Raw genomic sequence first — 72,089 nt, forward strand, 5'->3', positions numbered from 1 at the left:
ATAAACACAGAAATGTTCAGAAACTACCATATACAGACAAGACTTATCCTTGCACAAGTGCATAAAATGTATTTGTGAAAACCTTTTTGTGATCACTAATTTCATTTACTTTTACAGCATTGTGCTCCCAAATGGCTGAAAAGGCAGTTTAGAAAATTAAATATCAGGAAAGTTGCTACTGTGATTATATCCATACATTTATGTGGGGAAGCCTTAGAGTCTCTGTTTTTTTGCTGGCTGCTGTATATCCAAGGATCAAAGGTAGTTGCAGTGCTTGTCTGAATGCAGTGCTTGTCTAAATTATTTTCACTAGACACTGGCTTTTGCAAAGGATTGAGGGGACAGATCCAAAACCAAATTAAGGTTCTTATCACAATGTCGAATCTCTATGTGCCTGTCCCTTCAGAGACCCATCAGAATCCCAAGGTTATTGACCCTTTTTACATGTTCACGGGAACTAAACCTACAAGTCAGTGACTGTGAGTCAAGGACTTTTTACATGTTTATAGAACAGTCTCCAGGAAATTTCAGGCTCTGGTGGTTTTTCTGTCTACTGACAGGATGTGCTGTTCATTCTCCACTATGCAGAAAAACTGAAGTGTATCTTGTAATTAGGAGATCCTCACCAAAGTACCTACTAAGCTGGCAGCTTGTTTGGTTGACTTGCCACACTCTCCAGTCTTCAACAAACTTTCAAAGATGATAATCATGTCACAAATAATTGTGTGCAGGCATCCTTAGCCTCCAGCTTTCATTTAGCTGTCTTGGTGACAGTGAATTACCTGAAGTTCCTCTCCCTCTGAGAATGTCAGGCAGGCAGCTCAGGAGTCACCCCAAGAAAGGCAGAGTGAATGATTTCCATGAAACACTTGCCTTTGTGTGCTGCCTGTGCAGAATGCCTGACTCTGGAGCTCAGGTGGGATGCAGATCTTGGGAAAGCACAGATCAATCTGACTGAGGGACATCAAGCGGGAACATTTTCTTTCAGTGCTCGGTTAACCCCAGGTACCAGAGAAAGCAGCACATACATAACTTTCCATGGGAAGGTGCCACACTGGTGGGCAAGGTGTGCAGGGAGCCGTCCTACATTCTCCCACTGCTGCTGTCCATGGAGGTCAGAGCAGCAGTGTGGGCTGGGCTCTTGCCAGGTGTACCCTGACGAGCTGGGACCCCCCCCCCCCATATCAGGAAGACATGGAGCTTTGCTGCCAACTACTGTGTTTTCAAACAATTTTATTGTGGTCCTACATCTTCTTTAAAAAAAAAAAGTAAAAAAAAATTTGAATGTTTTTCCTATTCCTGTCAGTTCCAAACATTTATGGGAATTTGCATGTGGGAAGCTGAGGGAGTACAGGCTGTGCCCCCCTTCCTGCTTGTCCAGGGTGTGGTTCCTTATTACAGAAACTCCCGGCTGCCCAGGAGACTGGGGGGCTGCTCTCTGCTGCACCCCAGAGCAGCAATTGTGTCCACCTTGTGGCTTATTACAAGGAATAACCCCAAGCACCAGTACAGATTGAGGGTGACCCGCTGGAAAGCGGCTCTGCTGAGGAAGACCTGGGGTTCCTGATGGACAACAAGTTGTCCATGGGCCAGCAGTGTGCCCTGGTGGCCAGGAAGGCCAATGGTATCCTGGAAAAGCAGGATCAGGAAAAGCATTGCCAGTAGGCTGTGGGAGATGATTCTGCCCTTGTGCTCAGGCCTGGTGAGGCCAAATCTGAAGTGCTGTGTCCAGTTCTGGGCTCCCCAGTAGAGGACAGACATGGAGCTCCCCTAGCAGATCCAGATGCTGTGGAGTAAGGGACTGGGGCATTTCTCTTACAAGGAAAGGCTAAGGGAGCTGGGCCTGTTCAACATCAAGAAAAGACACAACTGAGAGGGGATCTCTCATCAATAATTATCTGAAGGGAGGGTGACAAGAGCATGGAACCAGGCTCTGTTCAGTGGTGCTGAGCAATAGCACAAGAGGCAATGGGCAGAAACTGCTGCACAGGAAGTTCCACTAGAATCTGAGGAAGAACTTCTTGACTGTGCAGGTGACCCTGTACACGAACAGATTGTTCAGAGGTTGTGTTCCTCAAAGGAGTTATTCGAGAACGATCTGGAAGGAAGCCTGTTGAATGTGTTCTAGGATGACCCTGCCAGCGCAGGGAGGCTGGGCCAGGTGACCCAATGTTGTCCTTTCCAACCTCTCCCGTCTGTGATCATATTAGGTAAGGCCATCAGCGTTTCCAAGAAACAAAACAATGCGCATTTCAAACACCAGTCAGGAATACACAATGGTATTTCTTTTGCCCCTAGAGCACTATTCCGCCCAGCCAGGGCACCCTCACGCCTGTGGGCTCGGAAGGGTCCCCGACCCCTCAGACCGCCCTCTGCCCCCGCAGCGCGGTCCCCGCCCGGCCCCGCCTCCCGGCAGCCCCCGCGCGCCGCCCGGCCTCGCGAGACTCTGGGCTCTCGCGACAGCGGGGCGCCGCCATCTTACCCGCTCGCTCGGGCGCTCGCTGTGTCGGGCGCTGCGGCTCAGGGCGGCGGGGGGGCCGCCCGTCCCGTCCCGCTCCTCACCGCACCGCCCGTCCCGCTCCGCTCCGTCGCCACACTCGGCCGCGCCGCCCTCCGGCGGGGGGGACCCGCGCTGCGCCCGGGACGCGCTCCCCGGCAGAGGAGCGGCGAGAGCGGGGCCCGCGGAAAGCAGCCGCTGCTCGGCTGGTTCCGCCCCCTCCGTGTCGCTGGGCCTCCGGCCCCTGCCGGGCGGCTTCTGCTCAACCGGGAGGCGGCGGAGAGTGCGGGGAGGCGCGGCGGGAGCCGGGGTGCCGGCCGGCCGGCGGGCGGCGCGGACCCCGCCGCCGGGGCTGCTGCTGCTGTTGCTGCTGGTGGGGAGGCGGGGGGCCCGGGCCGCTCTGGATGGTGGTTAAAATGATCATAGAAAACTTCGAGGCGCTGAAATCCTGGCTCAGCAAAACCTTGGAGCCCATGTGAGTAACCGCGACCCTTCCTCGCCCTCTCGCCCCCTCGAAATAAACCTTCCCCTTGTAGAAGATGGGGATCCGCAGGGGCGGGAAACGTGGTGCCGGCGAGTCCCGGGAGGGCATCCCGGGAGATGCCCTCTCAGCACCCTTCTTCCCCGGCCGCCGTGTGTGAGGGGCTGCGTCGTTCTTGCGCTCTCCCGCTCTCCCGTCGCCGTCCTCGGCCGGGAGGTAGGACCATCTCCCTCCAGAGGATGCAGCTTCCCCCCCTAGCGACCGCGTTCCTCCTCCCTTTGTAGCCCAGGGAGAGCGGGAGCCGCTGTGTGTGCGTGTGCAGCTCGCCGTGCCCCGCGCTCAGCCCCCGGAGAGGCCGCGGTAATGAGCACGGCCCGCCGCCCTGTGCGGGGACCTTCTCCGAGAGAGCTCAGGTGCCGCTGGGACGTCCAGCGGGATCCTGGGATCTTCCCTGCAGACTCGTCGCACATCATTCTTGGTTATTTGGAGTGTTTGACGCTCTCTGGTTTCCCTTCCCCCAAATAAAAATTGCATCAGTAGAGGCCTTGGGAGTAGGAGCCCCAGAGAATAATTTGCCTGTTTGTGAATACGTGCGTGCCCTCTAAGGATAACATTCGTGTGAGTAAGTGGGGCTCTTCTGTAAATACATCTTCCTTTTCTGAGTGGTATTTTAGTGGAACTGAAGCGTGAACTTAGTTTTAAAGGTGTATCTTCTGGAAGTATGGTGTCTACAGATAAAAGCATGCACTTTTTTTTGTCATTCTGGACCACTATTTTAACATGTCTGAATTAAATTTGCTGGAGTTTGATTTGAGTTAAATGAACTAGAACTCCTGAATTCAGTCTGGTCTTAACTTTTGTGCTGAGGTGTTTGCCCACTGTAGCTTTTACTCTTGACAAGCTCAGATGGGGAAGCAAAATTTTCTTTATTGCTTCCATAACCATTAGTTATTTGTATGTACAGATACAGTTTGTAGGGCTTATGCTGTAATAACTTGAAAAAGTTGTAAGATGCTGGGACATTTTTAGGAGAACTTCACTTGGGTTGTTCTTTTGTTTGTTTGTGGCTTTTTTTTGAGGTGGTGGGGAAGAGGTAGTGGTTCTCCTTTATTCCATAGGGTCTAATCCAGACCACACTAAAATAGATGAACTGAGTTTACTTTCAGTGGTCTTTGAATTAGGCTTGCAACAAAATTACACTGAGTGTCTTTGTTATAAAAGGTTTGACGTTTAAGATTTTTATTTTGGAGGGGGAAAAAAGGGCATAGTCTTGTAAAGCTGTAGTTTGGGAAAGGTGAATTACTTTTTATCTTGGGTTGGTATAATGCAATATGTTGTGTTCTGGGATAATAGACTTCTCTAGTCCTCTGCTGCATAATGCTCACTGGGTACTTTCTTGTATGAATATTTTGTTAAGGGCAATCAGGAGTTTGATGCCAGTATTTTAGAATGTGCTGGTTAAGAGGCTTAGAACAGATGCAGGTTGGTCCATGTTTCTTTGTTTGAATATTAAACCATGAGCTCTGTTAGCAATAGTCACTAGTTACAAGGGTAAAATTGAGATTTTCAGCTTTCATGATCTGTGCAATTTTCTGCCTTTTTCCACTTAGAAGACCAGCATGTATCTGTTAGGTTAAATGTGGTGTGTGAGGAGATCAAATGTGTTTGTCGTTTTGGAAAATTGTGGAGAGTTAGGGAGATGCTGGTCTGGAGGATGATGAGTTCTCTGCATTTTTAGCTTTGGGAGAAAACAAACCAGCAGTGACTGTCATTCAGTTTTCTGCAGTGTCCTGTGTAACTGCATTGTTGAATAGATATTAGAATTGGCGGAGATGTATTGCCCTTTCCGGGCATATAGTCGGATACTCCTGGAGGTGCTTTTGGTGTCAGCTATCTGAAGTGTGTGACTACGGCCGTAGCTTCTGGCTGTATGAAAATTCTAGTGTGCAGCTACTTCTAAAGAAGTAACTGTTGCACTACTAGTACAGTGAGGTGCTAACTGCTGATCCTCTGAAGGTGTTGCTGTAGCCCAGAAATGATTTTTGACTTGTCTTTTCCTGTTAATGAAACAAAAGTGCCAAATGTTGTGTAGTGGCTCTTTCAGAAACCTTTAGCTGCAAGATACATGGCTTAACCTCCTGACTGCACTAAGAAAGACACCACTGTATTAGGTCATTATGGAGGTGGTGTCTTGGTGGTTTCAAGGGGAGAAGTGCATTTAAGAAGAAGCATGAATAAATTTTATACAAACATGTCTAGATCTATATTTATGTGCTAGTTACCTAGAGCTGAATAGTTAGAACATGCTGCACTTTCCAAGTTGCCTTTTCCAAGGAGCTAGCCTTTTTTAATCAGGATGTATAACTTGTTCCAAAGGCCATAATGCATGTACTTCTAAAACATAATGTTTCAGAATTAAAATATCGCAATAGCCACAAAAATTGTCTCATTTCATCTTTAAACAGTTCTAAAAATGCTGACTTCCTAATATAAAGAAACAAGTGCGTTATGTAATTATATAGACTGGACAAGATTTGGTTGTTGGACTGCTTTCACATGGAGTCTATGGGAAACAGTGTTCATAGACAAGAATGTTTGAAGGGGAGAGATGGTGGAGGATTTAAGATTTGGAATTTTGTTAGTGGTAGGTTGTTGGGTTTGTTTGTTTGTTTTGGACTACTCTAATGCCTTTGGCAAAGCCTTGGTGATCATCCATACAAAAAGGCCTTATGTGAGTTTTGTCTTGTTGCAGTGAGGCAGAAATTGCAAATGCTGCCATGCTGGAGCCTTTGCAAGTCCATCTCGGTTTAGGGGTAATAGGTCTGTAGGAGCTTTCTACAGCTCTTCAGGAAGAGGCTGCTTTTGTCATTTTGGAAGTAACTCTTCGTGCAGAATTGCTAAATATACGCTCAGAATCATTGCAGACACGGCCATGTAAATGTAGTACCAGTACAAATAAACTGGCAAGAGGCTTTTTGTGCTGTGGCTACTGTGTGTTTGGCTAGAATTATCTTGTATATTCAACTCCTGTCAGCTCTGTAAAGAAGGCATTTGTTACCAGTCATCCTCGTTGCTTGCAAACAGCAATGAGCTAAGTTTCTGGTGTTACACACTTTCTTGTTCGTGGCATGGTTTCTATCAAGTGTTGGAAAATGTTAAACTTGGAATATAACCGTCTGCCTGTCATTTTTGATTTCTATACTAACAAGGCACTCACTGAGCCTGTCAATTGTGATGAGTTTCTTTCCTGCAAGTCTGTTCCAGATACTCTGTAAACTGTACATAGTCCTTGCTGGAATATTAGGATCTGGCTTGGCAAAGTTCCAAGTAGGGATTTCTTTAATTTTTTTTTCTTGAATTTGTTTGAATCTCTACTTGTGAAAAAAAATAGCTTTTTGTACGAATGCTACACTCACAATTTCACTTTTAAGACATTGTAATATTCTCCCCCTTGCCCTAATTCTCTACACTGGAAAGTTTCCTTGGTTTTAATTACTTTGTGTAAAATAAATTAAATTGAAATATTTGTGGCCTGCTGAATTTTACTTTCAGTTTGATTAAGGCTCTCATATCTAATTTTTTTCCACTTCACTGTATTTACATTTTTGTGAAGGTTTGTTCCTGTGCTAAATCAAACTTGAAAAAAAGATGCAATGCCTACAACAACATTATGCACTATTTAGGCGTACCTCATTTAAATGGAAAGGTATTTTTCATTGGTGAATTCTGTAAGTGAATGGGGTGTTGTAATGACTTTCATCAGATGGAATAAAATGAAAATTGTTTAAAGAATATTTTGAGTATATTTATCATTGGAATATTTTTTGGCCAGTGATCTGTGTCCTCTGGTGTTATGCTCTCGCTATTCTTTGTTTGTCAGGCTTTTCAGCCCTTTTTTTTGGCTTCACAGGTTACTGAGAAAAGGTAGCAAATAAAAAAGGTTTAACAGTGTTGTAAGGAATATACTAATAAGCCAGGACATTGAAAGCAAGTCCTACCAATAACACTTATTGGGCCACCATGAGATTTCTCTGATTTTCCATGAAACTTCCTAAGAAGTTCAGAGGCAATAAGCATTTCTCTTTATTTCACTTAATTTTGTTAACACCTCGTGTAAAGCTCTTTGTAACTAAGACAAATCACAAATGCACATCAGTGGTATGTAGTTTTTAACACTAGTTATTTTTCTACATCTGCTATGAAACTTGATAATTTTCATCTGACTCACAGAGAGCTACTGTGTTTGAGAAATCAAGGTTCCTAGCTTAGGGTGCTGATACTGCTAAGCTTCTGAGTAAAAATATTATATTAGTATTAAAAAATTGGCACTATTAGGTATAGTTGAAAGCAGAAAATAAAAAGGAGAAAATTACTCCTGTTACAGGAAACCTTTTTTGTTCTTGCAGTGAATATCAGCAGTGAAGTGAAACCCCTTTGACTGCATTGCATGTGTCTCAATGTGAGACACTGTGATGAGTTTTGCTTTCTGCATTGAATGGGTGTTGGAGAGCCAGCAAGCTGACAGCTGTTCTGCCTCATGAGAGCTGTCTTGAATCTAGGGGTGGTATTCTAGGCTGCCAATTACTGGTTGCAGCTGTATGAACATGTCAGATCTGGGTATCAGAATAATTTAGAACTGATTTAATGGCATCATTAGCTTGAATAGCAGCTTTGGAGGCTGCAGCATTCCTCGATGTGTTTCTATTGCTTTAAGTACTGTTAGAGAGGTAATTAAAGTGAGGATCATAAGAGCAGTCCTCCTTAGCCACACTAGTGTCTCAGGATAAAAGTTGGATCTTGCTGAATGAGTTTGTAATTCATTTTACTTACTGAAGTAAGTTTGCACCATATTACTTTACATCACAGCTTTTTATAGATTTTTTTTTAGTAACAACAGAGTGGTGCAACTGCCTGAATTAAGCTGGCTGCACTGCCCAGCAGGCCATGTACATATTTCTGCACCCACTCGGCCCTGCAAGTAGAAAGCATTTCTCTCTGCCTTCAAACACAGCCATGTCCACCTTGGTTAATGTCAAGAACTGAGCAGTATTTTAGCAGTATTTTAGCAGTCTTCAGGCAACAAAACTAGACTCTGAAATTTAGGTTATTAACACAGGATCAGAGCATGGCAAATAGCATGCACCTACATGTCATTTCCTCTACAGCAGCACCATTTGTTGCCTGGAGGACTACAGACATGCTTCTGAGGTTTCACTGTGTTGTGGTAGTTTAAATTTGTCAGGGAACTAGTGTCAGGATTTGCAGCATCTTTTTGGTTTGTACATTAATTTTAAAACTGAAGAAAAAATCCCCTTGTTTAGTTCCTTTACAACTTAAAAAAAGTAGTGTGTGCGTACAGCGTAAGCTATGTGTTAATAAGGGCTTTTGAACGTACAGCTACACGACTAATGTGTTCTTGCTAACACCTTTTATATCTCTTCCACATATGCTGCATTTCTCACTTAATGCTAAAGTCTGTAGTTGCCTGGTGATTAAAAAGTCAGAGTGGGTTCTCAGAACATATTTTATATTTAAAAAAATGTGAGTATTGGAAACAGGTTAAAAAGTGTTTAATGAATTGCAGAGTATTCAAATAAGAAGTAAATACTGTACTGAGAGGTGACTCAGCCAAATTACTTTTCCTTTTTCAAATATTATTTGCAACAAAAAAAATAGGACCTAAATTTACCCTGACAGTTTCATCTTTTCTGGTTTATCTTCATTTGAAATAGTAATTTCAAATAATGACCGCAAAACAACATGAGGTCAGAAACATGAGTTTTTTGAACTTTCCTGTGAGCTTTATTGAACTGTTCCTTCTGTGATTGAGCAAAATATTTGATTGGGAATTGCTTTCCTTTTTGAAGCTTCTATCTGTTGCATAGCAATTGGAGGTATCTGTATAATTCTCTGAAGAACATATAGAGATCTAGCAAGAGGATTCTTCATCTATGCCTGCATATCCAATACTGTTTATTAAAGCAGGATTACATGAGCAGTCTCCCTTGTTTAAGAGAGAGGAGTAGGCACTGTGTATTTTCTGATTTAGCACAGACTGCAAAAAAGTATTACTAGAGGTAAAAACATTTAACGTTGCTAGGAACAATGATGCATGTATATTTCTGAGTATATGATACATATTCAGAAATTGGGTGTAACAAGACATGCTATGGTGTTTAATGGTAGCACACACTGGGATGTACTTGCTGCAGTGGAAATGAATTCGGATTACTTGTGCCAGCTGGTGCTTGTTTGTTTGTTAAAGAAAACACAAGTGAAAACAGGAGGAGAAATTTGTCATTACAGATGTGTATTAGTGCTTGCAGCGCATGGCTGTGGTATGTTGAGGGGATGAAGCTAGGGAAATCAGAGTTGAGAAATGTTTTCCTGCATGCTTCAATGAATGTGACCATTTTTCTAGTAGCCATGTGTTATAAGAATGAAGTTATGTATAAAGTTCTGTCACACTTGTAATGCATAAATTGTGTTTATGGTGAGGACTGATGTACCACACTATATTCAAGTTTATTAAATTCAAACCTGTATTTAATGACTGAAAATGTCTATCATTCAATGAGCAGTAGAATCAAATTACAAACTTTTTGTTCATTTTTAGAGCAACTTAAGAGTATTTGAAATGTGTTGGTGGTATTCTCATTTTTCTGAGATACCAGTTAAGGATCTTTGTTATCTTTCAATCTGCAAGAACATAGCATGATACATACATTGTATGCCAAATCCTTGTGCTACACTGTATATTTGCTGCCATCAGCATGGATGCCTTTACTGTTTTCTTTATTCTCACATTACTTGTTAACAAAACAAAGTCGATTATAAGAGCATAAAATGCAAGACAAAGAGGTTTAGAAAAACTGACAAAGCTAGCTGAAAATCAGTGAAAAATCCATGTATGCACAACAGAGCAGGCATATTGCGTATTATTCACACACAAAGGCTGCTATTCTCTAAGAAAATACTGTTAAACTAGAGAACATAAGATCTTGTTTATCAGAAAAACTCAAGGCCCCATAATCCAAACCAGCGGATTTTGACTAAACCAGTGGATGGAGAATTTATACAGAACATTTCAGAATTAAGTTTGAGTGAAAAAATGGAAAGGAATTCCTTTTTAAAAAAGTTCTCCCCAAACAAAATTATTAAAGATTATGTCTAGAAGTCTTGATAGCTGTAAAGAAATTTTCAGACAGACTTCCTTTATCCACAGTTTTGTAAACTTAAATTTTTTTTTACTTTGTAAGACCAATTAGTCCTCTCTTCCACCACTTGAGGTTGCTAGCAATTTAATTTTAGCATAATCTTAAAAAAAGGCATTGCAAGAGAGTTTGAAAGCCGTATAAGATCATATTATAGACTTGACAGATTTATTTAAGATACTATCTAGAGAAACAGTCTTTGCCCTAGTGTGGGGAAAACAGATTAATTGTGGGGTTTTTTTTAAGCTTTGAAGAACAGATACAGAAGAGACTTGTGTTTCAAGGCAGTAGCTAAAAAAGGATGTCAGCCCTTTTCTGTGTAGAGATCATTTGCAGTTTCATTTTAAGAAATTAAAAGAAAGCACAGAAAATCCTAGTGCTGGTTTGTAAAAGCATCTTCATCTCACTCTGCCACAAAACTCACTGTATTCATTATTGCTTAATTAATGTCAATTTGAAATAATTTGCCTGTTAGTATTTAAAAAAAAATAGTATTTGTTAAGTAGCCAAAATTGAAAGCATGTAAATTCTTATTGTAGTAGAAATTCCCCTGTACACACTGAATGATAATAATAGTAGAATTCAGTGCAATCATTTTGTTTTGTTTATATGTGGCTGTACAGGGTGACAAATGTTGAAACATGTGCATGAGTGCATAGCAGAATGTGATCCTGTGTTTTGCAAATTAAAAGTACATTTTAATTGAGAATATTTTCATAAGCATATCTTGGAGTTGGGTGGATGACTTCAAGTCCTGGGGTGGACAGGATTGCTAAGATTTCCAAAGTCATCATTGCAGGGAGGATAGAAGCGTTAACTGTTCATTATTTTTAAACATCATCTGTTTGTTTGGGTTTTGGGGTTTTGTTTGTTGGTTTTGTGTGGTTTTGTGGGTTTTTTGGTTTGTTTTTTGGGGGATAATTTATGGTTTGTTTATTTTGTTATGGTCTAGGTGGCTTTCCAGAGAAGATTTTCTGGTTTTTATCCTGCTCATGAAAGGGGAATTGCTTTAAACTGAATATGAGGTTGCTGTATAGTCAGTGCTGTAGGAGCTGGAGAATTAAAACACATTGTAGTAGTTCATAGCAGTAGATTTTTACCTTCTAGACTGACTTGGGTTCCCCCCCCCCCCCCACTAAATTTTGTGTGCGCATGTCATTTAAGTAAGTTGTAGTGGATTTTGAACGACAGCTGACTGTTCATATTATTGAGTGAGAACCAAATTTATGGAAATTGAAATTAAAAAAGGGAAACTGAGGATAATCATGTGAAAATTGTCTGCTCCCCATCCCACCTATAATGATGAAAACAGCACATTAATTTTCCATTGCACAATTGAGCTTGAAACTGGGAAAGTATTGAAAATCTGAAGTGCCATTGAAGTTGTGTGAAGAAACAGTAATAAAAGTTAATAACTTTTCAAATTCAAGGATTGAGGTTATGAAATGCTGGTCTTAGTGCCTGCTGAAGGCTTAGAGAGAGCCATCGTTACAGACTGTGATGAATGCTGTTTGACACTGGGCTTTCAGATAATTTGCTTGGCTGATGTGCTCGGGTGCTTGCAGTGTTAGAGTCTTACTAGGAGGAGGTTGTGTCAGGTTGTGCATTGACTTGGTGCTTGGACTGTATTTTCTTCTGGATAAAGAATTGTTAGATCTGAATGGGTCAAACTAGATTTGAAAAATTTCTGAAGAATTTTTAGTCGGCTTACTGTCTGGTTTTAGATTAGCAGTATATATTTTGTTCATTTTGTGTCCATGGGTTCTTTTGCAATGATTATAAACTCCCATTTCCTGTATCTATAAATAATGCAGACTAACATGGAATACAGTGGTACATCCACTAGCAGCCCAAGTTGCTTTTTCAGCATGAAATTCTAGTATTGCCTCCTTTCTAAAGGATGCTGGGTTGCATCTGAAGCTCTGACCTTTAACTTCAGGGCTCTCTGTGCTGGGCCCAGGCTGTCCATAAGTAATGCTGACAGATTGGCTTCCTTTGCTTAGCAGATGTGTTTGCATGGGGGATGTTGCTTGCTGTGCAGGAGATAAGTTTCTCTGGTGAGAGAAATTAGGTTGTGTGATATGTTTGCTTAGGGATTTGGGTTCTTTTGCCCAGTGTCCAAAATAATGTCATTTCAATGATCAACATTTAGATTAATAATTAAGCTCCAGTATTTATATCTTACTCATTGTGGAGGGGATTTCAAACTTCTTATTCCTTTAGATGACTGTTGGACCTCTATGCTAGAGCAGTATTTGTGTAATGTTCATATTCAGTGCAACTCCCTGACCATTAATTTTTCTTATTGGTTATTTTTGCTAGAAAGCATGTACAGTCAGGATGCATCAGTGCAGTTTTTTTTTCTTGTTGTTATTCTTTAAAACATTAGTACAAACTTTGATGACCACCCAAATAAGTTGTCTGTATCATATGACTGGTATGCATCCATTCAATCTTGCATTGTTTTGTGGGGCCTGAAGTCTTTGGTATATGCTAAATAAGGAGATTAAGTTGTTTAAGACCAATGTCTCACTATTTCATTAGTTACTCTTTTTGAAATATGAATGGTTTTGTGCAGTAGTCTCACTTGCTTTGGCAGGCTTTACAAGACCACCACAAAGTTCATTGTAGATTGCTATTTGTGAAACATTGTAAAAAAATCTGTCACTTACATTAAATAATGGTCTACTGAATGTGGATACATGGCTTTCTTCATTCTGAGTTCTTTGTAGATATGCATAAGACCATCAACTTCTACATCGAGGTGCTCTGTATTTAATTGTAGGTTGAATTCTGAATTCAGATGCCAAATGGATAATGATCCCCTAAATTTCTCTCCATTTTCAGTGTACCTCTTATAGAAGTCTCTGTTACAATATATGAATTTAGGCGTTTGAAATTGAAAAAATCAGTTTCAGTTTTCATGGTGTTCATATGTAAGTAGTAATAAGAATGTTCGAAAGTGTATTTAATAGAATACTCAGGGGTCTGACCTTTTTTTTTTTTTTGTAGCATAGATCACTTCTACTGTATCACTATATTAATTTATAATTGGATAGACTGACTTTTTCCAGATAACAGTTACTCAGTGTTGCATTCAGAATTATTGACTCCATCTTTGGGAAGTTACGGAAGTATTCATTGTCTTTGTTTTTAATGCAAAACAGTTGGGCAGTTGAAGCTGTTTCTTATGAAACTGTTCTAGTTAGCTCTGATGTTCTCTGTGCAGTATTGTTAGGAAATATTCTAGGCAATTGTTCTCTTGAAAGGAAAAGTGATACTTAGAACTGCTATCTATCTGGTCTCTGTTTTGAAAAATACACCTGAGTATTTTTCAATTGCTTTGGTAGGAAATTATTTTGCCCTATGTACGTATTGGTCATACCAGTTTCAGACATTAATTTCTGTAATTAATTTGCTTTTTTTTCCCTAACTAATCTATTTGCAGATGTGATGCAGATCCATCTGCCCTAGCTAAATATGTTCTGGCTTTGGTAAAGAAGGACAAAAGTGAAAAGGAACTGAAGGCACTGTGTGTTGATCAGCTGGATGTATTTCTTCAGAAAGGTATGGGCTTTGTCATAACAATTAAGATTGAGTGAAAATTCTGTCTTGTTCAATTTATGCAAGCAATCGTTTACCACAGAGTTTGGCTTTGATCTCTTTATTAGCTTTGTTACTTGGTAGAATGTAATTCATTTTTCATAAAGTAATTTTAAAAAGCCCGGGTGTATAGGTTACCACGCATATATTAGGTATATGTTTTGTTAGTACTCACAGAGGCCCAGAATCATAGAATAGTTTGGATTGAAAGGGACCATAAAGATCCTGTAGTTCCAGCCCCCTGTCCTGGGCAGGGACATCTCACACTAGACCAGGTTTATCAGGGCATGATCTGACCTTGTCTTGCATGCTTCCAGGGTTGGGGCATCCACAACTTTTGGGCAAGTACTGAACCTCTGTATATATATATATGCCAGAAATATTTTTCCTGATGCTTTATTAAGAGACATTAAATAATTGAAGAATTGAAAACTTTTGTGAAACATTCTTCATTATTGACAGGTTTTTTTATTCTGTAAATGTCCTTTTAAAATATAAATTAGGGACACAATATTTAAAGAAAATACTCTTTGGTTTTTTTTTGCTGAATGTAGGTGTTGGTGGCTTGTCTGGGTTTTTTGAGTTTATTTATTTATTAATTTTTAAAGCAAATGTTAACCATGGTTTTGTATAATGGATATTTGTACACTGCTTACTTTTAGAAACTCAGATATTTGTGGAAAAACTGTTTGATGCTGTGAATACAAAAAGCTACCTACCTCCACCAGAACAGCCATCATCAGGAAGCCTGAAAGTAGAATTTTTTCAGCACCAAGAAAAGGAGACAAAAAAGGAGGAGGTGGGCATTGATTTTAATTTATTTACATGTGCATCTTTTTCCTCATTCATGTAATTTGCTTATGTGTTCAACTTCATAGTGTTTATTAGTAATAGTTACTAGCAATTTATTATAGTTCATATCAGTAATAATTTATGTTTATTAATAATATTATTAATAATTACATGACAGTATTAAAATAAGTCAGAAGATTTGTTCTTGGCTCATTGAGCACTGCTGCACAATTTTTCTAACACAAGTGGATGTTTCAAATGTAAACCAACGTGGTTTTGCTGAGGCAAAGGTAAATGAGATTATTTAGTAGTGTAGGAGCAGCAGTATAACCTGCATTAGTTCTCTGGTCAAAATTGCTGTTGTAGTTGTGCTGCACATTAATTCTCCGTAAATTCAGGCTGCCATTCTAAATTGCAATTCCCATTCCTTCAGCTGCTTGATGCAGATAATATCCTTTTGTCACATGTGTTTATGTTGTTCATTGAGCCAGAAGAGTAAGTTTTTGCTTTTCAATAGCAGCCCAAGTTTGCCTCTGTGAAAGTGTTTTAAGTGTGAACTGAACTAGATAAGCTGCTGATGAAAGAAAGACTTTCTTTATTGGTGTTGGTTGTTGAATATCCATGCTTTCTCAAATCTTCCCAAAGCCTTAATATGGTTTTTTGTCTACCTACAGTAAAAGCAGCTGTATTTTCAGTGCAGCACTATAAAGATTATTTTATTTCATCTCAAACAGGGATTTGGATATTCCTACAAAATAGAAATAAGCATGTTACAAAGATTGTCTTATTATGTTAGAGACTAAAAATATTTAATTTCAATGTTACTGCTGATTTCTCAGTGTTCAGAGTTTTTGGTTTTTATTTGGTTATGCAGAAGTCTGCATTTTAGTGTACTCATATTTTGATCTTATATATGTGCTTTGAATGCAGATCGTTAAAGAGGAAGAGCGAGAGAAAAAGTTCTCTAGAAGATTAAATCACAGCCCTCCTCAGTCAAGTTCTCGCTACAGAGACACCAGGTAAAAAATTTTGTTTAACCCCTTGTATTATATCAGTAATCAGATTTTTACTGAATTAAATACTTTGTTTCTTTATTGTCATCTAATAAGCCTGAAAAGAAGGCTTCTATTGCTTTTACGCATATGTAGTTAAGCGACGAGTGTATGTCCGTGTAACCTGTATCTCGAGTTGTGCACAGCTATTATCCTTGGAGTTTTAGGAGTAATTTTGGTGTTAGATTTGTGGTTTATATTGCAGTATTTATTCTGCTTGATATTGAGTTTGAATTTTGATTTAGAAGCGTTCCCTTCAATAAGTCTTGGTGTTTCCAACTTGGGGAATATGCAGTACTGGACAGAAACAGAAATCAATATATGTTTTAAAATCTTAAGTATGGTAAAAATAAAACAAATAAGCAAAATTAATTTTAAAATCCTTCTGAGAAGAAAGGAGTAGCCATAAGTTCCATACAATTTGTAGCTCTTCCCTAGTTTTCCACTGAGATTTCTTAAAGTTTTTAAGTAGTTAAGATTTCAAATTATGGCTTCGTAAGTCTTGTAATTAACCTCTAATATTTCATGTTTAGAAGCCGTGATGAAAGGAAAAAAGATGAACGTTCTCGGAAGAGGGATTATGACCGAAATCCTCCCAGAAGAGATTCCTACAGGGATCGATACAACAGACGGAGAGGGAGGAGTCGGAGCTACAGCAGGAGTCGAAGTAGGAGTTGGAGCAAAGAGAGATTGCGGGACCGTGATCGAGACCGGAGCAGAAGCCGGAGCAGAACGCGAAGCAGAGGTACCAACAGTTGGTCTCTAAAATACGGTGAATGTTTTCTACAAAATTTAGAAACTAAACTTGAAAACTGCGTTCAAAATGTACTAGAGTTTCCTCTATTGTTCTTGTTCCTTTATTCAGATTTAGCTTTGTTTCCTGTGGAAATGAGGCTTTTGTGATTGTGTTCTCAGTGCTTGTTTTCCTCCCTTACCCTCTGTTCTTCTTTAATATCTTTGTATTGAGGTGGCTGTGCTGGACAGTTTTAAGCATTGTTGCACGAGAGGCAGAAAAATGCAAGTTATTTCAATTTCATTAAGTTTTAGGAAACTCAGAATCTGGTTTAGGGAGATAGAGAAATTATTATTGATTTATAAAGGTGGAACTGGCAGAGAAGTTGCCTGTTTGGCAGTAAATGACTTGTCAAACAGAACAGTACAGCTCAGTTCTTTTGGTCTTGTCCCCTCTTTAGTGTCATAGGTGAAGGGCTGAAATTGTTACAATAAATACTTGCATTCGTGCACATATCCGTAAGACTTAAGACTTCAGTACAGTAGTTTGTAGAATTAAACTTCTTTGAAAAGGGGACTACTTTTTCAGCTGAAAAGAGTGTTTTTTCCCTTAATAGTTTTGAATGGAAAATTGGAAAAGACCCAAGTAATTGAAAAGTGAAAATGATTTTATATCTTTGTCATGTCTTTGACAATGTACAGGTAAAAAACAGTGTGGTAGAACTCTCCTTGGTGTTATTTTTTTTTTTTCTGTAAAACAGGCCTTCATAACTCAGCCTTAAAACTAGAAATGCAGATTTCTGGAAAATATGAGAGCAGATATTTTCCAGACAACTTATTAACAAGCAAATTAAATGACATGCAGCAGTTTAACTAAAAGATGACAACATGATTAAATCTTAATTTAAAGATTATTTACACAAACTGAAATGACAGTACCTTATGAACAATATTTTATAGTGAAAGCTTTGTTTCTTAGAACATGAAGAAAAGCCTGTTTTACCCACACTGATGAGCCATCTTTAAGACATTTCATAATGTTCCTTTAATGTGGAGTTATTTAAGTCTGTTAGCTTATGTCATGACATAATTAGTCTGTCTTAAATGGGGTACTTACTTTTTATTTGGTGGTAATACTAGAAAATGAAGAGAATAGTTTGTATGTATTCAGAATGAAAGGTCATTTTACTTGCTCTATCTGCCCAGGAGTGTTCCACACCTGTCAAGCATTATCATTTCACCTATTAAGGCAAAGCTTTGCATGCAATAAATACATGCATTTGAGTGCAACAGAAAATGAAGATCAACAAAATGAAGACACAACAATAACATTGTCTTGAAACATTAAAGATTTGTAACTTTTATAGTATTTTCAAGCTGTGGTTACCTTTTTCTTGCCATTGCTTCCCTTTATTCAAAAAAATTTTGCATCTGAAGTTCTTATATCCATCACTAAAGAAGATGTGCTCTGCCTGAAGTTAAATTGGATATCTGCTCTACTGTGGCTATATCTGTTATTAAAATTGCCCAGGGACTGACTATGTACTTCAGAGATTATTATTTTTCTGATTAAACCTTTGGAATATAGAATCATGGAATAGCTGAGGTTAGTGGAGACCTTTGAAGGTGGTGTAGTCTAACACCCTTTATCAAAACAAATAAACTGGAGCAGATTGCTTAGGACCAACTGGGTTATAAATAACTCCAAGGGTGGAGACTCAACAGACACTTTGGGCAACCTGTAAAACATTTCAATTATTGTGTATATGTATTGAGTTGATGTGGAGTAAAGATACTTAGAGAGAAGTGGCTGCTCCTGGTAAAAAGGTGGCTAAGGAATTACTGAGTATAATTTTTATTTTTATTTTTTTGTTACAGAAAGGGATTTAGGAAAGCCAAAATATGACATGGATAGAACAGATCCATTAGAGAACAATTATACTCCAGTTTCTTCTGTGACAAATATTTCATCTGGCCACTACCCTGTCCCTACACTGAGCAGTACTATTACTGTTATTGCTCCTGCTCATCATGGAAATAACACTACTGAAAGTTGGTCGGAGTTCCATGAAGAGCAGCTGGACCACAACTCCTATGGAAGACCTCCGCTGCCAAAGAAACGCTGTAGAGATTATGATGGTAAGTACATTTTAATTTTTTAATTGCTTCCTACAGCTATGATTTTCCCCTTTATGAAAAGATTGAGGTAATTCACCCTTCTTTTTCTGATCTTCTCTAGTTTGGTGGGGTTTTTCTATTGCACACTTCCTGATTGCAAATTTTACCATGTTACCACTTCTTACTGACTTCAGACAGCTTGCTCTTATAGTGTTTGTCTGTTTTTTTACTAGCTAAGACTATTTTGTATAAATTAGAAAGAGTATATTAAAAAAATCCATTTTTACCCAGGCTTTCTGTCTTAGGTCATGTTCCAACCAAATTCTGTGTGTGGTGGTTTTGACAATGGTTGGCAGCTTACTGGTCTCATCCTATTTCATCCTAACTAACAGACAATTTTTAACTAGAAAGGTCTAGGGCTGAAACTTCCCAAGCTCATTTCTTTCTGTGTAGGTGTTTCTTAAAACTGGCTAGGTTTTCACTTATCTCTGTCTTAAGCTTTCATTTTAAATGTCTTGTGCCAAAATACACACAAGAGGCTGCTGCAGCTGGCAGTGCCTTAACTAAACTCAACCCGTCAACCTGTGAACTCAGGACAGTTGAAATCTTCCTGTAAAGTTGTTTCTGATGGATTTTGTTGTTGTTTTATTGCACACCACAATGAGAAGTTTAAGTTCTAGGCCAGTTTACATTCAGAACTCTGATTAGATTTTTTTTTAAAGTAAAAACAAAGGGAAACTGTGCTTTCAAGTGTTGGCAGAGTTGTACTGACAAAGAATAGCTTTGCCAGTGTACATCACAGATATGGAACAAGTGGAATTGTGAATGTGTCATTTCGTTTTGAAGTTTTCTATCTTCAGTGGCTACATGTTTCCATCATACAGTTCTTCCTATTTGCACTTGCAAATTTTCAACTTTACCCTCTGCTGAAATTCTGGTTTTGTTCAACATTTCAATTTAATGTGCTCTATAACTCTTCTTGAAGATGAGGTAATACATACTGCTTCCCCATGTCATGTTTTGAGGAAGTGAGTACTCCTCTTTCTTCCTATTTACCAGAAGGTGTTTCAGCCTTTTCCCTGTATTGCATTGACTGGTATTTTGGTGTTGTTTCTGTGAACACTGTTGCTAAACAGATAATAATAGAAGAGTCTGGGCTAGAAAGGCCCTTTAAAGTCATCTAGTCTGGCATCCCTACAGTAGGCAAGGTCATCTTCAACGAGATCTTGTTGCTCAGAGCCCACTCCAGTATGACCTTGAATGTTTCCAGGGATGGGGCATCCACCGCTTTTCTGGGCAACCTCTTCCACTGTTTAACCACCCTCATTATAATAATTTCTTTTTCTTATATTTGCTTTGAATCTACCATTTTTTAGTTTAAAACTGTGACCCCTGGTCCTATCACTTCATGTCCCACCAGAAAGTTTGAAGTATAAAGGCTGCAGTGAGTACTTAAATTCGCTGCTCTGAGCCTTCTTTTCTCCAGTCTGAACAGCTCCAACTCTCAGCCCTTCCTCATAAGAGAGGTGCTTCAGGCTTTTGGTAGTTTTTGTGGCCCTCCTCTGACCTCCTTCTATGTTTGACTTGTATGTAAAAAAAAAGTGAATGTGTATTCATTTTTATTTATGTATATTTAATATTTACAAATGCATATGTTATTTGTAAATAACAAATTTTGTTCTTATGTAACCACATTGAACTATGGCAAATGTTTATAATGTTTCCTGAAATAATTGCAAAAGAGGAAAAAAGTGAGTGAATTTGCTCATGTTGGAATTTCATAATATTAACTTCTAACTTTTAATTGGGGTTTCTCAATCCTAGCATCTGCACTTTTTGCTTAGAAACAAATTGATTTTGTTAATGTGATGACATCTAGAGTTCATTCTTTGCTTTCACCATTTGTTATAATACAGTGCAGAATTAGTTCTTTAACAATAAATTAAAACACTTTTGTCCTAGCAAGTTTCTGCAATGTCTGTGTGTGCTGACTGTTTAGAATAAAGTTAAACAATTTCATTTTCTAATCTAAGCTTCTGCTGATATGTGGAGCTCTTAATTTACAAACTGCCACATTACACATTGAATGTCTTGTATCTACCCTGAACCGAGCTACACCTGAATACTAACATCAGTTCTTTTTGATCTTTCAGAGAAGGGTTTCTGTATGAGAGGAGACATGTGCCCTTTTGATCATGGAAGCGATCCAGTAGTGGTAGAAGATGTGAATCTTCCTGGCATTCTGCCTTTTCCAGCACAACCCCCTGTTGTCGAAGGACCACCTCCTCCTGGACTTCCTCCCCCTCCACCAATTCTCAGTCCTCCTCCTGTTAACCTTAGACCTCCAGTACCACCACCAGGCCCCTTACCACCTAGCCTTCCACCTGTAACAGGTAATTACAAAAGATTAAACCCAGGGGTTTTTTTTAGGAAAGCCTGGATCTTACTTGACTTGTATGCAGTGCAAAAAGCTGTTTTGAAGAATCCCAGCTGTATTATGTAAAGTTGAACTGTGTTCTACTATGGCATAGCTTACCTCAAAATTATTCTGTCTGATGATAATGATTGCAGAGTTGGTTATTGTAAAATGCTCCATGCTAAATATGACTACTCTTTAATATGGAATAATATTTTCATTGTATTTAAGCAAAAGCATGATATGGCAAAATTCAGTTCCTTGAGTATTATAGGAGAAGTTGTCCAAAATTGACTACGATCAAAGTGAAAATCCTGGAAACAACTGATCCTTACTGTTTCATTCACAGTAATAGAAGTAAAGATAATTCATCACCACATCAAATTTATACCTGAAAATACCATTTGAGATTAATTTTAAAACTAAACTTGTTACTAAGAAAAAGTCTCAGCATTGTTTACTGTTTCACTGGAAGGTACTTCAGCTGAAGCACTAAGAATTACATGAAAACTTATGTGCCTGGCTGTCATTTATAAAGTAGTTAAAGTTTAGTACTCAGTTGCCTTGTGTGGTTTAAAAGCTGTTATGTTAGGTTTTTGTGATTATTCCTTTCTCTATTTTTTTCCTAACTTGGGTGTGTCCCACTTCCTAAAATTATTCAGGAGTAATTGATATTTGATATTGCTTAGAGGTTTCTTTAACTGTTTTAATTTCCTGTTGATAGTATATTTAAGAAAGATATGAATGAATGTATTTATTTCAGTTAATATAGAATGTAACTTCCTCTGGTTTGTGCAGTTCTGCCTTACATGCTATTTTCAGATCTGGTTCCCAAGTTCAGATATATCACTTTATAACTATTCCCAAAACCTACTCTTGTCAATGATTAAACTGAAGATCAGGCTTGACTGCTTAGCTTTGAAGGAGTCACATTACCTGTTTTAAAAAAAGTCAAACCAACCAAACAAAAAAACTCCCTCAATTTTAAGAAGAGTTCCATTAGAGTTGAAGGTTTCTTCTTGATTGTTTGGAAAAATAATTTCAGTCAAGTTAGTTATTGTCATCATGGCATATTTTTGTAATATTAGAAAATACTTTTTTACTTCAAAAATAGAATTTGTTTCTTTGATCAGCTTTTATTGAGCATTTTAAAATGCTTCATTTGGTAAAGATGAATACTGGTCTAGCAACTAAATTTTACTTGTAGAAAGAAGGTGTTTGGAGAAATGTTAAATGATTCAAATGCTTTTCTGTCTAATCCAAGTTCTGAGTCATTTGCTGTTGGGGGTGGTTTCATGTGAATTTGTGGTACAGCATCAAGTCTACAGATGTGCCCTCTTAGCCCCTTTTTTCTTAAATAACCTTAAAAGCATTTCAGATCAGTTTCCTTATGAGGGGAGTGTAATGCAAGTGTAGTGGATAATAAATGAATGCAGCGTTTTCCTTTGTTTTTGACAGGACCACCCCCTCCCCTTCCACCATTGCAGCCTGCTGGCATGGATGCCCCCCCAAACTCAGCAACCAGCTCAGTTCCTACTGTTGTTACCACGGGTATTCATCACCAGCCGCCTCCTGCTCCACCCTCTCTTTTTACAGCAGGTGTAGTACTGAGGCTTTGCCCACAAGGTTTGCTAAATAGAATAACATTGATTCATATTATACTGTACTTTATAGAGATTATAATGTCATAGTTTGGGAGAATAAGTTTGTATCGTATCGATTGTGACTGTAAATTAACATTCTTCTTTTCAGACTTAATTCAAGATGTAAAGTAAAATTTGCCTATAAAGTGTGAATTTTGTCTGGAGAGTAATATTTTCATTGTGTTAAAGCAGAAAACTTGGCATGATGGTTTTTTATGATAGTGGTTATACAAGTCTTTTATTGTAACTCTATATTGTAATTAAATTAAATATTATATCTGAAAGCTTAAGGGTTTTAACTGCAATTTATTTTAATTAGACAATTTCTTTGTTACCAGAAACGTATGACACAGATGGCTATAATCCAGAAGCTCCAAGTATAACAAATACTTCAAGACCTATGTATAGACATAGAGTACATGCCCAAAGACCAAATTTGATAGGACTCACATCAGGTGATATGGATCTACCACCCAGAGGTATGCTCTCAAAGCTATACTTAGTTTAGCTGATTTTTTTACATTAATGCAGGTTGAGGAACTTTGCAGAGAATACTGGAAAATACAGCATTTTCCTAAAATCTTCTGGAATTAAGAGATGTTTAGTTGAATAGGGAACTATGTCTATAATTGCTTTGTTTGTGCATTTTTACAGGTAGAATGAAATCTCTTGCTAGAGTACTTTTGGTAGAATGAAATCTCTTGCTACAGCTACAGTTTAGCTGTAGTAACTGGTCACTTTGTATATCTTTTGTACATAAAAATGTTAATGTTTCTGCAGTAGACTCTCAGGATGATTTTTGCTTATAGAGGAGGGAGTCATTTTTATCTGGTAGCAGTTTTATGCATGAATAATCTTAACATCACAGTTCCTGTGGTCCTGAGAAGAAGCAGCAGCACACAAAATAAGAATGGAAGAGGGATAAAACCATTTTTAATGTGGTTTTTATTTGCATTTGTATGTATTTCTATTTAATCTTACTATGTTTCTGTTGGTGTATTTTCAGTGAGGAGTCCCCCAGTGTGATTCCTGTTCTTCAGCAAAAGTGACTCCTTTCCCAGTCCATCCATAAATCTTGCTCCTAGGTGCTATTGCCCTGGAGTAATGTGCATTTCCTATCATGACCATTTTTGTGTGTGCCATCTAATAGTAGAATGGAGGTGTTAGCTGGAGTGGTGTGAGCCTCAGAGTATTGCATGGGACATTGTGAATCATTGTGAATCAGAGCACAGTCATCTCGAGGCAGATGCCTTCTGTCACACCTCTTTTGTTTTCTGTATGTGTGATGTTACTGTGACAAAATGAGTGCTATTAGCTATTTTGATCTGTCACAACATCTGTTGATAGTTAAGAAGTCTGTGACCAAGGTTTGATTCAGTCAGAACAATAATCATAGTAATTTCAAAATAAACAATTGTGCTTTTCAGTGCAAATTCAATGTGAGCAGAATATTTTTTTACAATAAATTGCACAGAAAATAAATTATAAAAAAGTAAAATCTTCTCATCTATTTACAGAAAAACCTCCTAATAAAAGTAGTATGAGAATAGTGGTAGATGCTGAATCCAGGAAAAGAACAATTGGTGCAGGGGATGGTGGAGTTCCTACAAAGAAGACTTGGTTTGACAAGTGAGTGACTGTTAACACAGTGTTGGTTTAAGAGCTGGAATTTCATTAACTGCTTTACTGAAATCTGAAACATATATATATGTATATATTTAAATTGCAAGCAAGTGAAACTGAGTACACTGATGGTACTAAAGTAAGTCATACTATAGTGTGAGCTGTATTTATTTGACTGTCTTCTAGCAAAGGTAGTATACAGATAGATGAAGTTTCTTTGGATGATACTAAGATCTGTTCCTTGAAAGTTGGCGCAATATAAGAAACAGGGAAGCTGCAGTGTGAGGGTTGTTAGAGATGACTGATTTTAGTAATGAAATGTGAATTTTATCACTGCTATTTTGATTTGAGTTGCCAGGTATGTTACTGAGAAAAAAACAGAGGGTGCAAGGTTGGAAGGGATTTTAAGAGATTGCTTGGAGTGAGGAAAGCCTTGAAGTAATAGTTATTTGAAACAGTAGTGGGAAAGTTTCATGGAATAACTAAGAAATAGTTTTTGGAAAGAAGCAATGTAAAAGTCAGGAATTACACTGACATGAGCAAATAAATATGAATTATTTCACAGATTTATGTGCTGAGGTGGGCTGAGAATATCAGTGGGGAAGATAGCAGTTGTATGGTGTGTGTCCTGTACTCCCCTTCACTCTTCTAAAATTGCATTATTTTTTAAGTCTGCAGATCTTTGTGTCTCATACACACATGCTTCTGTGTAAGCATATAGAATTTAACATTGTGTTTGCTAGTTTGCTATGGATTTCTGGCTTGATTTTTTATTTGTTGCAGGCAAAATTTTAACAGAACAAATAGTCCAGGTTTCCAGAAGAAAGTGCAGTTTGGAAATGAAAATACAAAACTTGAATTGAGAAAAGTTCCACCAGAACTTAACAACATCAGCAAACTTAATGAGCACTTCAGTAAGTTTGGAAACTTAGTCAACTTGCAGGTAAGAGTCAACAAACAGAAAGCAATATGTTTTGATGTAAAGGTAGTGGTAGTTGCTGAAAGAAGAATGCCATTTTTTTTCCTGTTTCCCTGAAACCCTTAATTATTTTCCTAACTTGTTTCTTAAACAAGATCTCATTGGTTTTAATGATATTGCCATTGAAGAAGCAGAAATAAAATGTTCTAGTCATCTTTTAGATTTTGAACAGATTTGTTCCTCAGAGATAAGACTTTAAAGAGATATTGTTTAAAACATTGAAAATTGATTGCACGTGGGTTTTTCCCACACATTTTATCAAGTTTGGCTATGCTCTCATAAACACTGTATATTCAGAGATAAATTGTAAATACAGAAAACCTGCATTTCTCATCCAGAAGGCAGTCCCTGTGACATAATTGCTTTCCATGGTAATGACGGTTTGTCCCTTAAAATTACTTTGTGATTTATTGGAGTCACCCTATAAGCAATTGAAGAGAGAGGAAAGCAGTGAAAGAACTAGGGCCTGACTTAGGCTGATGTTACATATATATTGCAGGCTGCACGTGTAATGTCAATATTTCATACCCAGTCTCTGAGCTACTCAGTGTGACCTTTCACTGTGCTTCATTATCAACAAGTTTCAGGTGCTACCATGCATTTTTCTAGGCCCTTTCTTGTTTGTACTGAGGGCTGGAATGAAGAAGTGCAGCAATATTTTTGTACATACTGATACAGTACAGAATAAACACTCTGTGCCTGTCTGAACACTGGAGGGATTTTAAATCTCTCTTAATTGCTATTAAATATTTCTTAAGCTTTTCTGTAGTTAACCTAAGAATATGGTGTATTAGCAGGCAATATTATTCATTAAGGCAAGTAAAACATGGATGTGTATGGAGAGACAGATATGTATATGGAGATTGCAAGCTATGCTCTTCTTGCAGAGTATAATCTTGGCTTTGGAAGCTAAAATGATGTGTTAATGCTCAAAGGAGGGAAATCAACATGAACTTTGCTGTCTAGCTCTAATATTAGATAGGACATTTACTATCTGACCCCTGCATTTTTCATAGTAATTTTCTTTACTTTGCTGATGCTTCCTTTTGTCTTTCAAACAACTGCTCATATTTGCAAACAGAAATACTGGTTGACTGGGGGTTTTGCTTTACTTTGTTAGTTTGAGGTTTTTTAAACTATTCTTAAAGTTTATTAGCATAAACTCAAGGTTGATTTTGACATCAGGCCTTTCAAACGGGCTCATGAATGGGAAGTATTTATCTAATGACACGTACTGGGATTTGGGTGTAAATTGTGAGCTTCTAAGCCTAAAAGCTAATGATTTAATGATAATTTAGACACAAATGAGAATCCTCTGTGTGGTAAGTTTTGTTCTTCTGTTTTAAATCTTAGGTTGCATATCAGGGTGATCCAGAAGGTGCCCTTATTCAGTTTGCCACCCATGAGGAAGCAAAGAAAGCTATATCAAGTACAGAAGCAGTATTAAATAATCGTTTTATTAAAGTTTATTGGCATCGAGAAGGCAGCGCACCGCAAATCCAGACTACCACACAGAAGGTAAAGGATCTAAGTCTGTTTTAGCATATTATGTAAAAAAGAATCTTCAGAACATTTTTAAGAGACTGTTTATATCAAGTAAACTAAGTCCTTTTGAAATAATGACTACTTCATGTAATTAATTTCCAAAGTCACTCTTCAGTTGTAAATTCTTTGACCTGATATACAACGTTCAGCAGTTGATTAGCAAGATGAGACTGAAGTTATTTAAGGAAAGCTCTTCTGTGACTTTCCGTGTATTCCACTCTGTTATCATGTCAAGCAAGATTTGATGAAGCTCTCTGCTGAATAATGTCTATTTTGCTTTAATTAATATAGGCTTTTTGATTTTTTTTTGGTGAGGATAAGAAAGGCAGCAGAGCTATATTTCTTCTCATGAAAGATGATGTCCATTTTCTTCCATTAGACTCTGGTCTTTCCCTTTCCCTTCCTGTTGAGCATGCGTATTGTTGTACAAAGTAACAGAAGAATTGGTTTACACATAGGTGTCTCTGTGTATACACACGTAGATCTAAGGACTTGCAAACAGCAGTGGAAAAGAACTGCATTACAGAGACTGATTTTCTAGGAAGGGATCAGGGATGTTTTTAAGTAGGGAGGTAGTGGATGATCTCTATGATATCCAGGGATAGAATGTCTGGGAATGGATTGGAGGTGTATCACAAGAGGTCCAGAGTGGGCATGAAGCATTTCTTTGCTGAGAGAGTGGTCAGACAATGGAACCAGTTTTCTAGAGGGGTGGCTGATGGCCCCAAGCCTGTCACTCTTTTTAAGAGGTATTTGGACAGTATCCTTAACAATGTGCTTTAAACTTCTGGTCAACCCTGAACTTTTGGTCAGCCCTGACCAGACAGTTGGACTAGATGATTGTTGCAGGTCCCTTACAACTGAAATACTCTGATCTACATTTTTTATTGAATTGCAGAGACACATTTGGAAGTTGTCATGTTCGCAGCAGCATTGGCAACATTAAAAACAATAAAACAGCAATTACTGTTGTGAAGGGTAGATTTGTAACCTGTGTCAGGCCAAATCAGACTTGTCAGCAGTACAGCAGTGGCTGTTCTCAAGCAGAAGAGGAACCTTGGGTTTGCCATGGCTCTCTGGGTTATTGAGTTGAGTCTTCTCAGTTGTGCTGAGAACACTTGCTGGTGTAACAAGTCCTTCAAAATATCTGTGTATCCTGCTCTATTGGATTTGCCATCAGTGTGGAGCAGCACATTCTGCACTTCAAAAATACGAGACAGGCTCTGTAGAAGAAATGGTCACTTAATTATATATGCTGATCTGATATGTGAATAACTTTAGTTAGGGGATTCTTTCAGTTGCTGCTCTGAGTTGAGAATTCCTACTTCCTCTTGATGGTGCGTGTCATCATCATTTAGAATCAGTGACCTGATTTTCCATGGCAATCCTGCTGTACAGCATTTTAGCAGTTTTCTTTCTCTCCTTCTTTGTAAGAAATGCCCTGATTTTTATCTTCAAAAATTCGGTTTTAATGACATCTATCTCACTGTCTTCCCTGTTATTAGCCTTTAGATTTTATCAGTATCTTTAATACTTTGTCTAAAGTAGTGGTGCTCAAAACGGGTATTTATTTTCTAAGTTTGATTTTCGTCTCAGCCAGAAGAGGGCAGTGGAGTACGTCATTTGCATTCCTGTAGACATTCCCTCTTACTCAAAGGATAGCTTGGACTATGCTATCAGCTTATTTGCTAATTATGCTGTTCAGAGTATTATTGGAGTATTAACTCTATATTTCCAAACAAGCATTCAATCTATATAGGTCTTATTTGTAGTAGCCCCATAATTTTTAGTAGTGTTAACAGCTTCCAATCACACCACCTTTAGCAAGTTAACTTTGCTGGTTTGAGAATGAATTCCCCTTAGTCCTGGGGACAGTATTAGATGTTCCTGCCTCACCCAGAACAGCCATTTAGCACATGTCAGCAGACTGCATTTTGAAGTCTGTTATCAGCAACAGAAGGCACACAGTAACAAGAAAACTTTTAACAGAAAATTAAAATTTTAAGTACAATGCTTCTATGTTCTTCTACTCCAAGATATAACATTTAACAAATTATTGAGTCAGTAAACACGTGTTTTTTGTTCGTAAGTACTTCAGGAGCATGAATATTTACTTCTCTCTTTGTTGAAATTAATATTTGGTATCATATCTGTGAGTAGTATGGAAGCTTTATACTTCTTCATATACTATAAATACTTATATTTTTGTCAAGATTTCTGTTACATTAATTATTTATGGGTTAATTAATTTCACCTGTATTTGTAATGGCTTCCAACCAGGTTTTGTCTATCAGGCACCAAGACAGGCTTTTGAATTTTGTTCAGTGTAAAGTCAGTTGACTTTTAAATTGTCCCTTCAGTAATATCTGGTCCAGCACAATTGCTATTTTATCAGCAAGATTACTTTGGAAATTCTTTGCTGTAGAATTTCGAGAGAGGTGGAAGTACTTAGGTAATGATGGTGGGAGTCAACTATAATAAATCATCAAATAAAAGGCTTCTGCCAAGAAGCAGAAAATAATATGCTTTCCACATCTGAGGCAGATAAAACAGGAAGTTCTAGGCCTAAAAGGCAGCACAAAGAGATTTAGGTTAAATATTAAAAAAACATTTTTTAATGCCAAAGTATCCTGAAGCACTTCTGCTTAGAGAGGTGACAGGACCTGTTTCATCTGAAATTTGTAAGAACGAGATAGATAGATACTGTCAGTAATGGCATAACTGACTTTGCCCTGCAGTGGAGAGAAATGGATTAGGTGACCTTCTGAGAGTTATAAATATGACAATAAGCTTGCTTGGAAGCATATTTTTTGGTCTTAACCATTGAATGTTTTTGTCGAAGAAAAAAAAAAGGAAAGGTGTTAGCTTGTCAGGGTATATCCATTGTAGATTCACAGATTATCTGCTCTCTTTTCTTATTCTTCAGTCCCATGACTGCATGTTTCTTTTTTTTCTATTTTCTCCAAGTTAAACAGAGAGGAGATGAAAAGTGTGACCTATCACTGTAAAAAGTGAGAGTCTTTGTAATACAAGTTTGTATTCTGTTTTTTCGTAACTAAACAGTTGATGGTGAAAGAGTTGTGAGAGGAATCAGAAGACCTCTTTATTACATTTTATTTTGTTCTAACAGGTAGAATTTAAGTTAAATGTATTCTATTAAATTCTATTAAATGTAAATAATAGAAGTAAATCAGTTGTTTGGTCACTTCTGTAAGTATAGAATGAATGTTATTGCAACTCACGCTACACAGATATTCAGTATAACATAATAAATTTCATGAAGTGCTTGTTTATCCCATCAGGTGAATGGTAGAAGGGAAGAAGTGTAAACATAAATTCCATTGTAATTTCATTGTGTGCTAACTGAATGACACGTGTAGCAGCCTTCTGTTGTTAATCTTGTGCTGTGCCTTTTGGGGGCTGGGGTGGTGTTGCAGGTGATCCAGCCCTTAGTGCAGCAGCCCACGTTGCCTGTAGTGAAGCAGTCGGTGAAGGAGCGGCTCGGCCCGGTACCTGCGAGCACTATTGAACCTGCAGAAGCACAGGGTGCCAACGCAGAAGTCGCTCAGGTTTGTATCCTAGTGAGGAGTTCAGTTGCCTGTTCTTTCTGAAATAGGTTCTGTAGTGTATGAATGTACCAGTTAGTTCGGTGGTGCAAGTACACATTTACTACTTCAAAGTGCTTCTGCTTACATTGTTAGTGGTGTTTTCCTATTAAAGTTTTCCTCAGTGCAATGATATTTGGCTTTTTTACCTGAGCCTGGTACTTAATTTTTTAGTACTGTAGCTTTTTACATAGTTCAGAAAGAAAAACTGAAAGGCCTTCAGACTGTTTCAGGATTGTTGTGTTATATTGCTGGTGTCAGATTTCAAAATAAAGTGAATCTCTATCCAAAGAACTAAAAGCTAATTTTTTTCTTTATATTTGTATTTTATCTGTTAAACACCTAAAACCATTAGAGAATGAAGCTCTGTATCTAGAAGAGTTTTTAGAATTTGTTCCTCTCCCCTAATAAAAGGAAGAATGTAACCACAGTACCAGTGTGAATAATGACAGAACCTGGTGTGTTACTCCCATTAGAAATAGTCTTTAATGTTTTATTATATTTGCAACATTTCCTTATTAGCATTATGCCACTGCTTTGGTTTTACCTCTGGAAAGGAAGACCGGCACAAATCAGAACACATTTGTAATTTAAATTCAAGCAACTTTCTGCATTTGATACAGATGTAATCTGCAAATAGCAGATTACAGAGCACAAGAGCTGTAGTGTATTTAAAGGGCCTGTGCAGATAATCCTCTGCCAGATAGCATGTCTGGAACTTCTTGCAAAAAATATGTAGGATAATCTTTGATTCCAAATTGACTTTGTATTTGTCTTACCCAATTATAGACTTATATTAACTGAAAAATCAAATATCTAAAATGAATTGTATTGTTTGAATATTTTTCTTCTATTGTTGATTAAAAGTCTATGATTTTATTAAATATTTTTTTCTAAATTGCTAGTGCTTGTAGTGTACATTTGAACTATAATTATGCTTTGTTTTCGTAGAATGTGACTAAATTATCTGTGAAGGATAGACTGGGTTTTGTGTCAAAGCCAGTTACTCCAACAACTGAAAAGGTAAGAAAATGTTTCATATTCTCTCATATTTCTTTTCCGTAGAATTAATTCTTTTATCAAACCCCTTGTGTCAATATTGTTTCATAACTATGAATAAAACAATTTGTGAAGGATTAGTATTAGGAAGTATAATAAGTCAAAACTCAGCAGATGGCTGAATGATTACAAGAAGGACAAAAGCTGCTATTTTGTGGATTTTGTTTAATCTATCAGGTTCCTTTTATTCAGTCATACAAAGAACTGGATGTGTTTCATAATCCTGACCTGTTTAGAAGTATACAAAAAAAATTAAAAAATAAATAAATTTTTGACATTACATATGATACTGTAGAACACAGTTCTATAAAATGTTTCTGGTCTTCTGTGACCTTTAAAAGATGATGCTGTAAACATTTACCGTTTTATTTGGTTTTACAATTTGCAGTACTTGTGAAAAGATAAAGGTGGAAATTAATCAGTATAGAAAGGACGAAGGTAAGGGGGGAGAGGTGCATCTGAATTGTGGTTATGAGCTATGTATTTTGGCCAGTGTTTCCAATTTTCAGAATACAAAGTGGTTGATGTGTTTACTATAGCAGCAAAGTTTGTAATGCATGTTTCCAGATCTATTTAGCACTTCAGGGGATAGGCTTCCCCAATGTTCTTAACATTGATTAGAGAAAACTTGTAGTAGAAACACAGAAAGTTTTACCTCGTAACAGGATTCCTCTGTCTAGGTATCTGTCTTTTCTATTGGGAGTTAGCTTGACCTGAAATAAATGAAGCATCCACTATATTTCCCCACACACATCCCCTCCCACCCCTTTTCAGTATGGCAGTTGATGGATTAAGTGGCACCTAACAGGTAAAATTCACTTACATAGAGTGATACTTAACATAGAAAGGCAACAATACTTGAAGTTGATAATATTAGTTGTCATATTAGAGAATGTGTCTTTGATTCATTTCAAGCCAAGCAGTCCTTCTAAATGCATGGATCAAGGCTTCTTGCCTGTATTTTGTTGTTAGTTTGATTAGTTCCATTCTTGGTATTCTAAATTAGTTGCAGATAAATACCTTGCTGTATATTCCTGCTCTACATCTTACATACATAGTACATGGTTACTTTATAAATAGGAAGTCTGCTTCATCTTGCAGCTTGAATGGAAATACTTTTCCTCATTGTTTAAGAATTGAATTATCCTGAAACACTTTTCTACAAAGAGTAAATTTTATGCTAGAATGTTTTTCTGTTCTGTTGTCTTATAGCACAGATGTGATTTTGCTGAGCGGCTGTTCACTGGATGTGTTGTGAAACAGCAGTTTCCTTTGACATTTTTAGTAGGATTCTAGAACCTGATTTGACTTATTTTTACCTACTGCTGCCTCTTTACAAAGAAATACCTTCCTTGTTTGTAGTCATTGTATTCTATAACCATTAGAGATAAAATGATTGACAGCTGTCAAAAAATAGAGGTGTCATGTTGTAGATGATTTTTTTGTGCCTGATGGAGTGCACAGTTTGACAAGAACTTTACAATGAGAAAAGAGGTGGCTGTTCTTCCCAAAGAGCAGGACGAAAAGGTGCTGAAACAGTCATTGTGAGACTTTGTAGGATCTGTATAGGGACTTATAATTTGTGGACTCGTGAAGAGATGCACGCTATTCACACTATTGCTTCTCTTGAATAGTATTAAGCGATTTAGAAGACCTTAGTGTTGCATTTGACTTGTCTGTGTTGGTGCTGTGGCTTCTTTTCTTACATCTCCTACATAAAAGAGATGAGGAGATGTAGTTCACTCTGCCCTGAAGACAGTTCAGGCTGAGAGGAATGTGTCAATATTTTTGTCTTTGCTTGATCCTCTGTTTGTTTGTCTTGTAGCCTGTCCTAAAGCTACTTTGTAATAGAAACTGTATGCTTCACATATGCATACTTAAATGTTCTTTAATAGATTTATAAAAAAATCCTTCATCTTTGTAATGGCCTGCTTAGAGCATTTTGTACCACCTTCTATAGTAGCTCATAACCTGTGTTGGTTTCTTTTTGCTGTTGTTTTCTGTGCACTGTGTACTCTTGAAAACACTTTACTGTGGGAAGAAATAATATAATATCACACTGAAGTGCAAAGGGTTTATATGAACTGTTCCTGTTGTGAATTCTTCTGAGCTCTTGGTCTTTTCTTCCTTTCTGTTTCTTGTCTGTCTCTTTTTTCTCCCCTTCCTGTTGGTGGGCATTTTGCTATTTTATGGAGTGCATGGTGACTAATAGAATCTGCATGCATCTTTTAATTTTCCACATAGATAGAAAGTATTTTTAAACTCCTGGAAATCATACTGATTACAGAAATTTTTCTATTTTCTAACAAGGTGGACAAGATCATATTATCTATATTATCTCAATGACTTAGTTATGTATTTTTCAATAGTAGCATGCCAAAAACACTCTTTAAGGAACAGGCTCAGAAAACAGTTCAAATCTTCAGATATTGTGGAGAAATGCATAGTATGTTTTAGGGAGATTGTAAAGCAGTTCTCAGTGTTCTCAATAAGTCATGGAGAAATTTCATACCTCATTACAAATGTAGGAAAGAGAACACAGGAGTCTCTTCCTGTGCTGTATAATGTTGAAGACTTCCTTGTTCTTGAGTTACTTCTTGCTGAGTGTGCAAGCTCTACTTTGCACCAACTGCATATGAAAAGAAACTGTTGTCTCAATGTTGGACCTTAGTCTCTAAAATTACGTTGAACTTATGTTTGGAAAATTCATGCAGCCATGAAATACTGTATTTTAGACTTCAAAACACAAAAGCAACAGTTACTCTTGCAAAAATCTCAATCTTCTGTTTCCTCAGTTATGCTCAAATACATAATATTTATGTATTTGAAACTTGGAAGTGCATATGAAATCTCAGTGGAGAGGATTTATAAGCTGATGTTGATAGCTTACATATCTGATGTAGTGCTGCCTCTTCAGAAACTGTTTAACTTCAACAACTCCAAATATAATAGCTACACCAAATTTTTAGATTCCGTATCATCAAAGGAGACAAAAGAAAATATGCTTATATATTTTTAAGCACTCATGTGGGTTTTTTAAAAGATTGAAATTCACTGGCAAAAAAATAAAATGATTTCCTCCTATAGGTTTTATCTACTTCTACTGGCTTGACAAAAACTGTGTACAACCCTGCTGCTTTGAAGGCAGCACAGAAATCTTTGCCTGTTGTTTCCACTTCCGTGCTAGACTCTAATGAAGCACAGAAGAAAAAACAGGTAAATTAAATATGCTTCTTTTTAAAATGGACCTAGGTTGGGAACTTGTGGCCTAGAGATAGAGCACTATGTATATTCATCTCAAGAACGTAGATGAAACTTGTTGCAAGATTAAATTCACTATAATGTTTTTTTCCCCTCCCCACATATTACAAGAAAATTCAGCATTGTTTTGTTATTTTTCAGTGTATGTTCAGGCAGTGTAAGCAGGTTTAAAACTGTAGAAATTCAAAATGTGAAACACTTTTTCCTGGAATCAGAATCTACATGTTGAGGTATGAATTGTTGTGAGTGAAAGGGAGTATAGTATAGTCACTGTTCTTCTCTCTTAAACTATTCTGGAACTGGCCTCTATTATCAGTGCATTTTGTACATGTGACCAAAATGGTTTCTTCAAGAGAACTGAGAATTTTATGACTGCATTTTGTTGTTTCTAAGCTATAGTTCTTCTGCACCCACTTTTATTTTTACATAGTGCTAGGCTTTCTCTTTTTTATATATGTTAGAAGGGAAATGCAATAAAAATGTGTTTGGACTTAATAAGTCACTTAGTTATAGTTTAGCTTGCTTATCATTTTCAGGAGAGCACAGCAAAGCTTCTTCTTCAGGTTTATTCTTATCATTTAGAGAAACTGAATACAGGACATTGTTTGCCTTACTGTTTTTTAACCACAAATTACAAATTACAATACTAAGGTTACATCCAAACGTAATTGTTGAAATCAGTATAATTGTTAAAGATTTTGGTCAAGTACTGCTAAATTTCTGTAATTTATGTCTAATGTCATTTGAACTAGCAGTTTGTACCTGCACGTGAATTTTGCCACTGGTCCAGAATTTATAGAATGCAGTTCTGATTTTGAGATTTCATTTAATGTTTGTCCCCTAACACATGTTTTTAGAATTAGAGCCTTTACTTTTTAAGTTAAGATGCTAAATGCCTGTAAAATGGCAAAAAACTTGTAATAAAATTGTTGACTTATCGTAACATTTGTAGAGGGTTTTTTGAGAGAAGACAATGAAGTTGTACCTAAGTGATTGGCTCCTTTTTCATGTGATCTTGTGCTCCTTCCTGCCTTCAGAGATTTCTGTTACAATATACCAGTACTTGTGGAAAAACATTATTTTGTGGGACTGACTCCCTTCTTTTCCTCCTGTCTCCCTAGCTTTTTTTCACATTCATCCCATTATCTTACCTTCCCTTTCCCTTCAGAAAAATGATTGCACACTGTATTGAAAAACAAACATTTCATGCAGCAGAATTTGTCAGTATTTGGGAAGACATACAGAAACTTGACTGCTATTTATTTTTCTATGGCTGCTGTGGATTTACAATCTTTGTATAAGATATTCCACTTGCAATTGATCCCAGTTGATCATCTTCTGCCTCTCCTCTACTACTCCATGAAATATGTTGATATCAAAGCTCTTAAGGGTTTTCTACTGTCTAGGGCTTCTGTATCTGAGAACAAGAAGCAACAGCTTTCTTACAAGCACCATTAGTAGGCTCTGAGCACAGCAGGGATGGCATCTCATCCTGCTTCTCATTTGGAGTTCAGTGTTGGCACTTACTGATCAGTTTCAGTTCATTTTGATTTGCCCATTGCCTGGTCAAGGTTCTGTTGTTGGCAGATGGAGTAGCTGTACTATTGGTTCCCAGTTAGAGTGCTCATACACAAGAGGTGCTTTTCCTTGGGTGATGTTTCATGTTTAGGGAGAAAAAAAAGGGTTTTTTTACTTGTAAAAGTTCTGGACCCTGTGTTTTAATTGATGGGCTTGATTTACAGTTGCTTTCAAAATAATTGTGCTCACGCATTTAAAACTTGCATGCTGTACCTCTTGAGGTAGTGTAATATGTTGCCTTTCAGCTTTCAGTGGAGTTATGTAAAGTGTTACTTTTTATGTGAGCAATAATAAAAGTCTTCCCAGCACAGATCTAACTAAAAAAGATAATTAGATCTTTCTTTAATTTGGTGTTGTGTTATATTCTAAAACATAGTTGGAATTATCAGTACCTTGCATTTCCTGTTACTATTTTTTTCCCTGTTATTGTATGTTACTACTGTGTAGTTGTCAGTCATAGTATATTATTCTGGCATTAATGCTTCAAAGTCTAGAAACTTTCTGTAATCTTTTTATGCTTCTAGGAAGCACTGCGACTTCAACAAGATGTGAGGAAAAAGAAACAAGAAATCTTGGAGAAGCACATTGAAACACAGAAGGTAAAATACTGGTATTAAAGACAGTCACCAATTCAGTTACAAAATCTCAGTTCAGTTTAAAATATTTCAGAATTTGTAAGAATGAACAAAAAAAAAGTCAATAAAATAAGCATTCTCTTAGAATGGCATTATCGTACTATTTCAAGTTTATAGTTTTAATCTAACTTGTCCTGTTAGTTCACTTAAATAAAACCCTATAAACTCATTCCATTTTATGTCAAATTTAATTGACATTGCTTAATTTGGGAGCAACATGTATATGTTTGGGAGAAGGGAAAGCCTAAGTTCTGTTTGACAAGAGCAGGAGAGAATGACGTAGAAAATGATGCATGACTGCACTTAGGCTTAGGAAGAGAAAAAAAGCCAAAGTGTCATTTAAGTTGAATAAAATTTTGAAATAATTCAAGTGTTAAGTGAAGCAAATCTGTGCAAGTGAATTGGAAATATCAGATGTTCATTTGGAAATGAATCAAAGATTCAGACAAAGATTTTCATTTATACAAACTGTTAAAAGTACTATGCGTTGATTTGTAGGTCAAAGCAAAAGAAATGCAGTATTTGTTTTTTCCATTAGTTATAATGACCATTGGAAAACAGGTCTGCATTAGTAGTTGCTGAGTAAAAAGACTTTTCTTTTTCTGAACTGGACAGATGCTGATTTCAAAGCTGGAGAAGAATAAAGCCATGAAGTCAGAAGACAAGGCAGAAATAATGAAAACACTGGAAATTTTGACTAATAGCATTACCAAGTTAAAGGATGAATTAAAAGGTGTATCACCAGGAGGAGGGACTCCTTTAAAAAGCATGAAAACTAAAACTCAGGTACTCAAGTTTTGGTCAGCTTTTTAATAGATGTATTCACATGTTTGTTTCAGAAGAATAAAACTAAGTAGTCCCATCAGCAGTTTTTAAAACCCAAACTGGTTTGTTTTTAGGTCCTCTTTGAAGTGAGGTTTATTTTGCCTTCTTATCAAAGGAGCATAGTATAGTTAGGCAGCACAAACATCTTCTGGTCAGGCTTTATACACAAAACAAACTACTGGTATGTAGTTTCCTGTGACTCTTTGTGTCACGGAAATTTGTTAATATGGTAATATTTTAAGATTGAAGATTATACTGCTCAATTTTCCTTTGATCTAGATGCCCATATTTAGATTTTACCTGTGAGAAGTACTTTTCCCTCAGCTTTTTTTAGTTCATCTCATCACCATAACATCTTGAATTTTTATTGTATGTATCTTTAGAAAAAATTCCATTAGCTTTGGCTTTGCTTGGTAGTCTAAAAGGTTTGACATCACAAAGCTCAGATGAAGTTTTACCTTGCCATGAAGGCTCCTAAGCTTGTGCTTTGTTTGTTTTTGGAGGTGGCAACCCAGTATAAGCAGTATACCTGCAATGTTACAGCTTTTTACTGAACAATTGTTGCCTTAGTACAGAATGTGAACTGTGGAACTAATAATCTACCATAACAATTTCTTAGATGCAGAAGGAGTTACTAGATACTGAACTGGATTTATACAAGAAGATGCAAGCTGGGGAGGAAGTTACTGAATTAAGACGAAAATATACAGAGCTGCAGCTGGAAGTATGTTTGTGTTTCTTTTGTAGCAATTAACTTTTAATCAAATATTTTCCTTTATGTTTATTAGCTTGCATATCGTATCATGAACTCTTTTATCCAGAGTGCACTATTAAGTTGCATGTAGATGGAGACATTTAGCAATAATGTTTTAAAAAAACACTTTATTGCAGTGGAATTGAGAAATAGTATTGTCTCTAATTGCAATTGCTGATCTGTTTAAATTCTATAACTATCTAGATGACATGATATTTTATAGATTTGTGGGTATTAATGCTTTCTTGAGAATGTGGAGTGTTTTTAAATTGACGTTTAACAAACGACCTTGTTGCCTGAAGGTCGTTTTGTGTTTGACCCAGACAAGTTAAGAAATAGTGCCTAATCTTTTGTTCCTAAGTGTTAGCATCATGATAATGAGATTATCAAAAAGCCTTAGATGCCAAAAGTAATATTATTACAGTGTTGGTTTCAAGAGGAGAACTTAACAGAAGCAAATAGAGTGTTTGAAGAAGTATTCCATGTGTAAACACACAATTTTTTCTTCAAGTATTTAATTTGAAAAAAAATTGAGATGGCTGTACAAAATTCTTCATATGTGTGTCTAGTTTTGAGAAACTGTGAATACTGTGAGTGTTATTCAGTGTTACATTGCACTTTCTTGCAATATATTCTTGAATCACTTGATAATCTTATTTTTTTTACTGTTAAGCAGGGCTGCTGTGTCACTTAAATTGCTCTTGTCTTAGTGAAGTTTAGTCATGTCTTAGGTATAACTGCACACAAATACAGTGCACATACATGTGGCCAAGTTGCACTAAATCCTTACTTTAAAACTAAGTTATGCAGCTTTGGTAATTGTGAAAATAGTTTTGCTAATAGATCAAGTCAATTGAATAGAGATGATACAAAAGCTTCTGTTAACAGTATATTTTCTGATGGTGAGTAATACTGTCTAAGTGTACTGAAAGCTTGTATATAAATTCTGCATCTCATAAAACAAGTGAATTGTAAAATGTGACATGTACAAGTGACATGTAAAATAGGAAAAGTAGGTGCACATTTAAGATAAAGTTGCATCATAGCTGAGTGCACTATTCCTACTCCATCTCTAAGTCTGTTTGTATTTTAATTTAGGTAAAAAAGAGCTCTTTCAGGAAAGTAATACTTAAATGAATTTTCTGAAGCCTTTAGCAAATACCAGCAGAAGTAGATGGAGAAAAACAGGGTCATCAGTAATGCACACTTATGTTTCAGGGAAGAGCATGAAATACATCCCTTGCCCAGATTACAAGAGGCATATGAGGTTTTTTTCCCTTGATGTTTGTTTGATTCTTCAGTATTCTTAAAAATTCTTCTAAAACCTTTTATTTACACATTGTGCTTGTGGCTTTGACTCCCACAATATTTAATGTGTTGTTTCTTTGACTCATAACCTGCTTTTCTGTTCCAGGTGACCCTGATTTACTGAAAGAAAATCCACATAGTTTACAGCTTGTTTGTTGAGTCAGCATGCCCTGAATTACTCACTTAAACATTTTAAAGTGCTTAAAAAACCCCAAACAAAGAACAAAACTGAAAAAACCCAAACGCCTCAGGATTATGTTTATAAAAAACTAAAAAGCAAACTATATACTGTTATAAAATTATCTGAATAATTTAATGAATAAAGCCATAAGAAAATTATCTCCTCATGGGTGGCATCACTGACATGGATTAGAGTAATGCCATCACTGCTTGAGTTTGTAAACACTGTAGGATTTATTAAAAGTGTGATGATTTCATTTAACATTTGAGTCCTATGGCAGATGTATTTGGGTTCAAAAAGATGTATTTTCTTGCTGTAAACATTGAAATTAGATACCTGAAAGTGGTCTTTCAAAGCTTAAAGTAACTTTTTGAAATTATTTTTTAAATGACTGTCCGTGTCATTGGCCTTTTTTATAGTTCTTGAAGAGCATATGCTAGTTCTTTAGAAGGGGTACACAGGTACTGTGGAAATGGAAATTTTTGAGTACCTAGAGCCAAGTGTTCATTGAATACTTTGTCCTTGGAGGTGATCCTTTAGAAGCCTTTGTTTTGTATCTCAAAATTCTGTAGGCAAAATAATTCTGGTCAGAATAAAGGTCCTGCCTAAACTTCAGAGACAAATGCATAAGTAAAGGGACTAATTTAGTATTTAGACACCATATCAAGAAATTTTGATAATGAAATTTCAGTTATACAGCAGTTGTTTTTTTCTGTGGGGAGTTAATCTTCACAGATAAAGGCTCTTTTGATACCTGGTTCTTGTTTCCTATTTCTATCCTATTATTGATCTGGTAATAATTGACCTTTAGATAATTAGCTTTTGAATGTTACTTAAATGTTCACCTTCTGTTATTTTAAGACTTGCAAACTGTTCTTTCTGGGGCTTTCTTAGGGATGTGTTTTTAGAAAACATCAGTATATGTGTTTGTTAATTCTATCTAAACATGTAGACTGTGAATTTTAACCTATCAATACGTTACGTGTAAACACCGTAGGCTGCCAAGCGGGGGATTCTCTCTTCAGTGCGCGGCAGAGGGGTTCACGCCAGGGGCCGGGGCGCAGCGCGCAGCAGAGGCAGAGGGATCCGGGGCCGGGGCAGAGGCAGAGGAGTTCCTGTGCACGCCGTGGTGGATCATCGGCCCAGGGCGCTGGAGATCTCCGCCTTCACCGAGAGCGACAGAGAAGATCTTCTGCCGCATTTTGCGGTATGTCATAATTGCGCTCTTTTTTTTCTCCTTTGGATAACATCTTTCCATTGAATCACTTATTTTCACCGAATTCAGTTCATCTGGAAATATTGTCTAGGAATGAATCTTTAGCATGATATGCAGAGGAAGCAGTAGGAGAAGGTAAAACAGGTAATACGCTATTGCTTCAACTAGTTATAGCTCTAATCACATAGCATTTACGAGGCTTTTTTTTTTCTTACAAAGACAAACAGCTTGTAATATTTATTTGCTCAGAACAAATGTAAATTTTTTATATTTTTTTAGGTACAAAAAGATGAAATAATTGAAGGGGATGGTGAGAACAAAGATTTATTGCCAAACTTTCAGTACCTGAAGTCAGTCTGTCTTTGTTGAAGTACCTTAATAGGTGCTTAATGGAAATTTTCTTCAAACATTTTCCATGCTTTTGCCCAACTTTCTGAATTTAAGAGTCAGAGTAAAAATTGTGTACATCTTGAAAAGGCATCCAAACATTTCTGTCTAATCATATACTTGAGCTTAAGAATTCAGGTATTTTCCTACTTTTTTTTTCTATTTTCAGTCTAAAAAATTATAAAATGACATACATAATTTTTAGCAAATTTTTGTTTGCAAATGTAATAGTGAAAAATCAACATAAATTTATAAAACCACTTATCCTCCAATTAAAAAAAAAGAGTACAATAAAAGCAAATTTGTTTATTTTGTGGAATAAATGCTAAGAATATAATGAGAATCTCCATCTGTGCAACCCTCTTTATTTGTTTGGGGTTTTTTCCCCAGCATTCGATTGCAGTGGTCTTTTCTGAAGGGAGGAGTCTAGGAGCCAGTTCGTCCACTAAATTCTACTCCAGTCAGTGTACTTAATATTTCTTGTCAGGCAGTCATGCAAGAAGCTTTAAAAAAAGAATCAAACAAGGACCTGTCTCTCTTTGTATAGGAAACTGACTATCTTTAACAAGCAAAAATATTAATCAAAAAGAATCTTAGTAACATGAACAAAGACAAATCCATTCACAGTGTTAGTAGGATAACTGAGAAAAAAAATTATTATTCAATTTTGCAGGTTGCAAGTTTGATGTTTTAAACTTGCTTCAAATTCCGTTGGAAATGCTCTGAGCTGTATTGCTGGTTTTATGATGTGATACCACAGTCCCCTGCACGTCAGCAGTATAGTCCATTTGCACAGATGTGGTTTTTTGCTTTAATAGCTAACTCATTAAGATGCTGAAATACAGTAAAGTTTTGAAACTTTTTCTGCGGCTCCTGTAGAAATATTTCTGTGGAAGAATTTCATAATAGACTAATGTAATCATTTCAAGATCCCATCTTTCTAATCAGAAGAGAAATACTGAAGCAGAGAGCAGCCTGTTTCTATAATATTTTTACCTCATACCTATAGGAATTGGGAAATCCAGAGACGAGAGCAATTTGATGGTTTAGAAGTGCAAGCATGAGTAACTGTATTCTTGGCTAGGACTAGTACTCTGGCATTTAGACTGAAGTATACACTGTTCTAGTTTTCTACTTTTTTTTTTTAATGATGTTTTATTTAGGACTGCATTTTTAGGGGTGGGAGAACTATTTTACTAAACTTTTTTTGTTGTTGTTTATTTATCAAAAGCAATATGGTGAAATTGAAGATTGCCAGATAGATGACTCTTCTCTCCATGCGGTGATTACTTTTAAAACAAGAGCAGAAGCTGAAGCTGTGAGTATAGTCTTTCTTGATAATACACTGCAGCATTCAGATACTTTCTGTTTATGTTACATTTCTGTATTTGATTAAATGTAATGCTGTTAACTATTTTAAAACTATTGACACAAAAGTGTAAATTAAACACAAATGTCTGAACTGTATGGCACTGAAGTACTTAAGAAATTTAATTTATAGCAAAGCGAGGTGCAGGATGTAAGAGGAAAATTAAGAGAAGCACTTAGGAATTTATATTTAGATGTCTTGGTTTATCTTCATTTCATTGCCAGGTTTTTTCACCTGAAGACTTGGTACCCTCATAGTCTACCTGTAATTTTCACTGACATCCTGCAGAGTCAACCTATATATTTATTTGGGGATCAGTTTGGTTTACCTTTGTCTGAAAACCTCTCGTGCTGTAAATGGGATTTGATCTGATATTTTTCCCCCCCTTTTAGCGTATTTTTAGAAATATATGGACTTACAGAAGCATAGAGTCGCAGAACTAACTTTTAGAAACTAAAATCTAGAGTTGACTTAGATTATAATTTGCTATCATTACATACGGATCATTAGAATTTAATACATTTGGCTCAGCAGGCCTCCTGCCTTCCTTGGTCCATGGTGTAGGCATATAATATAGGTATATTATGTGATCCTGAACAAATTAATGAACATAGTTGTTCTACAAAAGCTTTTTTTCCTTCAAAATCCTTGTGTCACTGTTGGGATGGAGTAATCCTGAAAATAGTTGGGACTACAGAAAGAGTGGATTCATATTTGCAGTATTGCTATATGAAAAGATTTCAGTATATTTTTATATTTTGCACAAATTTTATCTTGTGGAGTTTACCTGAACACAGTTTTCATACCTGGCCAGACTATTCTCTTTTCATCTTGAGACACCAGTGAGGTGATTGACAGAAAAAACTGCTATTTACAATGCACATTAACCACTGGGGACAATAGCTTTGAACACTCAGAGTATCATTTATGGTTAGAAATTTTGATATCCATGTGCCAAAGATGTTTTAGAAAAACACAGAGTTGGTTTTGTTTGTGAAACTCTTAGCTATAGGAATGATGAGCACTAACTGTATGGAGATAGTATTTATTCTGTAAAAAAGCAGGTAAAATTAATGGTACATGGTGGATACTGACTGATAGGGGAAAGCTAGTATTGTACAGCTGTATTGTAGGAACACAGTTCAACAGTGAACAAAAGTTCTGTTCAAAGATAAAAGCTGCTGTAATTAGTATATTCATAAATTAATGGAATTAAACTTGGGATTTTAGTTCTGGTGCTTCCTGGTATTGGGTACTTCCTTTTGCAGTTTCATATTCTTTGACATTGTAGTTTACATAAGAAATACTTTTAAGTGTGGAGAGAAAGTTCTGCTTCCCTGAAAATAAAAATAGGTCACCTAGAACAATAATCTGTTTTTGTGGACTATCCAAATAAAGTCTTCACTTCTCCCAGATGGAGTATGATTCAGTGCAAGGATCAGGATCAGGATTCATGATCAGTGTTTGAGATTTCTATGTTTTAGTGAGCATTAAAACATTTAACTGTCAACTTTGTGTTTGATTAGACTTTGTGTCTAATTTCACCTTCATTTTTAAAGGAAGATTTTATGAAAACTGGATTCAATCAAATCTAGGCTGGTAATTTGGGAAGTTGTAGAAGGTAATCATTAAAAACATCTGCTGAGGCAAATTGTGAAGTAAATGCACCTAATATTTTACCTTCTTAAATGAAAATAGACCTAGACTTTATGATCATGTATGTTCTAGCCTAGAAGGAAGATTCTCTGTTGTAAAACATTGCATTTTTATGTAGTAGTAATTTCTTGCAAAGATTACAAGTTATTTCTGGACCTAAATGTCACTTATAAGTACTTCTAAAAATTCCAGTTCTGTGACATTGTGATGAGACCATGGACAAAAAACTCCTGAGCTGCATTTTAATAAGCATAGAATCTTTTAAATTTATCATAAATTTATATGTACAGATTTAAAATTTATACCTGGGGACTTTAATATCACACAATTCATGTTCAGATGTCATTGAACATGTAATTGTTTCTACATTTCACATTATGCTGTACTTTCAGATTGTACTATAAATCTTTTGTGACCGTGACGGTTATTTTGGAATGTTGCTAACACTGATTTATGCTCATTCATGTTACTTTAATTTGAACATACTATTTCTAAAGCAGACACTTAATGCAGCTGGTACTTAGAAAGACATGAATATCCCATAAGTTAAAATTTTTTACATTTAAATTACAACAGCTTTACAGGAAGTGGAACGTTTTCCAGTAGATTAAATTGTAATCACAAAGGGGCTTTTTTTCAGTTGTTTGGTTGTTGGGTTTTTAAAAATATGTTAAATCATTTGTAGGGATGTCTTACTTCTTCCAGTAAATTATGCATTAACAGTTTTGTGTCTGTCTTTGAAAGGTGAGGAACCCAGCAAAATAATACTTGAAAACCAGGAAGGTGTTGGTTCAGTATGTTACCCACATTATGAAATGATTTATGGTTTTCCAAGCTTATTTTCTTCTGAATGTATTTTCATCATTTTCCTCAAAGGATGTATGAATTGCATGTGCAGTGAATCAAGTTGTTGCATTTAACCTAGTAACAGTACTTCAGTATGAACATATTGCAACTTAGACTTTCTTTTGTAGTCACGCGTAACTAAGATAGTTAAACTTGTTTTAGGCTGCAATTCATGGATCTCGTTTCAAAGGACAAGAGCTAAAGTTGGCATGGAACAAGCCTGTTGCTAGTATGTCAGCTGTTGAAACAGAAGAAGCTGAACCTGATGAAGAAGAAGTAAGCTTGCTTTTTCTTTATTTTCTATTTTAATTTTTCTTTTTTAAGATGAAATAATACAACTTTTTCAAAAAGAAAATTTATCTGTGGATTCATACTTGTATTTTTTAATCTAACTCACATTTTGATATCTGAAAATAGATTTCTGTATATTCCTTGGGGTTTAGGGTGTTGGAAGTCTAGATACTTTGCTTTTGCTTGCAGAAATATTTCATTTCTTACATAACAAAAAACTTTGAAGGATATAGCTAGAAAATGAAAGGCGCAGGTTTGAACTTACACGAGATTGATTATTTTGTCCAAAACGTGGGTTTGTGCCATCTGCTTTTGGCACTAATTTCTTAGAGGATCATATTTTGGACTCTAATTTTACTTTATGGATATGGCTCAGAGGATACAGGTGAAGGAGTAATTCAGAGCATTTTCTGACTTCACTGAAAGTGATCTTAAGTACCTTTGCTGAATGTTCATCTTCATCATGGTCCATAAGAGATACTAAAGCCTTTTCCAAATAATCCTAATTGAGTAATGTAGGAATAGTGGGGCAATATGTATTGATGCAATCTAACTCATTACACTCAAAATACCTATGTTTGTGAATTCAGAAAAGTAAATGTCACCTGGGTATAAAGTCAAGCAATCTTTTTCCAAATTTATTTACTGTCAGTTAACTGTATCCACATAATTGGCATAGAAAAGTTGAAGTAGAAGCACACCTTAACTTACTTGATGACAATATTTTGTCCGCATCTTTTTACTGTGGCCTTTTGGTGGATCTACCATAGAAGCAGCTTCAAAGGTTTGCTTTGATACAACCAAATTTGGTTAATTTTCTTACATTGGTGGTGTTCATTTTCTGTTTTTTTCCCGAAGAAAGCCACTTTGTCTGCTGGCTTCCTGTCTCCAAAAATGCCAATTTGTTTTTTGTGTGCCAGTTGAAGATAGGTACCTCTCATATTAGACATTTGTGCGTTCCCGTTTACTGAGTGCTGCTTTCCTCATGTACACAAACCTCAAGCATTGTCAGATGGTCATGAGCTGTGAGTGAACAAGAGACTATATTATGGAATCTTCAGAGCATTGTAGGTATTTTGTCACATCTCCTTCAGGGAAGTACTGCCTTGGAAGATCAACAGCAGTGTGTTGATGCAAGGAGTCTCCATTTTTGAGAGGTCTCTTTTAGTAACCTCTTCACTGAGACTTTTTGTGTAGTGAAGGAAGGGCATGATGGGATAGGCAATCATTTCAGCAGAGTAAAGCAAGGAATGTACAGATTCATTGGTATGTTAACTACAGAGAGATCTGTCTTTTAACTGCCTTAGCTAATTATTCTAGTGGAAAATACCTAGGAGTTGAACTTGGATCAAAACCCTTAGCTCTGTGGGTTTTGTCTGCTTGCTACTTACTTAATTTGTTTTATAGCAGCAGTTGTAAGCACATAAAAAGTTTTTCTTCAATATTCCATATCTATAATGCCATGTTAGTTCAGCTGAGTACTATGCTAGAGAAGGTAGCAGGTTTAAGACTTGAATAAAAGTGAGTACTTTGTCTCAAAAAAAGAAAAAAGGCTATATAGTTCAACTGAGTGAGATTCTTAATAACGAAACAGGTTTCCCATTCCATTATGTGAATAAGAGCAAAGTCTTTTGGACTTGAGCACTTAAGAAAATCCCTGGTGAGTAGGCAGCTAATTATAAAAGCGTCTGGTATTCCTAGATGCCTTATGTTCTACACCTGGGTGCCTAACAAAAAAGTTGACTCTGCTGAGTCAACAGTTGATCCCTAAGAGTATAAAGTGTAAGTAGAGATAAGCTTTTAATCATCAGGGGTTTGCAGTTGAGGGACCTCTTGAGTCAGAGATATGATGTCTTTAGTTAAAAGGCCCTGATATGTGTTTATTGTATTAATTTAGCTGGTTTCTTTAGAATCTGAGTATCATCTGTAATGTCCTGTATCAAGGGATGCTAGTGTTCAACTATGTGTACCCACATGTTCTCTCTTCACTTTCTTTAAGATACTTAATGTGCAGGGACACTGTCATAGTTCCCCTCAGTTATTTATCTCCCTGTAGTTGTTCCCCTCTATGGAAGCCTGGCTTTTTGATCATCTGTACTACCACTCAGTCTTGTGCTCTGTAGAGTTCTGCACTGTGCACTGCCCAGGACTACTTCTCTTTGACAGTTGCAGTGTTGTATTTTAGCTCACTGAACATCAGAGAATACCGGGAAAGAATCTTAAGTCCTCAGAAAGCTTCTGTGTTTTAGTCAGGGTCAGACTATGCAGGCATACATTGATAGACAGGTAAGATGTCAACAGAGCTCCTTTTGAAACAGTGTTTTCCATATGCAAGAGTAATGAAGATAGTAGTTTCTCTCTCAGAAGACTTCATAATTTTGCAAATCAACCTTCACACCTCTTGCTGAATTTGGAAATTCTGTACCAAAAACCTACCATTCCTTAGACACAAAGAATAAATAAGAACGCAGCAGCTATCTAACAGCTGGGCAGTTTTGCTAAGGAAGAACAGCCTTGTGTTTTATTCCTTTCTTTAGCAATAGCAGAGTGCTGTGTTAGGGGGGATCATCAAAAAATTTCCAAGATAGGTTAGTTTATATGCACCTCTGTGTCTATATGTAAATAGAAATTAAATCAACTTAGATTCAATGGCTTTGAATTCTGTCAAGTTACTATGTTACAGAACAGAATTGAGAATATACTAATACCTGTCTCCCTTCCTAGTTTAAATTTTTATATTGATTTCAATCTTGATTAAGCTGTCAAAATCAAAAAATCCCAGATTCAGCCTTTTTGATATTGTGGAACATGTGGATTTAAGCTCTTGGATGAAAACAGATGTAGATACTGTGAACATGCAAAAAAACATTAGTTTTCAGTATAGCATATTAAGTTTCATGGGAATATAGCAGCTTGGGCATGAATGATATGCTTAAGAATCAGAAGAGCTGTTTAAGGATAAGGTTCATGTGTCATGGTGATCTGGAAGTCTATTGAAAAAAAGTTTCATTTGCCACTTAGTGATATATCTATATAAGACATATATATCCAGTGTACTTTATTGAAAACATTAATGTTTACCTATTCACAACCAAATTTTCTTCTGTATTAAAGTGCAAGTGCCAGAGATTTTTATTTTGCCTTTTGATTTTTAACATTTTTTGATATAACGGTTATCACATTTTTCTCTTGAAGTTCCAGGAAGAATCTTTGGTGGATGACTCACTGCTTCAAGATGATGATGAAGAGGAAGAGGAGAATGAATCTCGTTCATGGAGAAGATGATTCAACTGATCAATGACAATGCTAGAGCTGCACCTGTGTTGCATTAGTATTACCTAATGTACTTCTGCATCTTTGTATTAAAAGGGGTTTTGTGATGAAGTTGGATTCAGATATAGATTAAAAAGCAGCTGGTCGGTTATACATTTTGAGAGATTGATGTTTGAGTTACATTTCAGTAAATGATTGCTAAAGACATCATACTAGGAACATATGCAATGTTTTTATTACATAGTTCTACAGAAAGTTACAGAATTCTTTGGGTTCTTTGTAATTTACTGAATTGGTCAAACACAAATGACCAAAAGTTGTTATAACATAGATAATTTTTGTTCTATTCCAGATACGGAATGAAAATTTGCATTTAAAATCTTTGTGAATGTTTTCAGAAATGAATAGATAACAGTACTAAACTGAAGTCTCTAAAGTTATGTATTCATAATATTGCATAGTAGTATGCTTAGGCTTTACTATGTACTAGCCTTTTGTTGGATTTGTGTACGTATTTTACCTATGGGTTTTAATGATAAAGTGTATGACTGCTTTGCATATAAGTCCTTATGACTTTAAGATGTTAAAAAAATAAAGAAATGGAATGGTCTTAAAAAAAAAAAAAAAGAAAAAGAAAAAAAAAAGCAATAACCAAAAAAGCTAAGGCAATGGTCCTTCATGATGGAAAAAAAAAAAAAAAAGAAAAAAAAGAGAAAAGACCATTCCAGATGGCAACCCCCACCCCCATGTTCACAAAAGGAGCTTGAATCACTATCACTTACACTAAAATAATACTGAATATATGAAACCAATCTCAATCGTGTTTTATCTACATTAACACATGGTGTACTCTTCATAAAAACTTCTGGATGTTCTGAATTTGAAGTGATGCAAGTCAAATCTTAAATAGAATAATACTCTCAACAATAAGGAATTTTTTTATATATATCTTGCACTGGGCAACTCTAGAAGAAAGTTTGATGCCACAAAAATTACATGCAGTACTGAAATATAATTTAGAAAAAATATGTGAGGAGAATTACTTAGTAGGTAATAGTCTAAACATTTGAGTACACAACTAATGCATTTTTTTATATTCTTGTGTTTTTATGATAACTTTTTTTCATTTCAAATGAAACACTTGGAAAATCCTGTGTTCACACTATAGCACATATTCACCATTCAAAAATAGGTGAAATGTTAGTGTACTCTACAGAAAGTCTTCATTGGCTTTTTCTAGCTGGTCTTTCTGGTATATGAGGTCTGAAATTGCTTCTTAGGAAGGGAAACTGCCTGCTCTTTTGCAGTGAAGGACTTCTCAGAAAGACTTGGTTTTATTTCTACTTAGTGGCATTTTACTGGACTGGTTTCAAAAGAAAACCCATGTTAAGTATTAAATTCTTGGGTTTTGTTTTTTTCTGAAGGGAGTGGGTGCGGTGTTGTTTTGATTTAGTATTTTCCCCCCATTAATTCATTAACGAGTGCATCATAAAACCACTGTCTTACTTATCAAATAGATGGATATGAGCCTGTACCACCATTCACTTAAATGTTGGACTTGATGATACTTGTGAATCCCTTCCAACTTGGAATATTCTGTGATTTTGTGGTAGTACTTCAGTTAATGGGGTGTTTTCTTTAGTCCATGTTTTTGTCTTTTGCTGGAAAGAGGGGGAGAACGGGTATAAGTCATGTCCCTGTTTTGTTTTTTTTTTCAATTCCAAAGTAGGAATGGAGGAAAGTAGAAGTAGTAGCATTCTAGAGAGAAGAGCTCCAGCTGTAGAATTTTTGTTTGTGGTTTTCAGTTATTTGAAGGGATTTCAAGAACTGGATCCTGGGTTTTTTTTGTTTTTTTTTGTTTTTTTTTTGGTTGAGCTTTTTGTTTGATTTGCCCCTCTGTCCTGATGTGTATGCATATCTTGTTGCAAAAAACATGCACTTAAATTTTTGTACAGTCCTAGTTTCACATTGAAATGTCACAATTGACTGCCGTGCTTGTTACACTAAGTTCTAAATTTTGCCATAAGGAATTGTATTTGGGATATTGATTTCCTTTTACACTGAATTTCAGGCAAAATAAAATATTTTAAGAACCTTTTTATCCAGTGCTCTCAATGAGCTGTTCTAATTCACTGAATTAAGTGCAAGCTTTCCTACTTATTTAATTAATTTAGTATATTTGAAGGGTGCCAAATTGACAATCCACGATGTGGAGATTTTTTTGTGTGTTGTCTTACAGAACAGGTACAGCACTGTAAAACACTGTCCAAGCTCCATAAAGTGTTTTTGTGGCATGCTTTGCTGTTCAAACCTGCCTTTTCACTGCAGTCACTCAACACAAGCTACCGCCAACTATAAGTGTATTTAATATACAGGTGCTTCTTACAAATCATCTGAAATTGCTGTATCATATAATTCGAAAACTTGGGTTCCAAGTTTGCCTGCTTGTTTTGAATTCAACCTGGTAATGCATCCATCCAAGATTCATTTCATTGAAACTTTGCACCCTGCAAAGGAGGAAACCTTTTAAAATTCTTTTTATCACCTTCCTTCTGCAAACTTTCTACTGGTGTGTATTTTGTTCCCTGCTGTTACCTTGTGACATTCTGAATGGTTGAAAAACACCTGGATCAGAATGGCTTGATTTATTCTCATTTTAAAACCAACTCCAGTCAAAAACCAATCTGTGGCTGTGTGTCATTCAGTATAAGAAAACAGTGTCCCAGTTACAGTCTGAATGGATTCTATACAGATTTCTGTCATTGTCAAATTATTTTCTTCATTTGATTTCTTGTTGGCTTGCTCTGTCTTCCTGCTCTTCTCTCCATCTTTTTGCCGCTACCTTAGCCAATGCTTGTCACTTCAGTTCAGTCAGATCCTTATTAACATAGCTTACAGTGAAATCTTTTGTCACCTGGAGCAGCATCCTTGTTTCAGTCAACAAACCAAACATCCTGCTGGCTTGGTTTTCCTCAATACAGCTTTTCAAAATTTCCATGGAATAAAAGGTAACATTTAAGAAGGTATGTTATTTTCCACTTGGATGCTAAAGGACTTGGAGTAAGATGTGAGCTGACATGCAGTTCAGTGGCAATATTGTTTAAAACTAGATTTGGTTGAACTACAAAACATTTGAAGTAAAGAGAATCAGTAATTCAGACTATTACAATCTCTACAAAACAGTAGATTAACAAGAATAAATCTTTGAAACAATGTTTATGGCCAGAACTGTTCATATTTTTCCTTCTCTTAAGACCAGTCATACACTACAGTTGTACAAACACACCAAATAATATAAAGGGTAGAGACCTTCAATGAAACACCTCATTGACTAATTCAAATTTGTTTTTAATTTTATGTTGCAACTAATGAAGAAATAGTCAGATTTAATCCTGTATTACTTATCTTTTATTACAACAAAGACAGTAAGTTACAATGAAAAAATTTAAATTTAGAGCAACCGGAACAAATAACAGAAATTTGAGGGGTTTCTGGGAAAACAAGTGAAATTTGAAAAAAATTTTATTATTCATCACAGTGTTCTGACTGGAGCTGTATCTTACTGTATTGGTGTTACAGCACTTGATTACTTTCAAATGAACTTGTTAAGTCAGACAAAGTAAAAGTTCTTGATCAAGATAAAAGAAGAAAGCTTCATCTTTCTCTAATGAGCCAATATAGCTGTGAACTTATCCTTGGGGAAGATGAACCTTTAGTTTTTGTGGACTCTGTAAAGAGGTCAATGTAAACCTTTTTAAATGCACTAGTGTACTTGTTACACAGGTTTCTAAATGCTGCAGTCTTATAAGTTTTTTTTATTCAAATATGCCTCCGCATGTTTTTACTCTGAGGACATCAAAAATACAACAAAAATAGACTTCTGTGATTTCAATCTTTATTTGAATTCTGTTGAGATCTAGTAGGAGCCTCTAATGAGAAGGATTTCAAGAACATACCACCTATACCACCCATACAATCTATTTTTCCTAACAGATAATTATTTAAAAAATCCTTCTATATGTGTTAATGCTAAAACTTAATGATTGTTCTTTGTTCTTGGTTTGAGTGAAGATTAACATCTTTTTCTTCTTCTTGCAGTAAGCTTGTAATCAATCCTGAGACCACTTGATGTCTTTGAAAATCATCTCATCTGACCCTGTGGTATAGTGTAGTAATTTTGATATTATAATTTTAATTCTTGAATTCCAATATTCTTCTTGCTTTGTTAGCAGAACAGATTAATTCAGTTTCTCACCTCTCTCTGCCAAAGACTGGAATACCAGATTTAGCAAATCTGTCTGGTCTAGTTGATGAACTGGGTTTTAGTATTTTCTTATCAGCAAATAAAAGAAAAAAGTTTGAGACATATACTCTTCAAAATTCATTTTTCTGAAAAACATCTACAGTAGACCTGTTTGTTTAGTTTTGACCTCTGGGAAACAGAGAGGGTAGAATAGCCTTTTTACTCTTTTACACTATTTTATTTTTTCTGTGTTGCAGATGTACATAAATTTTTTGGTAGTAATTTGATGGGTAAAAATTTTCTTTAAAAAGTCAGATCTTCTGATATCATCTAATGTACACTCTTTATATGCAAAGAAAAGGGAGAAAAGTACTTTCTTTCCCAGGAGAAAGTAATCTCCTGACAAGCTCAGAAGATTACTAGAAATCAGAAATGTTGTTTACAGGCCTGAAAACTTCAACAGTGCAGATGTTCTTTTCCTAGTTGCTGAAGAATGGCTTCTGTTTCTTAAACCTAGTTTAAAAGGAACAGAAACACTAGCTTCTCAAAAATGTTTTTGTGATAGTCTACAGCCAGACAGGATATGTCCCAGCTCCAAGACCTATGAACTCTTCTCTAAGCAATAATTTGCTCTAGGGAAATGACAAAAGTTTCTTAGCTTTTAAAGGTCATAATTTATTCTTTGTCTTGCACAAAATTTTGTGTAATAAAGATATTTGAGCCAAAGAGAAAAAAAGACTTCACAAAAATGTTTGTTGATCTATGCAGGTAAGAATCTATATCCTTTTGCTAAAGTCAGTTGCATGTTGCTAGTGCTTGTATAGTGTAGCTGAGATCTACTGAGGCACAGAAATGCCTTTAGGGTAAAACCCTTCATTTTTATAGAGCTTCATTTTTATAGAGCTTCTGAGTTCTGCAGAGCTCTGCTATATAGAAGCCAAGATAAGTGTCCTTTCCATTAAAGTACCTGGTTTTACATGAAGCAATGTTCTTCCTCTCATTTGCAAACTGTCCTTTTTCTGCTTAAAAAAAAAAAAAAAAAAAAAAGATAAAAACCCAAAAAATGAAAAATCAAAATCACTTCTGATTTCGTGTGTGGGTTTGTTGTTTTTTTTTTTTTTTTTTTTGGATTTTTTTCTCGAGGTAAAGCCTTGTATTTTCTCTTTCGGCTGCTAGAGGGCACTATGGCTACACAAGTGAAACAAAAGCTGGGAAGTGCTCCCATTTTAACTCTTCAGTGATATTTTTCCCGTTTCAGTTCTCATGCTAATATTTGCATTTCTTGCAAAAACCTGTATACATCTCTACTATGTCAGCAGAAATCCTATGTGTGTGAACTGAAACAAAGTATCTCTCTGGATTTAGGTACCAATGATAAAACATGACTCCAGGTGTTTAAATCTGAATAAAACAGAAGAATGTTTCTGTGTTGCAAAAGGCATGTATCTGTTGCCTTTTCTGCTCTGGGGATTGAACTAGGTTTGATAGACTACACTTGAACTTATAGAAAACTTTGAGTAGCTTCATCCTGTTTGTCAAACCTTTTTGTAAGAATTAATCTTTTAAACATGTGTTTGTGCTCTGGCATAGGGAAAGCTAAAACTTATTGCTGGAAAGTGCAGGTGGACAGAAATGGCACACAGCATTGAGTTTTCATACAAACTACAAAGAAATCACCAGCCTAACATAGTTTGAATAAACTCCACCACTGTAGCCAGTTATATTTGCTTTATGGTAGACTCAAATACATCAAATAATTACTACTGTAGCTCCTCCAACTGGTGCACTGTAATTACACAAAACAAGTTTTTAGCTATGATGTGGAATACTTGCTGATCCTTCTACACCCATTCACTGTCTCCTGCAGACTTGCCTAGGTGCACCAGGAAGCTGCTGATAGTCCATGCATTGGAACACTGAGTGTGCAGTGGAGCACTTGGAGCTCAGAGTGCAATGCCCATGCACACAAATCATATATAGGCCAACACCATGCAGGACATGTATGTAACTCATTCTGTGTTGTTTTCTATTCCCTTTCAGTCATTAGTGCAATGTCAAAAATGCTGAGGCACCACAGATTTTTTTACAGTCCTCCTAACTCACAAAATCAGCTATGTGCAGATTATTATATTCTCTCCTTTTTTCTTGAAAGGGGCCGCTGTATAAGCACCTGTGGATTAACATCACAAAATGCTGCAAGACTTCCAAGGAGTCAGTGTTTTTGAATTCACCTAAAGAAGGAAACCTTACTTACCAGAAGTGATTGTGAGAAGAGGAATTCTGGTTGTAAAAATTACTTGGTTTTATTTATTATGAATATTTCTTTGCTTTCTGATCTGATAGATTATTAACGTTTATCCACTGCTGCTCTGAGAGAGATATTAGGTAATGTTTAAGATCATACGTCCCCTGTGTGATCTTTCTACCCATTAAATAGGAAATCAAAGAGTATTTTTAATACAGTTTTAAATTATATTTTTCTATCTGCTTTCTCTGTGATAATAATTTACCTTAGAAAACTTTTATTGTTTAGGATTTGGAATTCTTTGTTCCCAGAAGCAACATCCTGTGTATTGTGTATTTAGATGTATTAATGTGATGTAGCCAAATTTATCTGTGAGAGTATTCTGTTTCTGAAAATGTGAGATTAAAGAGCAAAAAGCAATAGCTGTAGCCTTTATGGTGGAATAAGCAAAGTGCTGGTCAGCAGACTTGGTGCCTGACCTGAATTACAAAATAAGTTTTCTATTAGAAGTAATGTAAGGATGTTGGCAGTACAACAGAATGATATAGAGCACTTTTTCCTGTCAATATATAATGAAAAATTAAGGAATGTAAGTCATATTAGACCTTGTTAAGTTTCAATAGGTTATTTCTCTCTGTACATGCAGTTTTGTACTGGTGAATTCTCACAATATTATTTGCATGTCTTCACTAAATTTATGTTCTAATAACTAGAATATTCAAATAATTTAAAATATATTTATTTCTTCAGTTTCTGTGTTGAGCTGTCTCCAAACATCCTTTCAAGTGAATTTAAAGTAAGTACTATTTCTTTTCCATCCTTGTTTTCTGTAATTCTTTCTCTACTAAAAAGGACTGAGGTCTTTGAGTCTCTGAGCAAAGACCTGAGGTCTTTGGTCTTTACTGGCTCTTCTCTGCAACTCTACCATATATTGAATTTTTTGAAGACAGTTTACCAGGAAAACACAGAATAAATAGAGAGTGAGTTACAGAAATTTGAATCTGAAATAACTATAAGATTAACCAGGAGAATTCAGTACACTACCACTTTTAAGATGGCAGTATATCATGCTACAATACTATCTGTAGATAAGCTTTTGTTAAACTTTTAAAGTAATTTGAGTAGGTAATTACTAGTGTGTTAGTAGTCTAAGGCAAGATTGATGGCACCTTGATTGGCTGTAGCAGTTACTAAAGTTCACATTTTATGACCTCCTTAAAAATATTAATTTAGAAGCTTATGAATTACTCTCTGGAGTCACCCTGAATTAACAAATACTGAGCTAGTTTTTAGCATTTGAATCTTTCTGTGAAATAATTTCTGCCCACTGTTGAACTTTATAGTGTTTTTCAAGAATTAATTTTCTATGTAAGTATTAACTCTTTGATGGCCAGGACTAAGTTGTGAAAAATGTTCTCATAAATAGTCTTGTTCTGCGCCAGGATCAGAGAGGACCATGGCTGATCTCTCCTGCCCGTGCTCTGTGCTTGACACAGCAGGTTACTTAAGTGATAATGTAGCAATTTAAAATGGGACAGTACAAATGAATTACCTTCCAAGTCTATCTAATGACTGAAAAGATGTTACTGGTGGTGGGTGCTGGGACAGGAGTGAGGAGGTGATATCAGTAGACCTCTTCATCCCATGATTCTGTTTCAAGCCATGCTACATTCACTGAAAAAACCCACACCACTGTGCTCTTCTTGGTTGTATGTGTTTGGCTTCAACTCTTGGCTTGTCTCTTCTCTTCCCCTGATTTACAGGAGCCAGAACAAAACATTTAATAAAACCTCTAGTGAGCAGAATGTGGAAGCTGAAGTGCTTCCACAGAAGATCAGAAGAGCAGTTGAGAACAGAAGACTTGAACTTTGCACAGGACTCAGGACAAGCACAGAACATGCTGTGCATCAGCCGTGACCCACTAAATTGAAAGCTGCATAGCCCTGCATTTGAGCTGACTCTCTGGACCCATTTGGTTCTTCATAGCCTTACAAACTGGGACTTTGCTGTAGGAGCTCTGACTCCTTTTGGCACATCCTTCAGTGATTCTGATGTGGGGAAGGCAGTCTCAGATCAGTCAACGATCACCTCCAAAAGAGATGTGAGAAACCTTGATTTTTGTCTGATTTTTAGGACCTTCATTTAGCTATTGTGAGTATGGTAGCTTTGTGTAAAAGGCTGTGTGGCTCTATGTTAGTGCAGTGCTAATGCAGCAGCAGCAGGGTTTCCTCCTCTACTCACCATGGTGCAGCAGAACCAATGTGCTTGCACTTGCACTTCCTAGAACTCAGCTTTGCCAGCTGGGTGAAGCAGCCTTGAGGCTAGGTTGGAGCAGGAAGAGATCATTTTCTCGAATGGATCAGTGTAGAAAAGCTAAGCGATTGGGAGGGAACAAAGGCAATTCTGACAGCAATTAGGGACCTTAGTCAGGGAACCCAGAAGGTGAGAAGAAAACTAATTGTAGGCCTGTACCATGCATTGTAGGACTTGAAATTAGGTTAGATGGTAGAAAGGCTGGCTTTGTTTAAATTTGTTAGGTGTTGATGAAATAAACTACCAATATTAAAATTCTAGAAGGAGGTGCTTATCGCCGGCAGGGGGGCTATTTGCAGACCACAAACAGGATGGGACTGCTGTGGAACGTGCCTTGAGCTGTTTTATTTTTCAGCATCAGTCTCATTACATGATTATGACAATGGGAAGATGCCAGCAGCTCACATTCTAGGCAGCAGACAAAGAACTTAATGCTACAACTTACTTTATAAGTTTCTTAACCAATCACACAAAGCAAAAGCATATTGACAGTAGTTCTAGCCAATCACCATAAGCACACGTACCTTTGGTTAAAGAATGCTTGCTTATTTCGAATACAATACCTACTTGTAAGCCTTAAAACACAACGCACAGAGCTCCATTATTAAATTTTAACCTTCCTAATATCTTGCTAGATAAACTTTTCTGTAGCTTAGAGAGCTATTCTAGACAAGCGTTAATACACAGATCATTGTTCTATTTGTCCTTGCTTTTCTACAGTAAAAATAATTTTTTTGCTGACCTATCTCATGGCCGCTGCTTAGCTCTAATTGCAGTTCTGCTGTCTTTGGGGCCTGTATTTTGCAGCTTTCTTAAAACCCTCTAATTTTGTGAATTCCCACAGTGCTGAGGCAGATGGAAGCTGAGGTTTCAAGTTCTTGGCCAAAGAATTGTTTACTGCAGGTTTCCTTTCCTGCAATCTACTCTCTCTCTGCCAGACCTGTGGGTAGCCTAGTTTGTTGCAGACAAGCCATGCTATGAAAGATTTGGCAAATACTGCTAAATCCGGACAATAGGGCCAGGAAATACTGATTCTGACTAGTACTTTCAAAGAAGCTTTCATTTGGCACTTTAGAGTAACATCCAAGATTCCTAGAAGTAAAGAGAAGCCTCACTTTAGTGATTACCTCTGCATGGCAGAGTGATTGCAGAATTTAGTGTTCCTTGTTATGAGTCCCTGTGGAGTATGTTGTGTCAACAGTCAGTTACTCTTTTGAAAGACTACTTATCCAGTCAATGGGTGTTTGTGTGTTCAAACCTGTTCATCCAAGTTAGGTAGGATAACATCAACAAGTCAGGTAATGGAACTTTCCTGTTTGTTAAGCTGTTTAACTTGTTGGCTGAGTGAACAAATGGTATGATGTTGAGTTATTGTCATGGAACAAGGGAATCCTCTTTCATTATCCTGGCTGCAGAGTAAAATGAAAGGTACTGGTCTAAGCTCTTGTGGTTACATTAACAGAAACTTGTCAATTCAGCCTTCAAAGTGGACGCTCTTGCAGTGCAAAGAATTTCAGTACCTAACTCCTTTCAGATATCTCTCCAGTTGCACAAAGAACAAATGGTCTTGTCATGACCATCTTTCTCTGAACTGCTTTGTAAATGTTCTGAACCTTAAAACTGTTAGGAGCCATCCCTAGAGTATTGTCTTATCTGAGAGAGGTTGTGTGTGCTGTGATGTCTGCTTTCTAAAATCAGATAATCAAAACCATTCAAAATTAAAATATTTATGTGAAAGGAAAGGTAGACTGTAATTTTCAGTCATAATCGGAGTCCAAAACCACAATGAAAAGTAATTATCTACTTTTATCTCCATGGATCCACATTCAAATCTCTAAAATATCCCCAAATACTGTATATACTGTTACTTGCAAAAGTACACATTGGCTTTTGAAGAACTCAGTATTTTGTTTGTTTTCCTCCAAATGTCTGAACAAAGAATGAATAGTCTTCTCTAACCACTCTGTTTAGTATTGGTTAGTGGTTATGGGAACAATGTGTTAGGAATCCTCTGCATGAATTTTAAATGGTATTTTAGATTGATGTGGGACTTTCTGAATTTTTCTTCCACCCCAACAACCACATGAATGGTGAGAAAAGCCCATGAATGTACTTGCACCAACTTCTGTCTATAGTAGCTTGCCTAAAGATCTTGCAAGGTGGTAGACTGTGGTGTCTTCCAAATAATTTCATGTCATGGAATAATGCTGTGGTTTAGTTGCTGCATATCCAGCACTATCACATTTCAGTATGTTTTCATAGCTTTTGCTTTTAGTAGAACTCACTAGAGACATAGGTTATTTCAGTGTCTTGTTCCCTGTCGGAATGCTGGTACTCAGCCTCCTGGTCTTCATAAATACTAGTAAATTAAACATGGCTGGGACCATTCTCTGACACTGAGGCCAACTGGCATGGAACAAGTCTCTCACACACACTATTAGGTTTCAAAACAGGATAACCATATCCATGTTCTCTGCTAGAAAAGGTCTGACTTGGGATAACTAATCTGGGTCTCTGAGGTGCTATGGCCTAATAACATAATAGATGTGGATCCCACAACAGGGTTCCGGTGCCTATGATGTATGCTGGACCTATTTGTTTCACTAAATATGTCAAGATTCAGATGTGTGATTGAGTTGCCAAGCTTAGTCTAACAGTAGGTAATATGATTTGTTTCCACTGGTAGATGAAGGAGCCTTAAGGAAAATCTGTTATTTTCAAAAGCAGTGACAATTTTTAACAATGTTCTTCAAGGAATCCATCCTCTCCAGAGATAAATGTCACTAACTGAAACAGGGAATGGGTACTAAAAAAATAAAAATCCTAGCACTTTAGCTAATGGACAAATGCAATTAACAATTAAAATTTTGTAGACCATAACTACTGGATTTAATGAAAGGTATAAAATGGCGGTCTTGTGAGATACAAAATTAGAAAAAACCTTATTAAAGAAAATTAATAATAATCTTCAAGCTGAAATTCATGTAGGTGATTTTATTCAAACTTTCCTGTCATTAGTAAGGTTTGAAGGTCTCTTGAACAATCTCTGAGTATTACCAACAGCCTTGAAAATTAACCTAATAATAATGCAGTGGTGTAGTCAAAGGGGCAAGCTGCAATACTTTTCTGTCACACCTTCCTCTAGAATTTCAGTTTCCTATATACTGGCAGAGGGGGAGCTCTACACAGATAATTTTTCCTTTAGCCCTTCATGTGTAAGTATGCTTTTGGCACAATACATCACCTTAAGTATTATACCTTCTGCAGTAGGATGGAATTCTCTGACCTGATAATTTCTGCTGCCAAATTACTTGCAAGTACATTGTAAAAATATTTTCTGTGTCTATGCATGTATTTCATCAGCCATGCTCCCATCTGTCAAAGTAGATTGAATTATTTAATTGCCTAATCAGCTTTCCAAGTCTCCCATGCAAGCACAAAAACATCACTGTGAGTTGTAGAGTTACGAGGTTGGTGTATAAGCAATTATTAGAGATACCTATTAGAGTTTTCCCAAGTTCCTTATTGTGGTAGGCAACAAGCATGTTGGATTTAGCTAGATTATAAGTATGGTTATTTACTAGCAGACGCTGATGTTTTTATCTCCTCTATTTTTACATTTGAGAATAAAATGCAATTTATATTCTGGGCATCATCCTGTGGAAGTTCTAAATCACTTCATGAAGCTTTCAGCCTAGGTTATGTCATTTATCCATCAGCGTTCAGTCCATTTAATCCAGACCTCTCAGCTGTACAGACCCAGCTCCTGTTGTGAGTGATCGGCCTGCTTGAGTGCTCCCAGCTTCTCCTGTCACATCACATTTGCATAAAAGAGGACGGATAACCAAATTTGAGCACACAAATGAAAATGCTAAGCGCTGAACCTGTCACAGTTGTTGTTCAACTAATTGTGAAAAATTTGATTTGCTGGCTTTTCACTGTTTATCATGTGGACCCCCTTCTCAAATTTGCCTTGGCTTCTGCTTCTGTACATGTAGCTTTTAAACTCTCTACACAAGCAGCCCACCCTGGGGATTACTTACCTCTCCTACCAGCTTTTAATGTTGGCTCATCTCCTTGACTAAATTAGGCCACCATGGCAAACAAACACATAATTAAAAACCTGGGAAAGACAACTGCAGTTGCACTTCTTAAATTGATTTTGCAGTCTATTACTGGTATATGCCTTTGCATTTTGCCATTTTTATCTTGTCCTTCTGTAAACCTGGAAAATGTCTTTTCTTTTGATTGTATAGAGGAGGGAGATATATTATTTCAAAATGAAAGCTAATATTTTCTCCTGAAATTGAAATAGTAAAAAACCCCACAATCTTATTTCTGGGTACTTTATGGCAGCTTATTACAGAGGTTCTGTATTCATTTGAAATTAAGACTCATTTTTGAACTCCCATTGAAAGATCATGGATGAAGTATTGTTCAAATTATTATGATTTTTCAAAATTCTGGGGTTTGACTTTGCTTTCCAAATGTACTTACAACTGCTGTTGTATTTCTAATTCAGAATACTTTCTCTTTATTTAGCTGTAAGCGCTTCTTATGATTTATACCAAGAGATCACCAATTAAAACAGTTGAATATCATGTTGCTTTTTTGTGAGGGGAGAGCCAAACAATTCTCCTTTAAAAAACCAGAATCATCTACAAAACCAAATCATCCATCCCTTTGGTACTGTCATTGGTTGGTTGTACTCTGAATGCCCATAACTGTCATCACTTAAGAAGGTGGATGATAACATGGGCATAGTGAATATAAATGTATCAGGACCATTGAAGGCTTCTAAAAACAACTTAGTAAGAAAAACTGGTATTTAGATGTATAACAAAAATCTATATTTTTCTAGAAGTTCTAAAATATCAAAATAATTGTTTTCAATTGAAAAAATATTTATCAGCAGCTATGGCTGAAATGCTGTTGAAGAAAATAAAATTCAAATTATTTTGCTTAAAATCCTTTTTATTTTCATTTTATTGTGACTGTGAAAGGGTAGGAGTCCCTATAGTGTCTTTCATGTCAAGTGAATTTCACTGAAAACAGTTGTAGTAGTAGGATGTAATCTATAACTGATCAAGGATATATCTTAAAACTGTAAGATATTCCCAACTGTTTCTCTGGTAAGTTTGTACCTAAACTGACTTTCATCCAGGTTATCTGCAATTAGGTGTTGTTTGTTTTAAATGGCTTTTCTCCCTTCCTGATGTTTACTTCCTTGATATGTTCGTCCAAAGCTGTCACATTGTCGCAGCCTTCATTTCACAAGGCTAAATGGACTGAACTCTTAAAGACCTTTGACAAAGCTCGGTGTATTTAACTGCAGCAATATCAGATTGTAGCATTCACAAATCAGTGTGTTGGAGAACACTGTCCCTCTCCTCATTTTTGAGACTGAATTCTATTGTAATTAAAAATGTACCTGCAGAAATTACTTGTGCTGTACTCTGTGCTCCTACATTTGGTGTGTGATCACTGGAATACTATCAGTTTCCTTTTCTCATCCTTCCTCCACATCATTCTACTTTATCCCCTTCCTTGTTAACAGCTTTTTACAGTTGACCTCCTTTCCTGCCCTTTTTCTCGTTTGCCAATGAGTTACACTAAATGCATAAATCATATTTGCAAAATAAAATTTTTGGAAAAAAGGGATACAGATGTTTGGAAGAGGCTATTTATTAACATATCAAACCCACAGCATCTAACTCAGAAACAGCAAAAATTCAAGCAACTAATTCAAGTTAATTAACAAAAAACTTCATTCTGTACTTGAAAAACTGCATATATGCTGCCAACAGGTTTGATTCTGAAAATCAATGAAGTAGCAGCTCCTGGTCCAGAACAAAAAGATCGCTGGCAAATTTCCAGAATGTTGTTGCATCTTTTAAGTTACTCTGAGTAACCTTCAACAAGATATTCCAGAGTGAGCCTAATATTCCCTCCCAGCTTCCTCCCATTTACAAAATACATTCCAATAGCTGAAATATCCTGAGATATCTTTGCGACCAAAGAGGCAGAAGAAAATTTATCTACTCAAGGGAATAGGTTGTGTTTTTAAAGTAAATTTTCTTCATATAAAGAGAAGAATAAAAAATTTTGTTCCCCTATTCATCAGCAGCAGGGCTAATGTTTATTGCTAAACTGTTATCTCATCTTACCATGCAATGACTTGATCTGAAAATCCCATAGATATGTTAAACCTGGTAGAACTGAATTAAGTATAAAAAACTATGCATAGGGATAAGATTCCTTTCTCAGTTTTTAACCAGAAAATAACACAAAATAATGTCTTTCTTTGTTTCCAATGGAACTTCTTGAGGCATGGAAATTTTATTGCTAAATCCTGGAATTTTTGTGTTCATTAAAAAAAATAATCCTCATCCCTTGTTTTACGTCCTCTGCCTTTCTCTGAACTTAGTTACGTGTTTTATTACATTTATTCTAAAGTAGTGTGAGAAACAGAGAATGGAAGGGAGCAAATGAAACAGCCAGAAAACAAAATATCACCTCTGAGGGTGAGTTTTACAGTCAAAATACCTATGACAGTAGGGCTTAAAGGCAGTTTCTGAAAAGGGAAATTAGGTTCTGAACTTCCTTCATTATGTTAATCGGTCTCCTAAGTAAATGGGAGTATGCAGGTCTTCGTACTTGGTTCTTGGTGTATATGTCTGATTTATCATTTCAGAAACTAATTTACAGATTTTCTTTAAGTTCTATATCCATCAATATCCTTATCCATAAAATGTTTTGCTAGGCAAGTGAGAAAAATGTGAAAGAGTGAGGGAAATAAATGTGTTTAAAATTTTGAACAAGTACTAGTGAAAGATGTTTTGCCATATTCCCTCAGCTGTAATAAAATGTGCACTTTTCATTTATCCTTCTGCTAGATATCTATTGATACTTGATTAAAAACAGTCTTCCCTGCTTCTCTAAGTACCTTTGTGTAATTCATGGGGATTTTCTCATTTTCCCAGGTCTGCTTGGGTAAATAAAGGTTTCTCCTTGGCTCAGTCTCTTAGGTTGGATGTTAGAATAAACAAACTTCCATTAACTTGCTTTTTGTTTTGCTTTAGATTGCAAGTAACTTCATCAGCATGTAAGAGAGACAACTGGTCCATCTTTCTGTATATATTTTATTATACAAGGATGATCTCCTTCCCCTGAGCTCAGCTCTTGACCATAGCTAAATGCAAAAGAATAAGCACAGACAGACATGATTAGCAGGTTACACATCTCTGTGGTCTGGGGCACATACAAGGAAAGACATATATTAAATTGCCTGTTATTTTTATATAAAAAAGTAAACTTATTTACCCTATGGGTAAAATGTGTGTTGACCTACTGCATTACAGAATAAGCACGAACAAGGTTACTTTTTCCCCCTTTCTGCTAAATAATAAGGCAACTCATGCTGAGGGTGCACTTAAACTAGACCTATAACTCTTGGAAATTCATAGATCGTAAGGCCAAATGGGACCATTATGATCATCTTGCCTGACCTCCTCTATAGCACAAGCCATAGGGTTTCGACAACATAACAGTATTTGTAACTTCATATCCATTAGAGTGCTATTTATAGGACATATATTGTATTGAAATGGCAGAATATTCATTGCTCTGAAATTCTGCTGGATAATTTTCCTACTGTAGTGTTATCTACAGGGTTCACTGTTGATACATATTAATAACAAAAAAAACCATACAAAATTTCAATGAATTTGCTAAAAATGTCACCTCATCCAATAAGCAAATTGCTTGTGACATCAACTGCAAAACCATATATTAATGTAAAAACAAAGTTGATATAAGGAATCTAAATAATTTATTAATTGCCAAGTACTGTAGAATCTGAGGTCCAACATTAAGAAAAGAAAAATAATTTCCAACTGGTCCATTGCACCAACAGGAGTATTTTAACAAAAATAGAGATAACTAAGCCTAAATCTGTATAGCTTTCACAAGGCTTCTCTTGTCTTGTGTTGAAGATCTTATCTCTTTGGATTGATATCAAGAACTGTGGTGTATAATTTTAATTTTTATGGAACCCCTTCTATAAAATGTCTGTTACAAATGAAATCTGATTTTAAATGGTGAGTAGGGCAGAAGTAGGCACTGGACTGTTATATATGTAAAGAAAACTGAATTAAATTCTCTGCCTTGCTTTGTAAAACTATTGTTAGCTCTCAGTTTCATTTCCTATCTACCTGAAAAGTTAGAAAATGTTCTCTGCCTTTTCTGTAGGAGTCAGTAATGAAATGTACTACACTGAGCAGTTCTAGAAGTCCTCAACAAACCAAACCAGCTTCATTGCTCAAATCTTTGAATCAGACATAGGCCTTATTTTTAAAGTTAAGAATCCAGATATCAAGCAGACTTGTATTTGCTGCTGGAAGAGAGTAATGAAAGAGCAATTAGCATTCCTACTGGTCATTGGTTAAAATTATTTAACCAATCTTTTAGCAAAGTAGTAAAGGCTCTCAAAGTAATATATCTTTTTGTTAAATGTTAAGAATGACGAGATAAAACAGCTTGAATGCTATTGGTCAAGGATATTTATCTGTGTGTATTAAAGGATTTTAAACATTATCTTCTAGAAAAGCCTGTGCCATTCAGATCAGACCCTTCCTCTCCCAGTCTTCTCTAAAATTATACAAATTTAAAGGCATGCAAACGAGTATGCCTTAGAAAACTAGATAGATTACTAAATGTATCACTTAACAGAAACCTCCAGAAATGCAGTAAAAGAATCAGTAAAATATTAGTAAAATAACCAGATTTAGTAACATCTGAAATGCTTTGTTCAGGGAGTCTCCTTGCTATGCAGGAGCTTTGAAAAACTCTTGTGACAACTGCAGAAAGGCTGTGTCTCAAGGTTTGCATTTTGATCTGTTCACTAGTAAATTCTCCAAAAGCATAAATAATGACATCATTTAGCTAACAAAGGTTAGTTCAAAAGCAATTTTAAAATATATTTCAATGGAGGGAAAGAGAGAAGGGATGAAGAGACCAATTAACCAATTTTTCTTGGCCTTTCTCTCACACGCAGACACATTCTGTACAAACCCCTGTTTTGATGTATTATTTTAATTAATCCCAGTCTTTTGATTCCTACAAAAAAGAAGGTTAGCAAATGTAACAATGCTCGAGAGTTTCTTTATCGTAAAAGACACATAATTTCAAGCATTTAATAAGGTAGATTTATTCTGGGTAGTTTAGTTTGCACATTCACTCAAACAGCCCTCCCCAAAGACAACATTAAAAATGTGATTAGTTAGCTGCCATCAATAACACAAAATAGGAAAACACTCTCTGAAGGGACAGCTTTGTGGAGGGCACTGCACAGTGTGTAGTAAAAATATATGGCCTAATAAGTTTACATTTGCAGGCTCATTTGTTAAAACTCTTGAATTTCTAATTTGTGTCGGAAAGATAAATGGATGGGGCCTCAGTAAAGTGTGAGATTAATACTGATGGATGGGGATTCAGATTTTTGCTAGCCTCTTACTTCTGTACAACCCAGTAGGCAGTTTATGGGGAAAACCAAATGTAAATAAAAAAAGAGGACATTATTTACCTTGGTCAAGGCCAATTACCAGTTATATTGTTCTTTTCAACTTTATTGTTTGGATGTAAATTATCCTTATCTAATTATTGTTTAATGCATTTTGGTAATCAAGCCCTTACAAAGTGTAATTAGATGCTAAAAAGGACAGGCACCCCATGGTTACTTTGAAACACTGCAAATAGTCAAATGGTAGAAATGGAGGCCTCTGGGACCTTTCAGGGTGTAAGGTAGAAGAATAACAATAAAACATATTATATAATAAAAAATTGCTTTATACCTGAATCAAAACTCTCACATAAAATTAAAATGAACTGAGCTTAATATGAATAATAAAATAGGTGGGATCTGTGTATGTAGTACGCAGCTGATTTCAACAGCTTTCCTTCCACATGCAGTGCCACCACTGTGCTGCAAAGAGACAGACACCAGCAGTGACAGCAGAATTTCTTACCTATCTGGCAGAAGATAACTCTGAACTTGGATCAGCTTTACCAACATCGAGAAATAAGTTGTTCTATTCTTAAAGAGTAAGTTGACAGATGCCTTTTCAAAGTAAAATACATAGTTATGGCAGAAGGGCATGCATTAGTAAAGGGATAAATGAAAAGGATCCTTTCAACATGAACAAAACAATAGTTGCTGGTATGCTTCTGTGTGTGTAGTATCTTTAAATCTAAGTTAGTCCAGAAGTCTTCAATATTTGTAAAACACATGTAAAAATGTCAGTAGAGGTTCATAGAGGTTGCCAGATCTGAGGTTCCCAAAGAGACACAGCTTCAGGAGCCCAGCTCTGATCAGTGATGAGGCTGGAATGTATTCCCAGTAGGCAGGTGCACAAATGTGTGTGTACAATACATGTGTATAAATAAACATATCTGTCCTACCACACAGATCAGCGCAGGCAGACACACATAAATACAAATGGCATTTGTGACTTCATCCTGTTTTCTGTCTGATCAAGACGAACGCTTGCTTGTGGGAAAATTACAGATGTGTATGTTATGTGGATCTCCAGTAGCTGGGCTTGGACATGCCAGTAAATTGCCCCTGGATCCTGTTTTCTGCAGGTGTCTCATGTACACACACACTCTCAGCCAACCTACAAGATCTGTCCAGCAGTTGGATAGGACTCTTGTGGTGCTTCTAGCTTTTCCCATGGTCTTATCCTTAGATACCCCCTGGCTCCTGGGCCACTCTGCCTACTCACAAGCTAGTTCCAACCCTGACTATCCCACAGCAGGTCCTGAGAAATCCCAAACCACTCTTCCTTTGCATCCTATAACATGCGCCATGTCCCTAGGAAGTGATGTCCCTCAGTCCAAAAGGTGTTCTGGAGATCTGCTTCCCTTGACTGGTTGTGATGGTCTTCATCCCTGGGGCTGACATCTCTTCTGTGATGGGGCTGGAGGTTGCTATGCAGGGCTTTAGTTTGGTTACCCCCGCTTACCATTGCTCATTTGTGCACCTTTGTGCCTGTACAGATGAGATTTTTATTACATAACCTAGCACAGACTAGTACCTTGATGAGCCATATACTTAAGGAATTTGAACAGATATTTTTAAGGAAGCAGGCAGAGATAGAGACATGACTTGCAGGTAAAAATGGTGTCCTTCCCAAAAAAAAAGAAAAGGGGACAAAGGATCAAGAATTCTCTTAAAACCATCTTAAAATGTAGTTGCAATCAGAAAGTTATTAATATATTTTTCCCTTTACTGAGGTGTAATGGAATAGATGCCTTCTTGATCTATACTCTTCCTCCAATATTAGTGATATTTCATTATTTTTTATTCTTTGTTGCAGAAGAAATGTAATTGTCAAAATTTGGAGGCAGGTTCTTCTTCATCTTCAGTATCATCCATATATAAAATATGTATATATGTGTATAATATATATGTATATATAATAATAAATATTATAATAATACATATAAAGTATATATATAATATACTGCCAAAATAAACATAAAACTGAAGAATATATCCTAATGGACATATGTAAGTAGTTCTTACTTTAGTTTTTAAAAAAAGATGAGGTGGTGATTTAACATATTCTACATAAACAGAAAGCCCTTCAAACTATTGTAGTAAATTTTAACAAGGATAATTTAGACAATAATTCACTGTTTTATGGCATTCTTAAATTAAGATTTGATGTCTTCTTAAGAACAAGGCTGAGCCAGTTCTCTGTCCAGTGAATGTCTGCATCCATGCTTCTCTCTTGCACATTTTCAGCTCCTGAGCCTGCAGCTTTGGAACAACCTGCCTCACTGCCTGTTTTGCATTGAGAACATAAAAGAGCAGGATACATCCTCTTTCTGCAGCTCTTTCCTAAGTGCTGTGCTCTAATTCAACCATAAATTACTATACATAATGCAGAAACTACTGACTGAAATTCTACAGCTCGCGTTAATATAGAGGTCAGAATAGATATGCTCATGCCACTCCTTACTAGGTTTGCAAACTCTGAATTTTTTAAAATAGATACTTATGTCTTGTACTGAAATAATAACTGAAGAAAACTGATGGCTGTTATTACTATACAAGTTTAGCTCTAGTTTCGCTATTACTCATGCATTGATATGAGTGCATGCTTAAATGCATGTTTATTTGAAAAGGTCACACAATAATCATAGCACTAATGCCTGAACAGCCCTTTTGCAGTGAATAAAGATATTGCCTTATTTGTAACTGGCTGCAGCTCTACATTCTGGCTAGATAAAGAATCCATTTGTATACAGAAGCTTATGGCTTGAAATTTGAATTTCATCACTGGAAGCAATTACAGTATCAGTGCAGTCTCTGCACGTAATCCCTTATTTAGTAATTTAATTAAAAACAAGTAGTACCATAAGTACCAGAACTAATGAAGCTTAGTTTCCAATAGAACTGTGTCACATGGTTGATTGACTTTCAACTGAGCTATGAGGAAGCTTCTGTGTGAGTGCCTCTTCTATTTCCATAATTCAGGAAAATCTCCTTTTTCTAGTTTAACAGCATTAAACATTTTCTATGTCTATTGCTCCTGATATTGCTCCTGACAGCATTGCAGGAAGGAAGCAAGTTTGGCTGGGGCAGCTGTAGCAAGAAAAGGATTCTCAGAACTGAGCACACAAAACCCAAACACCCACTGCTTCATGTATAACAAGCTTGCTTCCTTCTTGCAACTCTGAACCATGGATTCTGTACAGCCTAAGCCCAGGCAAGAAAACCAGTAACAATCAGTCATTCAAAAATTCCATTTAGAAGTAACAGTTTCTACAGAGCCCATATGCTGGGCTGCATTTTTCCAGAGTTCATTAGTTTCCCAGCACTTGTGTACACAGAACTGGTGAGCATACTTGTCTCATTTGTAAGGTTCTCTGGCTGCAGAAGCTCAGCTCTTTTAGGGAACTCAAATGTGGCTCTAGGAAACTCGGTTTAGGCCCCTGCTTTAAAAATGTATTACCATACGAAGTTTCAGAGCTGTATTAGAAATGTAACACAAAAAGATTGACCGGCTGAAATGAGTCCAGAAAAAGCTGCTAAGTTGATCACAGGGCTGGAGCACTTCACCTATGAAGACAGGTTGAGAGACTTGGGGTTTTTCAGCCTGGAGAAGAGAAGTCTCCAGGGAGAGATGGAGCACATTCCAGTACCTGAATGTGACTTACAAGAAGGCCCGCGAGGGTCTTTTCACACGGGCATGTAAGCGTCAGAACAAGAGGGAATGGAAAGTGAAAGAGAGCAGGTTTAGATTAGATATTGGGAAGAAATTCTTTACTGTGAGGGCGGTGAGATACTAAAACTAGTTTTCCAGAGAAGCTGTGGATACCCCATCCCTGGAGGTGTTCAAAGCTAGGTTGGATGAGGCTTGGAGCAGTCTGGTCTAGTGGAAGGTGTCCCTGCCTATGTCAAGGGAATTGAACTAGATGACCTTTAGAGCCCCTTCCAACTCAAAACTTTTTATGATTCTATAATTCTAAATGTGAGATATGGGCTGTATGCTCAAAAGTTTCAGCAACAAAAGGGTCAGGAGGGGGCAGGTACGATGACCCTGGCTTTACTGCATGAACACCTTACACCATGCACACCTGAATGAATGTTAGCTAAAAAGTGTGTATTCTTCTCAAAAGTTAAACCAATTAAGTAGCAGAACTGGGGCTGGTTGGTTACATTGTTCTTCATGAATTTTATGCAGAACAGGTATAAATTCTGTAGTGAATCCATGTGCAATTGCTTTCAACTCTTCTCCAAGTGCATGACAGTGCTGTGTATGTTCATCCACAATTGCAGCTCAGATAGATCACTATGTTTGACATTTCAAAGACTAAAAATGATCTAAAAAATAAACACACTGCAATAATTTTGAAGGCTGATCAGCCTTTTAATGTGGTGTCAGTTGACTGTATTTTGTAAATTAGGCAGTGATTTGATTTGTTATCAATTTTTAGTGGTGTTTAACATCCCCTAACTCATGAACAAGGCAGCATTGGTAGCCTGAAATGTAATGATGCTTTAATCTACTTGAGAAACAATGACAAGTCTTTTAAAAATTTGGGATGACTTAAGAACTCATAAAAGAGATGCTAACACAGATACCATGCCAGGGTGCCTTGTGAGATTCCAGGCGGTGCTCTGACAAGTCCCCTCCATCTCCAGCAGCTGTTTTAGTAAGGGGTATCTGATTGAGCAGTGAATCTTGTTGAATAAGGGAGAATTCAAAACCAAAGAGGTGATACTGATACAGAGCTCTCCTGGATTTGGGACTTACTTGTTTCGTGTCTCCAGCAATGGAA

The 72,089-nt window shown here is 36.5% G+C and overlaps 1 protein-coding gene and 1 long non-coding RNA gene across 4 annotated transcripts; both read left to right on the forward strand.

Annotated features, from left to right (window-relative positions):
* Nucleotides 1-2,469: 2,469 nt before the first annotated feature.
* Nucleotides 2,470-49,711, forward strand: RBM26 (RNA binding motif protein 26). 3 transcript variants are annotated; one of them, XM_071431009.1, is made up of 22 exons: nucleotides 2,470-2,972; nucleotides 13,641-13,759; nucleotides 14,458-14,594; nucleotides 15,518-15,606; nucleotides 16,173-16,384; nucleotides 18,250-18,510; nucleotides 20,643-20,882; nucleotides 22,364-22,531; nucleotides 22,887-23,027; nucleotides 24,066-24,177; nucleotides 24,955-25,114; nucleotides 26,504-26,668; nucleotides 30,133-30,264; nucleotides 31,252-31,323; nucleotides 34,447-34,575; nucleotides 36,723-36,797; nucleotides 37,449-37,619; nucleotides 38,278-38,382; nucleotides 40,899-41,108; nucleotides 42,736-42,822; nucleotides 45,538-45,651; nucleotides 48,862-49,711. In XM_071431009.1, the coding sequence occupies exons 1-22, from the start codon at nucleotides 2,902-2,904 to the stop codon at nucleotides 48,949-48,951; spliced, it is 3,060 nt and encodes a 1,019-aa protein (XP_071287110.1). In that variant the 5' UTR covers nucleotides 2,470-2,901; the 3' UTR covers nucleotides 48,952-49,711. The 3 variants fall into 3 exon arrangements, with proteins under 3 accessions (XP_071287110.1, XP_071287111.1, XP_071287112.1); XM_071431010.1 differs by having other exon boundaries at nucleotides 22,364-22,504; XM_071431011.1 differs by lacking the exon at nucleotides 34,447-34,575.
* A 5,722-nt stretch (nucleotides 49,712-55,433) lies between these two features.
* Nucleotides 55,434-64,673, forward strand: LOC139591852 (uncharacterized). Its single transcript, XR_011679781.1, has 2 exons — nucleotides 55,434-56,223; nucleotides 57,191-64,673. It is a non-coding gene; the product is annotated as an uncharacterized lncRNA (long non-coding RNA).
* Nucleotides 64,674-72,089: the final 7,416 nt, after the last annotated feature.

Source organism: Agelaius tricolor, unplaced genomic scaffold (assembly GCF_023055355.1).
Source record: "Agelaius tricolor isolate 1412-34295 unplaced genomic scaffold, bAgeTri1.0.p SCAF_7, whole genome shotgun sequence".
NCBI lineage: Eukaryota > Metazoa > Chordata > Aves > Passeriformes > Icteridae > Agelaius > Agelaius tricolor.

What these genes read in the sequence shown, in the direction of transcription:
- RBM26 (XM_071431009.1), top strand. Translation starts at nt 2,902, where the DNA reads ATGGTGGTTAAAATGATCATAGAAAACTTCGAGGCGCTGAAATCCTGG. An exon ending in TCTCGCTACAGAGACACCAG is followed by an intron (nt 15,607 to 16,172) that starts GTAAAAAATTTT and finishes TTTCATGTTTAG; the next exon opens with AAGCCGTGATGAAAGGAAAA. An exon ending in TTACTCCAACAACTGAAAAG is followed by an intron (nt 31,324 to 34,446) that starts GTAAGAAAATGT and finishes TTCCTCCTATAG; the next exon opens with GTTTTATCTACTTCTACTGG.